The following is a 72089-nucleotide window of genomic DNA, read 5'->3' as shown; positions in this document are numbered from 1 at the left end:
TTGAATATTACCAGAGATCTGAAGGAAAGAGGAGTAGTAATCCTTACAAGTTGACTGAACTGCTGCTGTTGTTGTTTTGAGACGGAGATGCATTTCTGAGAACCCAAGTGCCGCATCAGTATTTAGCATTATAGGTAAGACCACGACCAGTCTCTTTCAATCCTTTTAAAACTTACATCGCTTAACATATGAAGTGGTTTCAGATGCACAAGCTGAAAAGAAGACATATCCTTCACAGTTCAACATCAATAACAAAGTAAAAGCTGTGTACAGAATCAAATCATCAAACTTATCTTCAGTGACCTGACGACGGTGTTTGACATCAATGTCAGTAGAGAGTATCTGAGGGATTCCATTCAAAGAATTCGATGTCCTTCAAACTTTGTGAACATTATATTCCTTGTTGGTGAATCTCAAAGTAAATTGTGTTTGTTTACAATGGAATGTATTTAAGCAAGAAACCTTTCTATGCTGAATTTCTGCTTGTCACGTCAGTTATTTCCACTCTCTTAGAACTATGCTATTATCACTGCATTATACTTGGTTAAAGATATGTTAGACTCATGGAGTTATTTCCTCTTGCAGACTTCTGCGAAGAGCCTCAAACATTTACATATTTTTTAATTATGGAAAAGAAGTTTCAACTTGCACCTGAAATACTTTTTTCAGCACACTGGATAGCAATTAAGAATACACACTTAAAATAATGTTGACAGCTTCAAATACATGGCAGGTTTTGTTTGATCTTTAAACAGATTTATGAGAGCAAGTATTATTTAAGACCTTTTGACGTACCACTATAGCTGTCTTTTCAGGAAAAAAATATTTCATGATGGAAAGTGAGAGAATCTCAAACACTGTAGAGCCATGCTAATCAAAGATGTCACCAGTCAAAAATCACACATGAAGGCCCTGAATCTGCAAGGACAACACAGATTGCCAATTCAAATGATGTTATTCTTAGAGATAGGGAAAGGTAAAGTTGGGAAGAAAAAGAGGACTATTCACCTCAGTAATTAGTAGCTTTTGGTAGCTTAATGTCAGAGTTGGACTTTTGATTATGCACACGGTGGAGACGATAGCTTTCGAATAGATGTGTCTTTAGAACCTGTGCCCATCAATTTTGTCCACAAAAAAGAACCCTAAACTACTGTTGGTTTTCCGCATGCCCAGGTAGGGGATCCCAGAGCTGCTTCTCTTCAATTTCCTGTATAACAGACTTTTTTTATCGAGCACATTGGACTTTCAAGATAAACTCATGTCCTTTATGAAATTAATTCTAGATTTTCATGTGAATTCTAAGAGATAAATATAATAGATATCTGATATATTGAATTACCGTAAGATGTCGGAGGGGCAGAGTATCAAATTTCACATTCAGTTCAGCTGTTCTCGCCACAAGATCTGAATACTTTTTAAATACATCGGAATTCTTCTTAGATATATTGGAATACTTCATCGACATATCGCAATACTTCGTTGACATATCTGAGTACTTCGTAGACATATCGGAGTACTTCGTAGATAAATCAAAATACTTCAATAACATGTCCTGATATTTCCCTTCTAGGTCATGAATTTGAGACGATAGCACGTCTGAATCATTCACCGAATCCTCTCCTCAGCTTGTCCAAGTACTATCTGTAAGAAGATAACAGACATATAAAAAGCGACCATCATTTTGCTTATCATGAACACAAGTTTTTTTTCAAATCAGTTGGATTAGAGAAATCGATGAATTTTATTATACAGTTGGTGTCAGCTTGAGTGTGGGTTACTTGCACTTCTGAAAAAAATGCCCAAGTTCGGTATCAAATGAAGCAATAATGAATATTTTTGAAATACACAGTAATTACACGAATGTGTTGAATTAACGATCGAAGTATATAATATTGGTCAGAAAAATAACTTTGTTTGTAAATTTATTAGAGATTTGATATACAATTCTTAACAATCCTTTTTAACAAGTTTACAACTAATTGGCATTTAGGTTAAGCTGCTCATTTCATTTAGGGATATTACTGCTGCAGCGGACAAACTTTGCTGGTAGATTAAAATACCTGTTCTGTACTAAAAAAGATTGATTGTAAGCCTTTTTGGCGAAGAAAGTGAATTCTTGAATATATGCACAATAAAGAAAACAGGTAATAGTAGTCAGTTCATGGGGGGGGGGGGGGGGAGTTACTTCCGAAATAACGATAACGTACGTGTATTTCTCAAGAAGGAAAACTTTTGCCATTTAAAGAGTCCAAAAACAAATTTTCTTATCTCCCACACAGAAGGGTTACATTGCTATTTTTTCAATATTATTCATTTAAAAAAAATAATTGTGTAAAATGTAAAAATGGACTCTTCAAATTGTTCCCAGAAACTTTACAGTAACAAAACTTCATAATATTTCTAAAACTTTTCAAAAATTGAATTGAACAGTAAAGTTACATTTTCCCATTCTTCACCAAATTATATGGCTTGGCCAAACATAGTTGTTAACGTAAACAGATATCACTTCTTAAGTGAGAATGGTCTCTTTATATGCAAAAAATATTCAAATTTTCGAAGAAAAAAATTGTTTGTGGTATTTATTCTTAATTAATTGAAGTTTGATACAACAGCGAGCACAAGGGCAGTTATATAAGCTGTACCATTGTGTACACATCATTCAAAATCTTTTAGATTGTGTTTGTATCAATTCCTTTACTAATGTATATAATTTTTAATTAGAATTAAGACTACGTGTAACAATAAAAAAAAAAGAATTCGGAGCTGGCTATCATTTGCACCTTACAATCCCTTCAAATGATTACTTAAAAAGAAAAAAAAACTTCATTCATAACAGTTTGAATCATTTCATGTCGAGTATATAATATATCACCGTTATATAAAATAAAATAGTTAACTATCCTTTACTATTGGCACAACTACATTTTGACTGTTTTTACATTTTTGTGAAAATCCATTCAGTCGCATATAAAGTACCGAAACTGCGTGAGACACTAAGGTAAATAAAATGTTTATCATTGTATTTGAAAGTTCGAAAGACTTTGTCAGGTTAAATTAGTTGATAGAATGGTTCACGGTAGTGAATTAAAGTATCAAAACTTGTGCTATAGAGAATAAAAATTAAATTGTTGCAGCTATGAAATTCAGAATGTTTTATTTTAATATCAAAGAGCTTTTTTGCATCATAATACGTTAATACATTTATGCTCAAATATATTTTATATCCAAACTAACCTTCAAAGATATGGAATAATGGTGATTTATTATATTGATCTTCGAAAATGTTTCACAGTAAAACTCCATTCTTAATACTTCAATCTTGCATAGAAAATGTAAGTGCCAATGATATATATTAGTTTCATAGTTCTTAAAGGTATTAACTAAAGTAAACTTTATATATAATTAAATCTTGTAAGGAAATGAAAAAAAAAACCCAATAACCTGTATAACATGTATAAAAACTAGAATATGTACCCATTTTCTAAGAATATGGATAATTGCAAGGGTGGAGTACAACTGTTCCTTTTGAGTCGAAAAACTGGTAAATATCAATATTTTTTTTTCCGATATAATATGTATATTAGAGAAATTCCTGTCTTAAAAGCCTTTATATCCTTTTAAAGAATTGCTTAAGAGCTTGATTTTTAAAATTATTTAGAATTCCTCGGAGAAGTAGAAATTGAAATTCAATCACAAATGGGATTCACCCCCCAATAACACAATGATATCTATATCAGATTGGATCTGTTTCTGAAGGCTAAAGTATCCAATTAATAGAATGAAATAAGGCATGTCATAAAATGCACGACTTGTGGGTATAATATAAAACCAATCAATGGGTTCAAAATCTTGTATTGGAGAACTGGAAGACAGAAATTGAAACAAAGAATTCTACATCACTACACAACTTATATTCCAACATCTGAAATCTGCATCAGCATCTGATCCCACTACTGTTAACAGAGGTTGCCTCTGCTCTCAATTTGTCTTGTTTGAAATAGACTTCTGAGCATAATCAATGTTCGTTATATTCACATTTTGATACATATTTTGAAAAGTCCCTTTTTCATTAAAAATTCTTATATTTTAACCTTAAGAAAAAATAATATAATGAAGTAAATAAAAAATTCAGATTGTTTACGTAATGCAGACAAAGAAAAAAAAAACCTTCTTTACATAAATCAATTTATTGCTAATTCGGTATAAAATAAAATCAGTAAACTATAGAAAAAAAATCATTTTAAATACAAAAATATTTGAAATACTTTATCCATCTACCATAATGGTTACAAAAATGAAGCATTTTCGGTTAAATTAAAATCAGTTTTATAGCAGGTTTAGTACCGTAATGTGTAATTATCTTTGTCTGGCCTCATTTACCGTATATAATGTACAGATTTGCAGGATTCGTCCTTTAAAGGGTTGAAAGAAAATAGTCACAATTTTTAAACAAAAACATGGACACAGATGATATTTTTTTCGTTCAAAGCAGTTTCTTATTCTGAAATGCTTTTGCATACTATAGTACCTTTTTAAGGAGAATGTCTCACGGTTGGTGTGGCCGGTCGACTGGGGATGCTTATTTCCCAATGATACCTGATCCCACCTCCTATGTAAGAAGTGTTTGCTCTGCTCTCTATTTACATCTTCTGGATTAAAAGCTCTATTCAGTGTTTGCTTTATAATGGACGATCTTATTATTAAGGTTATCAAAGATCCTATGTAGATGTGCTCTACTAATACAGACGTTTATATAAATCAACAATTATCACACTGGTATATTAGTAAGTTATTTCTTTTGCACAATGATTAAATATGTGAAGTTTTCTTTATTTTCCAATTTTATACACATGTATAAAGTAAGATTCACAGAGATTCGTCTTCAAAGAAGCTTAATGTCATTCCAAGCATTTATTAAAACAAATCAATTTGATCATTTGAAACGATTTAGTCCAAACTGAAATAAAACATCGGTATTTCTAAATATGATAACATACTCTTTATTTTTGCTTTTCCTATTTCAAAATGTAATCAAAATTAAAACTTTTTAACTTTTTTTGTTTAAAGTGTTTTGAAATATTCCCTTCCTCTTGAAATAGTAAGCAGGACACAACTTATGTAAATTTAAAAATAATTTCATTTGTCGGATAGGTATACAAATCAAAGATTGAGTAAAACTGTATGTTCCTTCCTAGATCGGAAAAGGGTTAAATATGACGATGTTGAATTTGCCATGAACATTCCCTAAGAATGCCAATGTCTTGCTGGTTTCCTTACATCAAAGCGATAGCACGGCACTTCTTTATTCCTCTGACAGTATATCAGGAGATTCAGAGTAGGATTTGTCAGACATGCTACTCACTCCAATACGTAATTAATGGTTTTCATTTTGTTGCAGAGAATAACACTATCTCCAGCTCCTTGATTTATTGCAATATAAGAAACCGAGGACGTGGACAGTGATCCTCAGAGGGGGATGAAGCATCATTTGCATGGACAATTAAGTGAAATCTCAAACATTATCTATTCTCAGTTTCTGGGGGTTTTTTTCTTCCAAAAATTAATGACATAAAAAAAACATGATTTTTTTTATTTAATCGCCTTTTTTTCTTTATCTGCAGGTTTATGAATGTACAAAATAATGATTGATCTACTTTTTATACATTGAAATATTACTCAGTAATGAACTATTGTGGTAGGATACATCAGTACCATTTTTATTTATTAGATGAGATATAAGCAGTAACAAGGAGGACCCAAAGATCATCAAAATCAGAAAATTGGATCTTTTTTTCTGGAAACAATAGGCGCTGCGAATATAATTTTTAAAAAAGACACCTGAGAGCACAAAATATTAATCCGGTTTCAAAGTCTCTAGATTCAAAACAAATAAATCATTCTGAATGTCGAAGGGTTTTTTTTAGGCAAAGGACCCAAAGATACCAAATTATATTCAGAGCAGTTCTACCTTAAAGAGCATGTGGAGTAAAATAGCAATAAGAAAACGTTGAAGGCTTATTTTGAGGTCAGGTGTGCAAAAAGACTAATTTTTTACTAGAACAATTATACCTTAAAGGAGTCCTTAGGTTACAGAACTGCTTTTTTGTGTTTTTGTTTGCTTATTTAAACGTTAAATCAAATGACAGTGATGAAAAAAAATGTCTTGGAACTACTAATTTCATACAAGTTGGGAATCAGTTATGTTCATTTAATTTTTATGATTATTTATCTATTACAACGTTGTACTCGATTGCAGTTAAATATTAACCAGATATAAATTGTATTATCACATCAATGACCTTCTATCTTGACTATTGTGATACCAATATCAATTATGACGATATCACACATGCAAATACCGAAAAATAGACAGAAATAGATTGATTGCTTGAACAGAAACTTCATGGAAATGGTTATATTTTAGTGTCTGCCATAATATCAACAAAGCTTCTCTCTAAAGGTACTCGTCTCGGGGAACGTTGAACGACCTGTTTAGTGACAACTTGGAAACAAAAGGAAGCACATCGTTTTTTATCATATTTATTTAGTGCATTGTTAACAAAATCCATAGTAAATCAACTTTATTCATTCTATCAAATACCTCTTTGTTTATACACTCCTTTATCTGTTGCAATGATATAGAGCCTTCGTGAATTATGAGAGAGAATCTGCAGCAATAGTTATATAAACGGGAATAGGCTGACTCCATAAATCAGCAACGTACATTACGGGAGAATAGGGACTGCTTTGTTGGTATAGGCATCGATTTAAGCTTCCTTCGACATGGTTTGCTTTTTAAGGGTGTTAATCTTTACACTTAATTTTGATATAGGATGATTCATTAACAGGCGTCACATAATACTTTTGATAGGAATCAACAGGTCTTTTTTATGCAGATTTGTATGTGAAGCATACTACATAGTTACATAGGGTTTGTGGACAATGTAACAGTATTCACGAGGATGTTGAGTAAACTGAAAGAAAACTTCCTTGTAGAATCATGTTTTAATAATGTGAATTTTGTTTTAGTTTTCATGTTAGGTTCAATCAATAATACTAGTAAGGAACTCTTATTATAAGCAGTCACTAAAAGCTACCGTCGAGGCACATTTTGTCATTTTTTTTTTCATACATTATACGTTTTGACGTGCCTCATATACGACATATATTTTATCATCCCTCTATTTGATATCGTTATTTAAGGAAGCATATCACACCAACACTTTCTTACAAACGGCTGGGTACTCTCACCATGTTTAAAATGCCGTTCATCAAGCTGTTGATAATAAAAGAAATAAAAATTGAGAATTATTTATAACAATAAAAATAATATTTTGTTCAAGAAATACGACCCTTTGCTCCATCAAAAGAAAAGAAATAAATAATAAAATAAAAAGATTAACAACACAAAGAATACTAATAAAATAAAGGAATAAATTAGAAAGAATTAATCATTTATAGAAAGGCATTGTATTATATGTAATAAATTACTAGTAGTGTGTATATGAATTTATGTGGCATTTGTGAAATAATTTGTTTAATAAGAATTTCATTATAAAAATAATTATGGAATTTAAATGTTTAGGAAAAAAAACTTCATTTAAAGTAAAGGATAAAATTTTACGTGTTACATGTACTTTCGTTACCTGTTGCCGATTCCGAGGCCAGTGGTTTCAAGATATACACAGTTTACATTACTTCAACAACCCTTGTAGTTATTTATTGTCGTAGAAAATGAAGCAAACACAGAACTCAATCACATAATGGCCTACTTGTGGAAGAAATTAATGCTGGTCTAGATCAATCAATCTTGTTAAACTGATGTCGCAGAGCAACCATTAATTTTGATACTGGAATTTTTCTAAATAGATTGAAGCTGATTTGGGACTTTATTGTCAAAGAAATCTCTTGTAATATTGTCTACCCTGTTGATATATGATACAAAAGGAATCTTCTGGGAAACCTCGGTTTTTAACTGTCTAATGATAGTTGATTTATTACATTAAGAATAGTACAGATCATTACTGTGTCCCGCGGCGTCGCATCCTTCTCTGACTGACAATCTCTGTTATCACAAAAAAGAACACAACAAAAGCACTATAGCTGTATAATTATATCTTATATAATTGTATATCTGAGCATCTTGACATTTAAAAAATTACTGGTACAAAGGCATTTATTTAAATTTGGAAAAATCGGGTTTTATTTTAAATATTCTGAATATATACAGATATATATATATATATATATTGTATATACAATACAAAATAGGAGCAGAGCAAACATGGACCTCCAAACATCAGAGGTGGGACCAGGTGCCATGGAGGAGTGAGCATCCCCTGCCCTTCAGGAAATAGGGGAAGTAACAACAGTTGAAGACCATTGGAAAGGGATAAAAGAGACCATCACAACAAGCTGCCATGAAATACTTGGAGTGAAAAAGTACCATCATAAAGAGTGGATCACAAATGACACACTTAGGAAAGTACAGGAGAGGAAGGCTAACGAACAGTATTCAAGCTCAAAAATCCATTAAACAATACAAAATAGGAGCAGAGCAAACACGGACCTCCAAACATCAGAGGTGGGACCAGGTGCCATGGAGGAGTGAGCATCCCCTACCGACCGGTCACACCCGCCGTGTGCTCCTTGTCATGATCGGGAAATAACGGAAAAATCCGTCGACAATTCAGTGTGTAAATAATGGCCTAACAATTAGTATGAAAAACGTCAGTCAGCATTTGACTCAATGATAAATTGTATTTGCTGACAAGGTCATTGTATCGACCATAGAACTTACGAAATGATGACTTTAAACGAGACAGCTGATATTTTTTTTCATCAACTTATTTGTCAATAATTTACCTCGTTTTAGAAATTGTACATACGTAGAGCATGCTCTTGCGTATCGAATCAACTGAGAGATATATACCCCGTATGCAGGTGATGAAGGTATATTGCTGCATAAGTAAGGGAAGTAGACGATTGAAAAGTTAAAGTCATCACGTTTATCATAAAGCTTGGTTGTTAGATTACCATTGACGTCTTTTTCAAGTAAAATATCCAAATATGAAACAGATGTGTCAGACTCTGTCAGCTATCTTTTATCTCAAGTTCACCAGGATATATCGTATCGACATAAGAATGGAAATAGCCATTGTTAATTGACAATACGTCGTCGATATATCTAAATGTCGAGTTGAAGGCCACAGCAAGTGTTTTCTTCTTTTCACGTACAAGATTTTGGACAATTCTGCTTCATATGAATACAAAAAAGGTCTGCTAATAACGGGGAGCAATTGGCACCCATGGGAATTCCAATAGATTGTTTGAAGACCTGGTCTCCAAAAACCACATACATATTGTCAATCAGAAACTCAAGCATCTTTTTAATGTCAACTTCAGAGTACTTGTGTGTACAATCAGAATGTTTTTTAACAAAATAATATTGGAAATGACCAATGACAAGGTAAGTATATTTATGAGTTCCATTTTTATTGAAAAAGCAGCTGTCAATGATATCAAAAAGCCTGGACTTTAATTTATCGTGGGGAATGGTTGTGTATAAAGTTGAAAAGTCGTAAATTTTTAAGCTGTTGATTTTGGTAAAATCTTGTGATTTCAAATTTTCCAAAAGTTCCTTGGAATTTTTAAGTATCCACATCTGATTTACACCACTTCTCGAATATATTGTTGCACAGTACTCTTGAAGTTTCTCCTTCACCACTGTTAATATCTTATTGAGGAGTAAAGATAGAGGCTTGGTTGAACATTTACTGGAACCCGCTATATATCTTTGTTTGTGAGGATTTTCATGAAGTTTCGGAATCCAATATAAATATGGTAATTCGAATTCATTTTGGTTGTTTGGAATATTAAAAATATTCAAAACTGACATATGATTTTGAAGAATTTCTTCCTTAGAAAGGGAACTATGAGTATAAGTTGGATTACCACTTGTAGAATTAAATCCAAGTTCCTCTAAAATACATTTTATATAATGAGCCTTACAAACAAAGACAATGTTGTTACCTTCTTTGTCAGCAGGGACGTACGTACTGATCATGTAATCTATCTAATTCTTTTTTCACTTCTGGATTATTGAATACAGAAGGATAGATGGTTTTCATATTGCCTCTCAATCTTTTAATGCGCGATTTTAACATACATCTGATACATTTAATCCATTCTGACAAAGTGTCAAGGTCTTCTTTTTCATATCTGGCCCATCGCCTGGCGTAGTCCTCTACAGAATCCATAATATTTATGAAATTCTTACGCCAGTTGAAGGATCTGGGTTCCCTAAATTTAGGACCTTTTAAAATTAGTGATCTAAGGTCCTCATTATTAACTATATTTACGTCACCAGTAATAACGTGTCCACCAGGACTATATTTATAGGGCGAAGAAGAACATGAACACGATGGAGGATTATGTTTCAGATATTCGATATCCAGGCCCTGTAAAGTTTTCTTGTAATTAAAAAGTTTGGAAGCAATAGTCGATGTATATTTGTAGGAAATACATGTCTTTAACTTGAAATATGGTGGAATACAAGACTAAACCCTTTTGTGATTAAGAATATTACTTATATTAACCGCGTCAATTCCTTTGTTGGCATATTGAAGTTTAAGGAAAAAACGGATTGTTTTAGCTGCATTTTCTTCAGTAAAACGCGGGGGTTCAAAAAGCCTATGATTGGCAATATCCATAACTACAGATCCGAGCCTATATTCTGGTGTCGAGGAATCAAAAAAATGGACTTTCCTTGACCTTTTCAAGAAGACTATTTAAAAGTTTCAAAGGGACAGAGTAAAGTTTGGTGCGAATATGATGTAGACCTAACTGTTGATTTATGTAAGGTAGTAATGAATCAAAAGAGACATCGTGTATTAAAGGTTTATTGTAAGACCAATGCCCATGACTACGCTTACGTCTCTGTGTATGGTTAAAAAGTCCCATCACATTTACATTGTTACACTGTGGACTGGAAAGATTTCCAACACTATCGACATTGTCATTACATCCATAGGGAAAGGCTGTCCCTAGCTTTCTTATCCAAAATTCTTCTCGTTGTCTACGGAAAGGTGTACTCAGTGATGGACTGTTTGTGTGGTGGTAAATCTTTTCCAGAATTCTAACTTTCATTGACAAAATAGAATGATCAGGTAAATTTAAATGTTTGTATAAAAGTTGCTGACCCCCATTATTTATCTGAAATCTATGACCTGATGTTCTTTTATTGAGTGATCCCTTGGTTTCACCAACATAAACAAGTCCACAAAGATTACATTCTATTCCGTAGACAACATTAGAAGATTTGCAGTTCAGATTTTCCCAAGTTTTGGTACAGAAGCTCTGTCCAGTAAGATTACTGGTGAAAGAAGTGTTAGTTATCAAAATGTCACAGGTTTTACAGTTTTTCGCAGAACATTTTGAAATAGAAGACATGGGATCGGAAAAGGAGTCCTCGAATATATCTCTAATAGAAATTTTACATTCTTTCAATTGTTTGTATGAACTATTGGTTTTAAACCAAAACTGGGAATCTGAAGACTGTACATATGACATATGTTTAATATCCCTGAGGATTATCCGAGGGGCACCGAATGAACTCCTTGAGTCTGTGTCCCTTATAGACTCAAAAGAGTGACGCCTTTTTATACTGGGCGACACGTCTGCCAGTATCCTCGGGGACAGACTGTCCACAAGCAGAGATACATGTTCGGTGGTTAAAATGAAATATATGGAGATAACGAACAGTATTCAAGCTCAAAAGTCCATTAAACAATACAAAATAGGAGCAGAGCAAACACGGACCTCCAAACATCAGAGGTGGGACCAGGTGCCATGGAGGAGTGAGCATCCCCTGCCGACCGGTCACACCCGCCGTGTGCTCCTTGTCATGATCGGGAAATAACGGAAATATATATATATATATATATATATATATATATATATATATATATATATATATATATATATATATATATATATATATATATATATATATATATATATATGCTTACTGTTACTTCTTTTGGGGTTGATTTAGTAGGGAACTTTCTTTCTTGCTGCATAAGTCAACATCAGCTTTAGACAATAAGGAGCATAACAATCAACAAACATCAATTAATAAAACAGCTTTGCCAGCATGAAATTACTATTTCCAGTAAGTTGTTAGCAGCAACAGAAGACTTCTCATTGATTATAATCAGTATTCAAATAATCATTTAAATGTTTTGAAATTCCAGCTATTGAGTAACAAAGATGTGTTTTTATTTATCAAGAAAATGTATTTTAAATATATTAAAAATGTAAAAATGATATATCTCAGAAATCGCGTAAACAATACAATTCGTTAACAAAGCAAAAGCTTAGAACTCTGGAGACACCAAAGATGGGATCAGGTGCCTAAGAGGAGAAATCATTCCCAGTAAACCTTTCACTCGCCGTCTTAGTCGTAAGATGTTTTGTGAAAAGGGCCACTGATCAGGTAAATGGACTACACCTAATCCGTGGTCAAAATTAGTATAAAGACAATGTCTTAATATGTCAGTCACAATACGACCTAACGATTGACTAAAAAGGACGTTATAACCCCTTGATAGTCCATATGCGAAATGCTAACTTTAACTGAGATTATACAGTGCCACGTTATTTTGTTGAAACATTTTTTTTACCAAATTGATTTATTTCTCATCGGTTAAAAATGATTGTACACGGAACAAGCTATTGTGTTCAAATCATTAGGGAGACTAAGACTCAATACGTAGTTGATAGTTTTAATTCTTACATAAATAGGGGAAATTGACCATGGTAACGCTTATGTCTTTCCTTTTGTCAGATAGATTAGATATGTCTGCCTTTATGTCCATAATTAGTAAAATATCTAGATATGAAGCAGATGCGGTGTATTTGATTTCAAGTTTACGGATATATATTTAACCCAATTATGAGTGCTTATAATAACGTCCAGAATAGATCTAAGCGTCGAAATGAAGGCAATAAATACTCTCTCTTTTGTGTAGCGTTTTTAAAATGTAATTCTTATATGGCACCAATTTTGATGCACAAGATGCACATTTCAACAAATTATACTCTTTAGTGATGCTCTTGCCGAAACATTGGAAATCCGAAATATTTAATTAATTTTTTTAAAAAATAAAATTAAAAAAATAATAAATTCTTCAAAAGAATAGACATATAAGTCGGCTAAAATGGGGCACAATAAGCACCCATCATAATCCGACAGTCTCTCTGCATGTTCACTATATATATTTTTATTCTTTAGATAAATATGAATACTGATACATATTCAATTCGAAATACCGGGTAATACTAAACATGTAGCATTTTAGAAAGGAAGGTCTCGATATTTCTAAATCCCTATCACAAAAATACACATTATTTTATTTCTTTTCTAAACTATGCAAAGAAGACTTCAATATGCAATCAATATTGTCCTATTTTTCACTTAGATATAGTGAACATTTAGCATATTATCACCACAAGCAATACTAATATTTTTTACACCGGTGGAGGGACAATCTACAAGACTATGCAAAAAGAGGAAATATCATCATATTCGTACTAAACTATAAAAAGTTTGCTCTGCTCACAGTTTGTTGGACTCTTTAACATGAAAACTGTTCATAAATAAAGTTATACAGGAATATGAATTCTGCTGTTTTTCAAATCTATTTCATAGTCAAATGATGGAAATATATGTATCAAATAACAGGTATTTACTGTAAAACTGGTTATTTTTGTCGCACAGTTTTGCTGTTCTATTGTTATATTTGCATATACAGCTGTATAATCGATACAGGAAAAACACATCTTGTCCCAATTTTGGAAAAAAAATAAACTTATGCATTTTATCCTAGGCGGCAATTAACAATGAGCTTTATATCATAACACCTGAAGGGCGGGGAGGGGGTGGGGGGGCGATAAAGGGGTCTTTTAGATGGTCATTCTAGTATTCTAGTTTTTAGTTCATTTTGAATAACTTTTGTCAAAAAATGACCACGAAGTAAGATATAAGGTGAACTGAAAACAACTGTATTTTCAGAATGCTACATATAGATTTCCTAATTTCAGTCCGATCTTATCATTATGCCATAAGAAATTCAAATTCTGAAACTGATAAATATATTAGTAGTTACAATCAATTACAATAAATATCTCAGTTGATACGCACAATTTGATGAACAATTTCTAAAACGAGGAAAGCTATTGACAAACAAGTTGATGAAACAAGGATATCAACAGTCTCGTTTGAAATCATCATTTCTCAAGTTTTATGGTCGGTACAATGACCTTGTCAACACATACAACATATCATTGAGTCAAATACTGACTGGCGTTTTTCATACTAATTGTTAGGCCATTATTTATACACAGAACTGTCTACGGATTTTTTCGGGTTTTTTTTTCAGATCATGACAAGGAGCACAGGGCGGGAGTGACCATTCGGCAGGATATGCTCACTCCTCCATGGCACCTGATCCCATCTCTTAATTTTGAGCTCCGTGTTTGCTCTGCTCCAAATTTGTTTCGTTTCATTGGACTTTCGAGATTGAATACTGTTCGTTATCTTCTTATATATTGCATTACATGCACATGTACATATAATCATGTACAAAACGTTGTAGATTGGGGTCAATATTGAACAGGGTCAATTTTCAACGCGATTATGTCATAAGTGCCGGAAAAATAAATTATCAAGATGTTGAAAAATGACCCCGGGTATAAATTCCACGACTTTTGTTTTCCAATTTTCAACTTTGAAAAGTCACCCTTAGTTTAATATTCAACGTTGAAAAATGAACCCCGGGTCAATTTTCAACACGTGTCAAAATTCCACGTTACACAGTCACGGTAGCTCAGTCGGTAGAGCACTCGCTCCTTGATTGGAAGGTCGTTTGTTCTAAGTCGATAAATAAGGGTAACAACTGTTCTTTTGCCAAGCGGCACTTTGAAGTGAAATTTCGGGTCTTTCGGAAGAGACCTTTAAAAACGAGACCCGTGTCACGGAGGCGTTGGCACGGTAAGAGCACTCACTGCTCAATGGCCTTGAGTGCCGAGTAAAGGTCTAAATAAATTTGAAGCCCTTCACCGGTATATCGTGACGTCTCTATATGAGTGAAAATTTCTCGAACTAACAACAAAAACAAATTTTGTAAAACAACATACAATCAATCAATCAATCAGCCAGAAAGGATTCACACACATTTAAATCGACAATTAAATTAAGAATATCAAGAGAAGTATTGTATCAGAAATAGATTTACGATCTTTAAGTATTTCATTGTTTCATCGACAAAAGCTTTTTCTTGACAAATGAAAATCACAAGTAATTAATTGCAGCCATGGAAACATTTTTAAAATATTCTTTGTCCTAATTATACTCAGCAGATGAAACAAAGAGGTATTATTATCATTTTTCTGTACTAGAGAGTTGTTGAGTATCGGAATGAAAGTGATTAGTCACTCCTGCATGCACACATGAATTTGACCAAATTGGTTTTAATTTTTATTCCACTAGTCAAGCATGTAATGGCAATTGACCATGGATACTCTTTAATGATCTATATGCCGGGTTGATCCAAAACCGACCATGCCCTTCTAATCATTTGATGTACTATACAGAAAAAAAAACAAACAAATTTTAAATTTCCCTCTTGTCTATTGATTATTTAAAGTTCCCTCTTGGTTATTGATCGGATACCTTAGAAAGGAACAGCAAGATTAATGCGACTCTTCTGATCTTTCATGACGTAACGCGGATGTTTATGAGTTGAAAGATGCGTGCATCCTCTTTAAATTCTTGAATTAAATCCATCAGTACTGGAACAATTACATCAAGCAAATCCTTTTGAATTTACAAATCAAATGCAATACAATAAAAGCATCACATCTTTAAAAAGCAGCAAACATATATTCTCTACTTCTATACAAAAGATTCATCTTGTGAAACAATGTGGTTCTCAGAATTTATATTTAAAAAATGTATAAATTAAGATGAATTTTTACATGTTACAATTCATACAGGTATGCTTATCCTCTCCTTGAGCCGATGATCAACATTCCCTATATATAAAGAGAGGAATAGAGTAGCAAATGAATATTATGAATTTTTAACATTATACAATTGTCTTTATTGTAAGAGTTATCAATGATTTGTTCTAGACACTTACACGTGTTAATTTAACTTTAAAGTTTAGGTACTAGTAATTAAATGACTGATATAGAAACATTAATATAGATATATACATACATGTAGATATTAAAGTTAAGTGAACATAATGATAAAACTATAATTTATCAGAACTTTGCCAGAACAAACAATGTACTTATAATAATGAAACCAGTTAAGTATCAACATGTTAACAATAAAACTGGCTTTATTATGCGTTGCTGACATATATTGCCATTTGTAAGATGCGATAATCTCTAGCTAGTCAATCATTTCATAAATCCAAGACGTTGCCCTTGCAAGGCCTGTAGCCATGTACAACATGTCATTAAAATTGTCAGACCGATAGGAAAAGCTTGAACGTCTGCAGTAAACGCACTGACTATCTTATCTACACATCTCTACTAAAAAAAACTTTAACAAAGACATGTAGCGTTCACATTGTATCATCAATCAATCAAATCTCTCTCTCTCTCTACACCATCTCCAATATCAATTAAATAGCATCCAATCCACATATATCCCCTACAGGTGATGGCTAGAGGACTATATTGTTCCTTTCGGCTTTGTGGAGACAATATTTAAAGATTGCAGATCCCGATTCCAACAATTCAATTCTAGGATTTAGGACTTACCGTTTCCCATTCTTTTCTGTGTCTGAACTGTTTCTTTCTAATCATCATTAAAAGCTTACGCCAGTTCTTCCCTGGGGATTTTGAAGTCTGAAATAAGAATATGGACTCAGTTTAATTCAGTATTGCACTAGGAATAGAAGTGATATTTGATTTTGTGGATTATTTTCAATGAATATTTTTAACTAAAATATAAAAAGATATCTTTTCAAGAGAACAGCAGAGAGAAATGCGGAAAATCATTAAACCATTTTGAGACAGAAGCTTTGATATTATTCTGAGTGATTGTAAACCTTTCACAAGACAACACGGATAAACAGATCACGATAAAAGGTATTTTTTAAAAATTATGTAGGACTTCTTTAATCCAGACTCAAAAAAGACCGAATTCTTTTTTTACGGAGATTCACAATAAACATTTTGTACCTTTGTACACGGAAGTTATGTCATAAAAACTCTATGATATTCTTTTTACCTGGCATATTCATTTATTTTTCTGAAAATTAACATTCTTTTAGAATTGCTGCACTTGATAAAGAGTTTTGTAGGCAATATAATTTATATATATATATATAATTTAGTTTGGCTTACGTTTTGTTGATTAGATTGTCATTATATTATTATTTATTTTTTATTTATTTTTTTTATTTATTTTTTTTATTTTTATCATTATTATTATTATTTTTTTTTTTTTTTGGTGATAGAGATATATCTTATTTCTTTATCTTGTAGATGTCCTTTCGAAAGAGACGACAGAGACAGTGGACCAAAATTTTACGATGGAACACTATAGATGATACCGTTTTTGCCTCGATGCCGACACAAAAGCGGGTAAGTACGTTAAACTTTTCCATGGCGGCCATTGTTTGTAAAATGCACAGGAGAGCTTAAATGACAATGATCAATACTACCTGATGGAATTCAGTTGATTGTGGATGCTTTAGATCTTTCTTTATTCCTCAGATGAAACAAAGAAATGGTTCAATAAAGGGAGATAATTAACATGGTGTGGATAATTCATTGTAAATAAGTATCGCATATCTCATCAAAGGGAGGCTATTAGTATAGAGTGAATAATTCAATATAAATAAGTGTCGTATCTCTTATTGTTATCGAGTTGTGTTCTTATTCATTCCTCTTATAAATTCTGCAACAATTTGTCTCAAGAGGATATTGATCACATATATGACATTGAATTCAACAGACTTGTACAGAGTATATAATTTTATATACATATACGATTAATGCTTCGAAAAAAAATGAAATAAAACAGGTCATGCAAAAATGCTGAATATCAAACTAAAATAGTGTACAGTTCATATATAGTCTAAATACACTGTCGTTCATTTACTGTTTATGAAGTTAATAATGGTGTTAGTAATTGTAAAGGTGAATGACGGTTTTAAGATTATCATGAATTTGTCGAGATTGTTTCTCCATATGGTTTGTATTTCAATTAAAGTTGGCAAGAGGTAGAATTGAGGGAAGAGAGTGCAAAATTATCGTTTTAAAGGAGGTTACCCTAACAAAAATTCATTCTAGCTAATTACAGTTTATAATAGTTACAATAATTTACTATAAAAATTTAGTACTTTAATAATTGGATATTTAACTTTGCTTCTTAAATTTACTATCATAAATTGAAACTTTATTATAATACTTTGATTTTCGATAAAATATATTCTAGAAATCTTTTTTTTTTTAATTTAGAGACTTCTATTTCTAAAAATCTAAACTAGTTATGGTTTATTTGGCAATATTGTGAACATACAAATAACACTTTTCCCTTAATATGAAAAAAGTTGCATGAATGAAATATAACAACCTTAAATTTATAGTTAAACACACTGATTTACAATAGTAAAAGCTTAGTAAAAAAAAAAAAAAATCTCTGATACTTCAATTTACTATGTTAAAAAAATTGAACTATAGGGAACTATAGTTTATTATAGTAAAGATTTTATTTACCATTGCTATCTATTTTGAAATATTGAAAAATTTAGAAAAGATTATGTTTGTAAAATTATGAACCGAAAGGACAATAGGACACAGGTGAAGATAAAGAACTAACTAACAATATCAAAAATCCTGAAACCAATATACATTTAACTGATAATTTACAAAGTAATTACGCCCTGCTATAGAATAATTCCGTGTATATAAAGATAATTTTATTCTAGTAAATTTCATCCTCTTCTTCATTTTGTTTTTCATAAAACGAGACATTTGTTCGTAATGTACACATAGACTACTAGAAGCTGGTGTTTAGGCTCTTGTTCACACAGACATCTAGAGACGATTTAATAGTCAATTTATTTCCTTGTGTACATTAGCGACTTCACGCTGTAACAACAATCTCGCTTTTGGCCATTTATTCCTATCGCCCCACCGCTCAACAGGTGCTGCGAGGCTATGATTTTCCTCCGTACTTTTGATTCCGATGATTTACATGCACCGTAAGTCATTCTGGATACCTGGAGATAAACAAGTATTAATAACTACACTGAACGAAGCTGTATCGCCGAGCCTTTTTTCCTCACGAGAAACAATTTATTGCGATTGTTTATAGAAGATCCCCGTCACAATCACTTACCGTCGTCAGTTTGTTTATTGTTGTTACCTTGAAGAACAAATAAATATCACGATGAACTCATGGCGGTGTTTATTCAAACACAATTTCTGAAATAATTAAATCGTAATATCAATTATCTTTGCATGCACAAGCACTTACTTCAGGAATGTGTTCGGTTAATCTGAAGACACAACAGCATTCTCTAAATGGACCTGTTTAACAGTATAAATATTAAACACGATATTGAGAAATAAGATAATTTTCTGACTGATTTATTTGATTTCAGATAGATTTGTCAATATTAATTCCCTTTCATTTTGCAATGTCTTTTTAATTAAAACTTACAATAATACAACATTTCATATAAATTTACAAAGCCATATTAATGTTGCCTGTCTACTGTACACAGGTAAAAAATCAACATGATCAACGAATATGTCAAAGATATGTTTCAAAAGTATGTTTACCGTAATTATGGTCGCAATGAACAAGCAGTACATAGCCTCATACTGGTATGAACTGTAATTCCGACTAAAATTATCGAAGCGGAACGAAATGCAAACTTGAAATGTCGCTGATCAAGATAGAATCACATACAGAAATTTAGCAGAATATATTTGCAAGCCTCTAGAAAGAAGTTGCAGAAAAAGCAAGTGCGGCATAGTGACTGACAGTCAAAGGGACAGACAGACGGACAAGAAATCTATTGCCCCCTATGGTTTCACCGATAGGGACTAACAAACTACATTAATGTGGAAAAGATGTTCTCAAATGATTGTGTTTTCAAACACAATAGTCATAAGACAGAAATAGAAATCAGAATTGAAGGTTCTTCAGATAAATATAATATTGATATTATTTATTGCATGAAATTCACTGATATTTGAATTAATTAGCTTAAAGTACTTTACATATGCTATACAAGTCTACATTAATAAATCAACCAATCAGATCTCTCATGTAATCAAGTTCTTAGTTCTAACATCTTTGAAAGCTATCACTCCTCTGCAGACGGAGTCTTATAAGAAATAAATCCACAGAAGGAAGTAACTGACACCTTTTTATGAAAGTGCCTGACTGATTAGCCTCCCACCAATATTTCCAGGAATAAGATCTTCCACATGAGGACTTTTAGTGTTCGTGCATGCATTCAGGAACAAAAATGAAGAAAAATCGGCATTAGGAATATGTCGTGATAACGTAAATGGAATTGCAATGTCTGTTGTACACCATGTTAATGGGAGTTTAAATTCTCCGGAGGGATCTCTGAGATGATTATTCGGAATTCGGATAGCTTATATTGTGCACGGTTGGGATGACCCCAGACCAAGTTCTCTACCACAGCACACGTCTAATTTCTTCTTCTCATGCACATTTATCTTTATCAAAATTTTACCATTTAACTATATATATAGTTTACTGAAATAAATATCATCAACACATTTTGAAATTTTTATTTTCTATGATATTTTGAAACTTTACCATGGACCTTTGATTTACTATTATAACATTTCTCTAGATATTTGTTTGAAATTTAGATAATTTAGATTTCCCAAATTTCAAATCAATGATATAAATTTTGGAAATAGTATTTGGATAAACTAGTAATCTTTCTTTTATCATCAATTTTTAATTTGAGAATTAAATTTAATGAAGTATACATAAATTTGTTCATGTACATTTAGTAAATTTTTGACTTATTATAATATAAACTTTACCACTCCGATTATCTGTAGAAAAAACATCGACTTACTATGGACGAAATGATAAATGAAAACCTCACAGGAAACCTCCAAAATAGACCCAGAACATACAAATGTTAAAAATTGTATTTTAAATAGTACCAGAACATAAAATATGTGGAGATAACGAACAGTATTCGAGCTCAAAAGTCCATTAAACATTACAAAATAGGAGTAGGGCAAAGACGGACCTCTAAGACATCAGAGGTAGGATCAGGTGCCATGGAGGAGTGAGCATCCCCTGCCGACCGGTCACACCCGGTCAAACATAAAAACTTTAAACATTGTTTTACAAATAGATCCAGAACATAAAAGCGGTAAGATAGTTTCAAAAGTAGACTCGGAACTTTAATACGTTTAAGAGTGTTTCAAGCTTAGACCCAGAACATAAATACGACAGAGTTTCACAAATAGACACAGAACATGAAAACGTAAAAGGGTGTTTCACAAACAGACCCAGAACATAGAAGTGTTAAAGAGTGTTTCACAAATAGATCCAAAACGTTAAAGAGTGTTTCACAAATAGACCTAGAACATACAAACGTTAAAGTATGTTTCACAAATAGAACAAGAAGATACAAAGTTAACGTTAAAGAATGTTTCACAAATAGACCCAGTACATAAAACCTTAATGATTGTTTACAATTAGAACCAGAACATAAAAACGTTAAAAAGTGTTTCAAAAATAGACCCAGAACGTAAAACCTTAAAGAGTGTTTCACAAATTGACCCAGGACAAAAAAAACCTTAAAGAGTGTTTTACAAATTGACCCAGGACATGAAAACCTTAAAGAGTGTTTCACAAATTGACCCAGGACATACAAACATTAAAGAGTGTTTTACAAATTGACCCTGGACATGACAACCTTAAAGAGTGTTTTACATATAGACCCAGAACATAAAAACGTTAAAGAGTTTTTTCATAAATAGACCCAGAACATATTGACGTAGAAGAGTTATTACAAATAGACCTTGAACATGATACGTTAAAGAAAATTTCACATATAGACCCAGAATATAAAAATGTAAAGAGTGTGTAACAAATAGACCCAGAGCATAAAAACCTTAAGAGAGTTTCACAAATAGACAAAGAATATAAAAACGTCAAGGAGTGTTTCAGAAAGAGACCCAGAACAATAAATCAAGTCATTTGTTAACCAACATTAACTTCGTAGAAAAGGTATTAATTGAAAATGTACACAAAATCAAGCTGTTTTTGAGTTGTAGATAATCATACCAGTGTTTTGAATCAGAGTGGTCTATATTTTTTTTTTTTCAGATTGAAATATTATGTACAGCTATGTGTATGTGGGGTATATGTTTAATTCACTATATGTGATACCAAACGATTGAATAAAGGGCTTAAATCTAAAAGGGTAACATTGTTAAATTATAAGGTACATAGCCTGTCACATGATTTTTATAGAACATCTGAATCAGATGTTCCTACAGGATCCGACAGTGAGACTAAATTTCTAAATTTCTGACATAAAATATGTGATAAAAACAAGTTCAATATAGCAAAAGTGAATATCATTCCATAGCAGAAACAAGATAGTCTACTTTTCCACAATAAACATTAAATGGGTCAATTGACCGAAAAGATACTATCTTTTATCACGAAGACAATGTAATGGCCTCCATTAACAGAGATTGAATTAAGAGCATGGTTTTTTTTTTCAAAAAGCATCTACATAAATACTGTGTCGTGGTGTGCAGCACCATCGTAAACAAGCAATCAAGTGTTACAATACTCCATTAGGTGAAATGGAAGATCAGGCCTGTGTCTTTCAGAGATTTAATGATAGCTTTTCATAACTGCGAAATATTACCCCAGCGCCATCACAAAATGTGGGCAATTCAATCAATTGTCATTAGACAAAAGGAAGGTGCAGTATCCGACACGACGTAAATGATATATACTCTCTCTGCTTCTCTTTCACATTAATACCACAATAAAATAAAATAATGCAATGAAGATTCTCATTTAGGTCTGATCGACAGTTTCAAAATTTCTCATAAAATGGTGCTTGAACAAGAAGGCAAAGGTACATAATTTGCCGGCAAATGGACGAAATTGGAGAAATAGAAAACTAATGAAAGAAGGAAAAGGGGAAAATATCAATTTCAATTTGAAATATCTATTGGTGTCTACTTTTTCTGTTGGTTGGAGCAGTGCTAATCATCCGGACGTTTGACGGATAAGGCGCGGAGAAATGATATTGAACCCTGACACTCTGAATGCTGGAATTGGATTAAGCGGTTTCCGTGCATGTCGAAGAAACACCTCGCTCTTATTCGATTAAAGTCATTGTGAATTCATTCAGATGGAAGCTAGCTTGGTTTGAGACAGTTATTTGGCAAGTATATGCCGCGTAACCACGTTCTGTACAATGGGTGATGAAAGTTAGATATCGTCAATGAACAGAGGGTATACATCATCGTTATGAGTTCTTTGTTAAGATTAAGAAAGAGAAAAGAGGGTTCATTAGGACCTGGAGGGTCAGAATACGAGGATTCTGGTGACCTGACTTCAGATGACGGAAAGGTAAGCTTCGACTGATGTGGCGGATCTAATTTCTCTTAGTTAAGGAAGATGTTAAAAATTCCAAATTTATTATGTAAGGACATAAAAAAGTAGAGAAAGTAGAAAAAGTAGAGATATTCAAAGGTTTGGAACACTACGGTATGAATAATATCAATGCCTTTTTTCTTCTTATTTTCCGCTTTGTCGTTGATTTTTGAAGGAGTTTATTATTATTTCATATTTAGAGATATTAACTTCTGAGATGTTTTTACCAAATCAAAATATTTGAAGAAATAGGTTCAAATTAAAAATGTTCAACAATATTTTCTATTTTTAGCAAATGATGCTATGTTAATTAGCTGCCATGAGCAAAAGGGAAAATTGAAAGGGACCTGTAAAATCGTTACTGACTTAATTATTCTATATAGAACTATTACGCTAGCTGACAGAAATATGAATTAGGAAATAATCATTATTCTAAAAATCATTCCAATTGCTGATTCTATCATTAATAATGTAAATAACTATTTTCGCGTATTTTCAGTCTCTCAAGGACTAATAGTGTAAATCCCTATACCGGTATATCCGTGAATTCAATCATTGTCACATCCGATTTTATCAACATATTCAAACTATTAAAACGTTTTAACAAACTCCGTAATCTATATATTTGTAACTTTTATTTATAAGTAATAAAAAAAAAATTTATAAATAATAAAATAAATTTATATGTAACTTATATTCATTGTATTCAGATGAGGCAAACTTTATTTAAAAACCTCTAAATGTCAAGAAGAAAAATCTTGCTATGGCCTTCAACTGGACATTTAGAAATATCTCTGATATCTTATCAACAATATTCATTTTCATTCATGGATTAAATATATCCCACTGGACTCGAGACAAAAGACAACACAGAGTCTGACTATCTTTTTCGTATTTGGTTATTTTACTAGAGAAAGACATTGATGGCAAACGAACTACTAAATTTTAATGATAAACGTGATGACTTTAACTTTTCAACTAATTTATGCAGCAGTATATTATCACCTGCATATGGAGTTTTTGATCCCAGTTGAGTCGAAACGGAAGAGCACTACTGAATAATAACAACAATTAACAAATAAATTAATACTAGAAGAGAATCAACAGTCTCCTTTAAAATTAATATTTCGTAAATTCTTTTTGGTCAAAAGAATAACTTTGTAAACAAAAACAATCTGTTGTCTTCGTTAAAATTGTTAAACAATTATTTTTCATACTGAATCTACATATTTATCCGTTTACCCGATCACTACAATTGACTCACGGCGGGTGTGCCCAGTCAACAGGGGATGGAATCCTAGCTCTGGTGTTTTCAGGAACTTGTGTTTGCTCTGCGCACAATTCGTGGTTTTTAATTGGACTTTTGATCAAGATAAATGTTCGATGTATTTACAGGTCATACCCAAACCCCATATAATCACAGAAATCATGCTAAAAATCGTTTTATTTTAAAGAAAAAAAATTATATTAAATGTTAAAGGTATTGTTTTTTAATCTGAAATCAATTTCAAAATTTTCAACAAAAATATATTTACATTTCAAACGATTTATATTTCCTTTTTTAACAAGATAATAAATATTTTTTTTTCTTGATTACTGTTATAAAATCTGGAATTAGGTGTAATTTCTAGGAAGTTCAAATCTCCAGTTTGTAGATAAGTTTTGAAAATGATTCCTTCAAGCGTCAGTTTTGAACATTTATTGAAACAGAAAAAGAAGAAAAGGGGGAAAAGCAAGAAAAATGTGGTCCAAATCATTTTAGATGGTGGTATATGCTGTTTCAGCGTTATTTACACATGTATAAAGAACTATTATTGGACCAGTTTTTGATCTGTGTTTTGGGGGCTCGTGTTTTTGCCCTGTTCACGATTCGTTTTGTGTAATGGATTTACGAGATTGTTCACCGTTCACATTTTGCAATTAAATAATAACTTTTTTTCTCTGTGAAAAACTACCAGGGACAATTGAGGTTTCTATTGCTTATGACCAGAAAATGAATAAGACATCACTGTTTGTACATTTATTTTTTCCACACCCATCGTATGCTACACCAAAGATGGTAAATATATGTAATGAGATATGGAAATAACGAACAGTATTCAACCTCAAAGTGCATTCAAACAATACAAATGGGGAGCAGAGCAAACAAAAATAAAAATAAATGTCAAAGATGGGATCAGGTGCCATGGAGGAGTGAGCATCCCCTGCCGACCGGTCACAACCGTCGTGTGCTACTTGTCATGATCGGGAAACATCCGCCAACAACTCAGTGTGTAAATAATGGCCTAACAATAAGTACGAAAATCATAACAATGTATTAATAAAGAAAGAATAAAATGTATTTTGATCTAGTATTCACATTTATTATTATGCAGAAAATACTGCACGCTTTAGTCAAACAGAAATCGATTGCACTGTCTCAATTAACTTCTCTAATAAACAACCCTACTTTTTCAGTTTGCAAATTTTATAATGGATCATGTAAGAGGTAGACGCAGGATGTTTTTTAAGTTGACATTATTAGTTTCATTATGTGATTTGGCTACATGTAGCAATAGCCAATTATAGACATAATTAAAACATTAAAACGTAATTAAAATATTATACTGCGAACAAGAACATTAGAATTTTACACTACTCTGATTAAAAAACACACAGATGTGTTTAATGAAATATGAAGATAACGAACAATATTCAATCTCGAAAGTCCATTGAAACGATACAAATTTGGAGCACAGCATAAACGAACCTCAGAATTTAAAGGTGGGATCAGGTGCCATGAAGGAGGGAGCATCCCCTGCCGACCTGTCACATCCGCCGTGTGCCCCTTGTCATGATCGGAAAGAAAACCCGGAAAAATTCAAGAAACAAATAATCTTCACAAATGTTCCCTACAAGGACAATTAAATTATGTGAAAAATAGTTACTGGAATTAAATTAATATGGTGTTTTTTTCTTCGACTTTTTTTTCGACTTTTTTTTTGATTGGTTGTGGATAAAGCATTCTTTTTTTTTGAGATTAAGTACATTGAGGACAAATGCTGATCCGAATCGAGTAGCTAGGTTTGTATATTTTTTGTGATTCCTATCTGGTAATTATCTACACATATAAATCATAAACAAACAGACGAACACACGATCTTGATATGATTACAACTTGCTAATATACGTGTTAAATAAACATTATAAAGATAAAAATACTAAATTTGTCGCATACAGAGTGGCAGACAAGACATCAAAAATTATGCATTCGTAAATAAAGAAATCATTAGCCAATTCCTACAGTTGCAACAACGTCCAGAAATAAAGATATAAGACACCATTTATGATCTTAATTATTTATCCTTCAGATTATCACTCCCATGTACATTTGTACTTTTTCAAGTGATCAGCAAACAACTGATACTGCACTTAATACAGAGTAAACATGCTACGCTACTGACATCTTCTTTGTCTCTGGAATGTTCAATATAATTAAATTCTGATAGAATGAATGGAGCACAGATGAAGTGATTGTTATAACAATAGTTAATTCCTCAGCAGGTGCCCGCAATCCATTCTCAAGGACGCGATGATGCATTAAGTCTTGCAGTCAATAGTTTACATTGGATCATGGTTTCCACGAAGAGCTTCTGAAAACAGTAAAATAATATCGACAATCGGGAAAAACTTTATGGCAATAGGAATATTCGAGTACATTGTAACATTATAGATTCCGACAGGCTAGATGTTTAACAGTTTCATAATTATAAGACTGAGACATGAAAACAGTGCTTATCGTAAATCAGATATATTTTGTAAACCTTAGATGGATTCTTTCGTTTTTGCTGCATGGAATATGAAGATAACGAAAAGTAATCAAGCTCAAGTTCATATAAACAATGCAAATTTAGAGCATAGCAAACACGGACCTCTAAGGCATCAGAGGTGGGATCAGGTGCCATGGAGGAGTACGTATACCCGTGTGATCCTTTTCAAGATCGGGCATAGGAAAAACCCGTAGAGACAATTCAGTGTGAAAATGATGGTCTGAGAATTTGTATGAAAAACGTAGGTAGATATTTGGCTTAATGATAGATCGTATTTGCTGATAAGGTCATTGTTTCGACCATAGAACTTACGAAATGATGACTTTCAACGAGACTATTGGTGTTCTTGTTTCATCAACTCATTTATCAATTGTTTGCCTTCTTTTAGAAATTGTTCATACATAGAGCATGCTCTTGCAAATCAAATCAGCTGGGATACATAAATTCCGTAAGCAGGTGTTAATGGTATATTACTACATAAGAAAGGGAAGTTGACGTCAGAAAAGTTGAAATCATCACGTTAATCATAGCGTTTTCTTTTTAAGGCGTCATTAACGTCTTTTTCGTATAAAGTATTCAAATATGAAACAGATGTGGCAGTCTCTGTTGTATCTTTTATTTCGAGGTCAAAGCGATATAACGAATCAACGTGGAAATAAAAATGAATATCGTTAATTGATAGTACGTCGTCGATATATCTGAATATTGAATTGAGGGCCTCAGGCTTCTTCTTTTTATGTAGAAGATTTTGAATAAATTCTGCTTTATATGAACACAAAAACAGGTCTGCTAATAGAGGTGCGCAATTGGTTCCCTTGAATTCCACAGATTGTTGAAAGATTTGATCTCCAAAAAATACATATTTATTGTCAATCAGAAACTCAAGCACCGATTAAAAATCAACTTCGGAGTACCTCTGTGTACAATCAGAATGTTTTAATGAAATAATTCTGCAAATGGCCAAAGACAAGAAAATTAAATTTACGAGTGGCATTTAAAAAAAGCATTTGTCTATGATGTCAGAGAGCCTGGAATTTAATTTTTCGTGGAGAATGGTTGTATAAAGTGTCGAAACGTCGCTTTGATGAATTGATTTCGGTAAAATTTTGTGATTTCAAATTTTCTAACAGTTCCTAGCAATTTGAGTTTTTAAAGTATCCACATCTAATTTAAACCACTTATCGAATATTTTGTTGCACAGAACTCCTGAAGTTTCTGTTTCACTACTACCGTCAAGGTAGCTCAATCGGTAGAGCCCTCGCTCTGTGATTGGGAGGCCGTGGGTTCAAATCCCCGCTGCGACTTGCCAATAGGTAGCAATTGTTCTTTTGCCAAGCGATTGGCACTTTGATTTATTGATTGTATGTTGTTAAACGTCCCATTCGAGAATTTTTCACTCATTTAGAGACGTCACCTTATGCCGGTGAAGGGCTTCATTTTTAACCTGTACTCAGGATCATTGAGCAATGAGGGTTCTTAATCCTGTCAACGCGTACTGTGACACGGAACCTCGGTTTCTAAAGACTCTTCCGAAAGGCTTTCTCTTCTAATGTCGGGCGCTTGCAAGGAACAGTCACTACCTATGTTTACGTCTTAGGTTTGACGAGGCGAGGCGAAAGAGAATCGAACCCGGGCCTCATGTTCACAAAGCGAACGCCCTACCACTAGGCTACCGTGACCGGTCGTCTTCCTTAGATAAAACTAATCAATGTTAAGAGTAAATGCGTGCTTATTTTTTTCTTCTCTCAGTGTATAGTGAATTTGCAAAAAGCATTAAATTCATTTCACGAAAACAATTTTAACCAGATCCTTCATTTGATATTCTTCCAGAAATCTCAGTGATAATTGTGATTTTATGTAATTCAGCTCTAGCATACTAATTTGATGTGCATTATTTCAAGTTCGTAAGATTTTCATTCCCTTAAAATCTTCTTGTTTTAAAGTGGGTTTTTAATTGTAAAGTATATACACGTGTATATCTGCAAGTGACATGTATTGTACATTGTTCTCTCACATAAAGTTTGCTATCTACAAGTTCTGTATTATCATGAACCTATTCTCCGACAAAGTCTTAGGAGTTCGGAATTTATCCTTTAATTTCATAATATTTGCTAGTTGACAGGTATTCCAACTGACTAAGAATAAATAAAACTTAAAGATAAAATAGAAAAAGCAAATTTTAATTTGATTTATAACTTATATACTTAATGTCAGAAAAAATTTTGTGCAAAAGACATTTTCTCGACGAACCATGTTGCTTCGTTTTAGGCGTAATTCGTATCCGTTAAGTTCATTATATATTTAAAAATTAAAAGGAATGATAACAAGGAATGATAATTGTATCGTAATAAGCGCGTCAATTCATTATTAGCACGGTCTCTATAAGCGTGTTTTACTGTAAATATGAAAGGAAATATATTTCAGATTTCTTCTTTCTTTAGGATAATTTCCTACAGTTAACTGTCTTTCACAATCGATCTTTTCATCGCAAACTAAACAAATATTCAACCGGAGGAACTTTTTCCACAAATATAGAGGCGCAAAGGCTTCCTTGACACAAAATAAATGACAAGCTTAGGGCTTAACGGAAACCGATTCAATTATATAAATGTAAGAACCAATAATAGGGCATCGTGCAAACGGATTTATTATCCTTTGTTGGATCATATGAATCATACATATTTATCTGACTTGTAGAGTATCATCAATAGGCAGACTGCTGCCTTACCACAAGTAATTTACTCCAGTAAGTTTTGTGCCTTTAATACAGACAATGGAATTTAAAGCTTCTTGGTATGTCTTTGTCTTTGTTTGCAAGTAGCCTTTTTGCAGTCTCTATGATTTTATTAGTCTTCCTGTCAATTTAACAAAACGGCTTGCAGCAGAAAATTAGAACAAGGAAGTTCTATTTCCAACACGCAATCATATCAACTTTTGGAGATAATTGGAAAAACTTAATCACGGAATAAATTGCGTATTAGAAACCTTGTATCGAAATAAAGTATTTTATCTATCTACATGTACGAGAATGCATACAATGGTGATCCAAAAAACCACTTTGAATTTTCGATTTCATGTTTATACTTCTGGAAAAATCATGCTGCAAATTCTTGTTATGGCTTAGATCCTTTAAATATCACTTATTTTAATTCAGACGAGTGTCTTATAAGTCCCATAGAGTGAGTAACCAGACTTTCTCAAACTTGAGTTCTTAATATTTTTTTTAATTTTCAAGAGACACAAGGCTTGCTGAGTGTCTCTTGAAAAAATAAAAATATCAAAGAAAGAGAGTTTGAGAAAACGGTTACTTACAAGCAATGGTTATGAGAACTGTTTGTCCCATTATACAAACATGGACTTGTGTGTTTTTGAGACATAAACATAGCGCTGAAGAAGATATCTATCCCATTAGTATTCGTATATGTACGTCCTTGGTAATATACCTCAATGATCTGTCGAGATGAAAAATACAAGGGGAAAGTTCAAAGAATATTTTTTTAAATCGTATATGATTACAAACGTAAAATGTACCTGTATTTTATGCCATCATAGGCATGAAATTGGAGAATAGACCCTGGAAAAGCAGCCAACCAGAATAGTTGTACAAGCGGCCAATCAAATTCGTCTTAGGTGTTTCAAAAAATGTTATGAACACGAAAAAAGAACTGCTTGGGGATGATTAAACAATATTGATAATTGAAGAAATGCATCATTAAGAATGAGATAATTATCTTTGCTTAAGAAAAAAAAATACGTTCTTATAAAATTTAATCTTTCCTGATATGCATTTTATAAAATATTTAACTTAATGATTAACATAGCAAAAAATATATCCTGCTTAAGATAGAAGTTATTTGCATTTAGCTGTAGAATATATTCCGAACCATAAGGTATAAACAATGCGTAATTATAATTAACTTCTCGTTCATAGGAAAGGAAATTATCTTTAGTATTATTTGTACAACATTTTTTTTATGGCTGCAAAAGCAATTTTTCTAATAGGTGTTATATAAAGCAATTTACATGCTTAAGTTGAGTCAACATCAGACGACTGAGATTTTATACGTTGGTTTAATTACCTTAAAAGCAAGGGAAATGAGACGATTCTTCGGGAAAAAAGTATATTTAGACGTGCTGCTGGTGCTTGCAGTGATAGGCAATTAATTAGATTTATGAACAGAGAAGAGAGAAAATCTTAGAGAAAATTAAGTATTGATCTGTTTTGGGTATAATAAGCTAAAAAGAAAGTCTTTCCATATTCACGATAGTAAGTCTGATTTTCCTGAAGTATTCTGTGATTACTCCGCTTGTGGTTAATGATTTTTAATTGAGTTTTAATCATTTATCAAATAGAATAAAATTCATATGTCTTTTCCCTGTTGTCATACAATCAGTAAATTGATAATTTTATTATAAAGATATTATACTCGGAGATCCTAAACTTCAAATTATACCAGTAAACCTGGCTATTTTCTTAAATATTTATAATCTTATATAATACGTGTTAAAGTCGATTTCTTCAGGAAGTGACATGTATTTCTATGTCTGGAACGACTTTACCGATCCTAAGAAAAACGCGCTAAAATATAATCTTGCCGTAGGCGACTTCAATATATATGAGATCGCATGAGCGATCGAAAAAATAGAAAGTACGGGGTTTTTGGCCTTTTTGACCCAAAAATCGAATTTTCCTGTTTAAAGTTTAGTTCAAAAATTCATTTTTAAACGGAGTTTTTACCTTCGTTCTCTGAAACGTTCTCTGAAAAAAAATTAATATTGTTTATTCATTGAAAAAAATCATAGTCAAGGTAGCGCGTGCGGTGCATGCTTAGTGCCATTTCTTTCGTACTTAGCCATTTTTCATGTAAAACAACCCAATGAGATGTCGTTAAAGCTGAATTAATTAAGATCTTGCAAAAATACAAATGCAATTGAATTTCATAATTAATCTAAAAAAACAAACTAGGATGATATTTAAGTACTAACCAAAATCGTTCTGACGGATGCTAGACTAACCCTAATCAGTCGAATACTTTTGCAAAAACTAACCCTTATCTCTCATGTGAGTGCAAGATTAACCCTAACCAGTCGTGTAGTGTGCATGACTAACCCTTATCAGTTGAATGACGTTAATCGTACGTCATACTGCAAAGGGCGCGCGGATCTTGCGGATCTGGAGACCGGTAAAGTAAAGTCTATCCCTATGTTTCTCGTGAAGCCCCCGTAGTCTCAGAATATCATAATATCAAAAGCCTGCTATTCATCATGAAATAAAATCATCTTCGATTATAAACAGTAAAACATGATTCTTTATGTACACCATTTCAAAGACATGTGTACAGTATACTGAATATTATTAATTAAGGGTTGTTATGATCTTAATCCTTTTTTCCGGCGCATTTTAAGGGACTTTTGAGACATTTTGACATATCATTATGAAATAATTTCTAAAAGTTTCAACCAGAGAGAAAGCATTTTGTAGGGAATTTCGAAGAGATGATATTACATGACAATTCTGATAAATAACGACTGACCCTTCACTTCCGTACCGGTAAATTTGACCGGTAGCGCAAAAATGGGGTATGCGTGTTTTTCACACATCGCTGTGGAGATGAATTTAATAATAATATTACAATATTTAAATTCATTGTTTAGGGAAATCTATATACTTTCTCTCTATAGAAAATTCACAATTGAAAATTTTACGTGCAAGGAGTATATAACATTTTTACATTCAGGTGAGTTTTGCAAAATGAGGTATTTTGATTTGCAATATGGATTTTTTTTCTACGATGAATGAAATTTTAAATTTAACGAGAAATACATTTTGTCAGATATTGACAGAAAGACAGTGTCCTAAGCTTCTAGAGTATATAATTTTTTTTAAATTCTGTCCGTATTGTGGTGAAAATTTTAAAATTTTTATCACTTTTCGGGTTTTTTTAAGGAAAATTTGGCCAAATTTAAATAAATTGAATTTTTACTCATGTTTACGTATGAAAATAGGCAAAACTAAATGTAGACGGTAAGTAGTTTGGAAAATTTCCTATTCATTAGTTTTTATTTCATCGAACTATATTTTAAACAACGTAAGATTTAGTTATGTAGTCGAGCTTTCTCTGAAACTACGTAATCTATGTAGATTTGATGGTAAACATTCTGGTATCTTATAATAAGTGTGCATAAGATAAACTGTAAATTTAAAAAAATATCTTCTTGCAACAGGTTTAGAAAAAAGCTTACAAATATATTTCAAACATGTTTTGTTTTCAAGCCACATCTGTTGCTGAGCTTGATGTTTTACTTACTTGCCAGCTAAAACGTAAACGATACGACAAATTGCTTCAAGATTTTTTTCCGTCCCTTTTAATATATTAATATTCTACTATTACCTGTGGCGTTTTTGTCTCCAAACTTTATTTGGTATACAAAAAAGCATGTTTTGAGTGCGATTAATTTTTAAATCAAAGAAGTTACTGACAATTAAGATAAGTTTACAGGATATTCAATTATATTTTTTAAAGTCAGCCTTTAGGAAGCAATTAAGTCATTATAATGACCCTTTTGCAAGTACGTGTACAGCTTATTAAATGGTCGTATTATGATGGACATATTTCCCATTAATTGTTAGGCCATAGACTTTCTTCAATTTGACTACAAATACTCCATTTACCTGATCAATGCAGAGGGCTTAAGGTTATAGTTACTGGCTGACAGAGGATGCTTACTCCTCCTAGGCACCTAGGAACCTCTGGTGTTTCTAGGATCCTGTGATTTTGTACCTCTCAGAAGTTCTCTGAAATAATACAAAGCGGATGCAGAGCAAACACGGAACTCTATAGACATCAGAGGTGAGATAAGGTGCCATGGAGGAGTGAGCATTCCCTGTCGACCGGTCACACCCGCGTAATGCTCCTTGTCATGAACGAGCAAACAGAAAATCTGTAAACAATTCATTTTATAAATACTCGATTAACAATCAGTAAGAAGAATTTCAGTCAGCATTTGACCTGATATATTGTATTTTCACTAGATAAAATAAAACAATATTTAAGTTGGAATTATTTTATATCGTGAATGACCGAGAATAGTATTGCAAAATCCATGTGATTATCTATTAGTCAGATAAAATTATTTTTATTTAATTCTTATAAAATGATTTCCTCTTTTGTCAAGATATTTTTCATTATATTCCATTTGCAGGGAAATATTTTATAAATACGGATCTATATAAATAAGATCAGCAAATTACGAAAAAAATATATACCGTAATACAAAGAAAGAACGGCATACATATGAGCTACATTAAACATTTATCAGAAATCTATACTTAAGTCCAAAAAGTATATCTATGACGTTTGCTCTGATATCAGTCAGAAGTAATTTGTCACTACGTTTCTCCTGTTAACGAGCGGCTGATTGTGGGCTCTCTGGTAAGGCTTCCTGTCTTTATACCCTAAGGAACCGAGCTTTACGTTGTAATTATATTATCACTTTTCTATATATATCGTAATCTCTGGAATATAAATTGCATTGATATCACAGATCATAGAAAAAATGAAGGAGTTTTTGCGTCAAGTTTGGATTGTTAAGTACAATTTGAACATCTGATCTTAAAACGGTTGTATTCCTTGAATGTAAAGGTAAAGTTTGGCTTGAAGATTTCGAAAAAAATAGTTTTGAACTGGCCTAGCGTTTTTTTATAAATGTAGTTTTGACTGAAGAATAGCTTTCATCGATTTCGTAAGTTTAATTCTTTTGTGTGAACAATTATGAACGATGAAAGCTGTATAAGATTTTTTTTTAATTTCATCAAAATTGTAAAAAAAAAAAAAAAAATAAACTCATTTAAACCTATGAAAAGTTAAATAATTATGTGATTCTAATAATTAACGTGAGATATTTTCTTCTTAAAATTTCAATTACAATTTTTTGATGATTTAACGATTTTCGATGATGCATTATTTGAAAAAAAAAGCATCATTACCAGAGGTACTGTATGATTTTATGAGGAATTCTCCAATTGTATAACCATCCAATCACTAAACTGGACTGTGAATTTCCATCTCATCTATATACAATATTGACCTACTCTGACGAATTGTTAATGTCATCACTGATTGCTGATAATTGTCAATATGAAACGCTTTTCTAACCATTTCAGCTCGAACATCGCCTAAGTTCTTCCAGTCTGACCTCCGCCTCCTCAGAGAGTGACTCAGAGTCCCCGTCCCCCACGCAGCTTCGGAGGGAAAGAAGACCAGCCATATTTGATACAAAGGTAAGAGTTATCAGTTACTAGTCAAAAGAAGACGAGTCATCTCTGATGCAAATGTGAGGTTTATCAGTTACTTATTAGAAGATGCAAAGGTACAGTTAAACTCGGTTAAAAATAACTCTCTTTTAAGGAAATATCTCTGTAATAAGGAATTCCTCAAGAAACTTTTCACTATCTTCTTTATACGGATATAATGAATCTCGAATATAAGGAATCATAATTTGAAGTCCCAAAAGTGACTTCCTCATAAACGAGTTCTACTGTAATAGTTACCAGTTATAACAGGGAGTAGAAGACACACTATCTTTGATACAAAGTAAAATTTAAATTGCTAGTGAGTAGGAGACCCGCCATCTTTAATTCAAAGGTGAAACTTATATTTACTAGTGAGTGAGAGACCTGCCGTCTTTGATACAAAGGTAAGAATCAGTTGTTAGTGAATAGAAGACTAGCCATCTTTGATGCAATGTTATCAGTGAATAGTGCGTAGAATATCAGTCATATTTGATACAAAGCTGAGATTTATCTAGGGATCAGATGACCAGCCATCTTTGATACAAAGGTAAGAGTTATCAGTTGCTAGTGAGTAAATTGACCAGCCATCTTTGATACAAATGTGAGAGTGATCAATTGCTAGTAAATAGAAGATCAACCATATTTTGATACAGATGCCCGAGTTATAAATTGCTATTAAATGTCATTAATTCAAACATCGTATTTAATACTTATTTTCCTGCACAAGATTTCCAAGCATTTTTGCATAGAATTTTTTTTTTAATCGATCTAATTCAGGGATTCAATCCCTTTGTCATTTGCCTTTTTTTTCTTGGCGTAGACCGACATAAAGCTTAGACAGATGTTAGGACTAGACATTTTGCCATCTATATGGTAAATAGCTTGGTATTGTAGAAAAGAAAAGCACATACTCATATTTTGTTATTATGATTTTTCTTACTATAATTGGATATTCTGTTCATCTGCTGTGTAAAGCAATTTGTATTAGAATCATAGTTTAGACAGAGACAAAAAGATATAACATCAGTAATGAGAAATTTATTTAGAAAATTCTGATGGTAACAGAACCAGTGGAAATGGAGGGGTGATGTGTAATATAACTAGCCTTATTATGTTAAAATAAGCATGTCTACTGTTTGGTCTCCAACCAAAAAAATCAATGAAAGAAAATAAATTTTATTTTAATGAAATAATAAAAAAAAAATGTTTGATCGGATTGCAGCCACATAATTAAGTTTCCTCAGATTCCGAAATGTCACAAAAATATCAGACGCAATTAGAAATATTGATTTTCCTTTGCCATTTCTCTTTGGTAGACTACATATGTTTACTTCATGAAATATGGTCTATAGCATTCTATATGGATGCCCTTTTGTCTTAGAATATCTAATTGTGTCTGTGTGGTATTTACCATTAATGTAAATTTTTTTTATATCCTTTTAAATATTTTGTTCAGGATTGTTGTGGCAATATATCCTTTAAAGCATAATAAATATTTTTAAACAGCATGTTTGTAAATTTTAAAATATATGGTAATTATATATTTTACACGTATTTTGAATGTAAGCAATACAAAAACTACAACTGTTCAATAGATGTACTTCTACAATAAACAGGCTCCCATACAAAAGGTATATTTTTAGGATAAATTGGCTTCCATACAGCAGGTGTAAGTTCTAGGACAAATAGGCTTCCATATGATGTAGTTCGAGGCCATGAAGGAGTAGGCATCCCCCGTCGACCTACCACACCCGCCGTGTGGTCATTGACATGAACGGGTAAACGGAAAAATCTGTTGACAGTTCAGAGTGAAAATAATGGCTTAACAATTCATATGAAAAAACGTCAGTCAACATTCGACTTAATGATAAATTTAAAGTAAATAAATTCTTCAAGTATGGCACGCATATTTAACTTTGAATGTTCTTTTAATTGCACTCAGATCATAGATCCTCTGTTCCGTTTGTTCTTGGTAAAAACTAATTGTGATTGATGATTAATTTATATAAATGATTTAATTTTATGAAAATAGTGAAGATAACGAACAGTGAGCAATCTCATAAATTCTTTATAAAGTACAAATTGTGAACATGACAGAAAACATGGACCCAAGGAAACACCCAGAGGTGTGATCAGGTGCCTTATGAAGTATCCCCTTTCAACAGGTCACACTCCTTGAGCACTCTTTGATCATCTAAATGGAGTAATCCATAGCCAAAATTAGTACAGAAAACGATTGCTAACAAAAGGTTTGAAAAATGACATTCAAAATACAAAACCAATATAGGCTGTATCTACAAATGAGGTATGCACAGAATTTGCTGAATAATTTTCAATTGTAAATAAACCCAAATAAATCCAAACTCACTGATAGATACATTTTACATGCTGGTACCTCAGTAAAGGGGTTTTGGCCATTCATTTTTTCTTAGGTAGAAGATCTGTTTTGCAAAACACACTTTATTCCTTCTTACGTTTGAAAGTGCCCTTGTAGCCTTTGTAACAACAATTTTACTTGGGGCCCAGGTCTCTATCATATCATTTGTTTATGGTCTTTGAGCAGTAAGGGTTCTTTTTACAGTCACACGCGTGGCGCCGTAGTTAGATCGTTTGATGTAGAGTCGCGGAGAATTGATCCTTACTCCGAGGGTTCAGATCTCACTGCGGGACGTGCATACCGGTCCTTGAGTGAAAAATTTTCTCAAGGCTACAATCAGCTACAATGACACCTGCTGTGACTCTTGAAGTAAATTTTCAGAGTTTAAGCATAGTAATGAAATATATATAAAGAAGATTGTCCAACTAAACTTTTATTTACTAAGGCTGTACTAGAAAATACAATGTAGTACAAAGGATGTGTAAAGGAACTATTGTTCTAAACAAAACTTGACTCAAAAATTACATCGGCTCAGCGCGTATTCATCCAATGCTATATATATATATATATATATATATATATATATATATATATATATATATATATATATATATATATATATATATATATATATATATATATATATATATAGTACATTAAAGAATGTGTATGCGTACATGTTTAAGACATTTTCGTACGACCATTGCGGTTTTTTGTATGATAAATTCCGTCACAAATTAAATATTATTACTGTGCCAAAGGCAGACAGCCACATCTTAATGTGATAATATATATATGTATTATAATTATTTTCATATTTCATACCCAGTAACAATCCAATATTACTATAAATCATACGTGAACATATGTACATAACAATAAAAGGACGATTCAGTTTTTTGACGTCAATCCAAAAAAAAAAAAAAAAAAAGGCAAATTAAGTCAAAATTGACATTGCATTATATAGTGAGTACTAAGTTTATTTTTCTCTGCACATGGAACAAGTTCTATCGATAAGTAACACAGATATGTCCAGAAGTAATATATATGGAGATCCGTAATCGATTATGAATGAATTAGTAAGAAAGTCCTATATTCTGAGGGATTTTTGTGCAGTATATGGCTTACATAAATTACAAGTCATTCGTATGTACATTTGGAATCTTAAGATTTGTTCGGTTCGAATTATTTTTTTTTATTATGTGTTGAAGTATGAGAAATACAACATGTCAGAAAAAAATCTGATTTAATCTAATAATTTTGTAAAAAAAAAAATTATACTTATCCTGCTATAGACTCTCGATGTGATATTTTAAGGCTATTTTTCAACGATTCACGATTTAAATTCATTACTGACCTTAATTTATGAGTTTTTACCTTTTATACAGTACCCGCATCGTTATTCTTTACAATTCTATCGTGTCCTATCGTGCGTGTATCCTATCGTATCGTGCGTGTATCCTATCGTATCGTGCGTGTATCCTATCGTATCCTATCGTATCGTGTTTTCCGTTTATCAGGTTTTGCGTTTTCTATCGTGTTTTCCGTTTATCAGGTTTTGCGTTTATGGTGAAGATCGTTTATCAGGTTCTATCGTGTATCGTGTTTTGCGTTTATCGTGTGCATTCGGAAACCCTCGTTTTTTATCTTTACCTTGAGAAGAAAAACCCGAGATGTCTCGAGTTCATTTTTCGTTTTGTTAATTTTTTTAGGATTAATTTAACTGTTTAACAGAAAGAGAAATTAATACTCTAACTCTGGTATATTTGTTAAATAAAAACAAATAAATAAATAAATAAATAAATAAGTAAATAAATAAATAAATAAATAAATAAATAAATAAATAAATAAATAAATAAATAAATAAATAAATTTAAAAAAAAAAATAAAGGTCAAGTACCGTGACCAAGCAGAGAGGGTAAATCGAAAGTCATATTCTATTTTGGGACATGAAATAATCGATCTACTAGTCATTCGTTATTATTTTTTCAATTTTTCGATTTGTAAGAAATATTTTTGTCAAAGAAATATTTTAATTCCTTTACATAGATATAGTCACAAAACAAGACCTTTATTAACTTTGTTTTGATAATTATAGAAGCATAAAACAGTAGGTACATGATGTATGTGTGCAAAAATAAATTTTAAATAAAAAAAAAATATCAGCAGCTTTATTAGGTCTATTACGGAAACATAAATTTTGTCAATGCGCCCAAGTTTTGTTATTCCTTTTTATTTATTTCTTTCTGTGATATGTCTACAAGTTAAATTACAATTTATTTTACATGAACATGCTCCATTCGATTCATCATTTGATAATTATATATTATAATATAGATGTTTGCAATTCATATTTAACTACTGCAGTTAGAAGATGTTAAAAAAATAAACAAAACCATACTAATTTTTATTACTATTTCGGCATGGAAATGAAATGAGTACATACCGTAACTAAATGACAAGTGGAAGCACTCCCGTGACAAGAGAACTGCCACATATATGTACCAGTCATGCCTAATCAGTAAACTGTCTTCTTGTCAGGTCAAGAATCCCCCTCCTTTCCCCCCTATATGACCGGCCCGTGTGTATTCACCGTCGATATACCTGAACTACTCTCTCACCTGTTGTCAAGTATTCACCTTGAATCCTATCCTAGGTTTCAACGAAATGCATCTACTTATTTTCCCGATATTGTTTATTATTTGTATGAACAACAATTAACATTTAAAGATTTAATACTAGGAAAATTGGTAAATGTACAAAATTCCGTTACGATTAATAATTGAATAAATGAATCAAATAAAATAGAGACCAGGTTTGTACCCCAAACTCCGTTGATTTAGTTCATTTGTATACTATTATATAATTTTTATTGGTTTACGGTCTTGAACATGATTGGTGTGATCAAATAAAAAAAAAACTGCGCTTGCGGTACTTCCGGATCTTCGGGTTTTCTGTGTAATACAAAAAGAAACTGTTACAATTGTTCGAAAATTCTATTCATCGAAGAATATGGTAAATAATTCTTGCCAGAAAAATACGATCTTTGCCTCGCACGATTTTTTTTTAATTAAAGGCGCCTCAAAGATACATGTAAAAAAAAAAAAATTAAAGAAATAGCCCGGATCTGCCGTGATGCACAAGACGAGTAAATACCTTGAATTTAATTTTATTAGTTTATCGATTGCATTAAATACTTGACTATATTCAAGAAGTCAGTATATATTTTTATTTATTTATTCATTTATTTATTGCTGTTTGAATTGGATCTTTTTTGAGTGGTTATGGACCCCCTCCCCCTTTCCCTGCTGCCTGTGCCTCAAGTGGGATTAATATTTTCATAATTTACAAAGTTTTGTCTAATTTTGCCGAAGTTGTCCTATATAAGTTTTGTAACAATTAATACAAAGTCTAATAGCTATAATTTACAATTATTCCGAAAATCCAATTGTCGTATTGTGAAAATTAATTTATAATTTATTTGTGTGTGCGTTCTAATATGCTGTAAACAAGAGTATGTAATCATTCAATGTTATTTATTTGATACAAAGTTTAAGTACCCAATCAATTTATTCACACACATTGTAAGCTTACAATGTAGCATACATGTGTCTATAGTAGATACAAATTCTTGGTTGATATTACACTCTGTTATCCTTTCTTCATGCATGTAATATTTTCTGTTTAATACAGTGTATATTGTACATATCTTCTCTTCACTGTTTTGTCAGTTATGATAATAAAGGTCATATCACGTTATTGTAAATGTTTATAACACAGGCAGACTTAGAAAATAATTTCATTTCTTTGGGGGGGGGGGTATAAAAAGAAATGTGTTGAAAAGCAAACAAAAGATGTTAAAGACATTATTGTTGTTGATGGGCATAATTATATAAGCATTATATTTCTATTGTATACTGCACATGTTGGTACACTGTAACATGTTTAGGTATACGTCTGCATGCTCCCTTCTTAATCTTACAGGTCTATAGCATTAGAAATACCAGAGAATAAATACAAAAGAATGGAAATGCGATATTTTTTTTCGGATACTACATGTACATGTAGATGATGACAGATCTAGTGACGTTTATTAATTTTATTGAATTCAATTTCTTTCGGTCGGCCTCCTTCCTCATATGTACATATACAATGTATGTACTTGGAATATGTAAATAATTTCTATGTACACGGGATATGTGTAGCAGATATATTTATATATAGGAGAGATAATTTAATCACAGTCCAATGCACAGTCTGTGTCAATGCAACTAGCAATTTCAGCAAGTCATTTGTTTAAAACGTAATAAATATAAAATTAATTTATATAAAATATAAATTAAAGCAAATTCGTAAAAAATTGAGGAGAAAGCGTTAACCTTAAAATAATTATAATGATAATTTTTCACCCCCCCCTTAATTATGACTAATAATTTTTTCGTAAGATTTGATTTATTAAATACAGATTATTACATGTAAAGGCGATTTTGGATACATCGCATACTTGTAGCACAAGATATTGAATCCAAGTATTTCATTTTTTACATGGAGTTCTTCCGTAAAAATAATCGATGTTTGTTATGAATTTCATAAGGTTTTATTTGTTAAAATAATGAATATATTTATAACCTTTCGCGAATTTATTGCACATGGGTGTAAAACTTTGCTTGTCTACCGAATTTTTTAGCCTCCAACAAATTAAAATCTACGTAATTCAACGACTCAAAATTCAAATTTAACGATTCGATGGAATCTCGACATTTTTATAATTACACAAACAATCGCCTAATTTCCATCATAGAGTGGAATTAATCTTAAATAATTACAGTTTGAAATTGAGGACGATCAATTTTATTTACGAAAAAAAAAATCTTTTACAAAGCATCATTACTTCAATTTTTTTATCATGGTAAATTTAATATATTTCATCATTTAGATTTGCGGCTTTGAAAGTAATTAGAATTATCATACTACGTAATTTCAAAAAGGAAACTTTTCGTCTTGTCAAAAAACGCTCTGCATTTTGAAACAATCCTATCAGGTTTTGCGTTTATCCTATCGTGAAGATCGTTTATAAGGTCTATCGTGTTTTGCGTTTATAGTATTTTGCGTTTATCGTGTTTTACGTTTATCCTATCGTGCGTGTATCCTGTCCTATCGTGCGTGTATCCTATCGTATCGTGCGTTTATCCTATCGTATCGTGCGTGTATCCTATCGTATCGTGTATCCTGTAAAGAATAACGATGCGGGTACTGTAACACTTTAGTTATCAAGTTAGGCATCAAGTATCAAACTTTGCTAGATGAGACGGGGTAACAGAATGAACCCATGATTTATTCAGGTGAATGAATGATTATGTTTAAAGATGCTATATGTATACACAACATACATGTACTCTTCCAATGTACAATATAAAACAATTTACTTACATTTGCTGTGTATTTTGTTTTACTATAACAACTATAGAACTGATTGAATGCTATTTCGTGTATAGTCACGTGTAGAAATATATACCAGAAACGCGTGTTAAAGTGATGTCACAATGACGCGACTGAAATTATATTTCTTGTTGGTTTTATAGCTTTAAAATGAAATTATAAAAATTGTTTTTAAAGTTTTTTAATGTGATTGGTGTTTAAATCGCTAAGGCGTTTCAGTAAATATGCCTATGTGATATGCCTGTGTGAATCTCACCTTTATTATTTTTATACCCTAGTTTTTTTAGTCGGATTAAATCGATCTAAAAGCCTGTGGTGTGATTCACACACCAATACCATAAAGAAAAACAAAACAACAATTTCATATACATGTATATATAATATGTCAATAATGTAGAAATTAATTTGATTCATGACAATAACAAATTTATTGGGATAGATTCTGAATAAACATGATGAATGTCAAGTGTTGCAAATTCAAATATACATGTATATATGACCATAAATATCAAGTAACAGGAAATTCAATATTGAGATTGAAGGGATCATAAAATTCAAACACTGATACCAAAAGAGGTAAAGCAACCGCTATGTTTAATACAACTGAATTCTAGACGAAAGAAATAAACAATAAAGAAATATAAGAATTCCTCAAAATACCCAAGTACTGAGACTACAAAACTGCTCCTCAAAAGAAGTTTTTCCTGAGGTGGCGATCTAACAGATCGTAAGGGCTCTTCCCTCTGGTTTAATTTGTCTGTAATAACCATGCCTGATGGTCTTAGGGGACAAAGAAGAAATAAGTTTATCTGATTATAGAGAACAAAAGTACGGAGGATCAATGATCTCCGGAATCTTTTACAGGATACTGACATCTTTTCTCTGTATATAGGTCAGGAGTAGCAATGAGTACAATTAGGAACATAATTCACATATATATTTATATATAGAATTACGAAAATTTGCAATCGATATATGATTCGTCAAAGCTACGTCTTTTTCGTTCGTAAAAAAAGATTGGGATTTGATTGCTTTGATCCCAAGACATATGATTCAAGCACCAAATTTTAAATTTCATATCTTCAATTCTGAATTATCGTAAGTCTTAAATACACAGCGAAATAGATTTCAAAGAAAATAATAATACCTTTAGAAAGATTACACAAAATTTTGAAGTTAAATTTCTAAACATTAAAATATGTATTGCACCTTATGCGTTCACCATGAATTTTTGTTTTCCTGAACCTAAAAAACAATGCACACGATTTATGTGGATAATTAAGATTTACTATTTGATAGATAACTCTGTCCCTGTCAGATATCAATGATTTTTCTACTCACAGCCAGACAGAAATTCCTCGGGAAAAAAATGACCTTAAGTCCGTTGTTGCGTGTTACGTATGTAATAAAGATGAATTTAAATCCATTCTAATTATTGCCACACGATCGATAAACTTGTTGTTATTTTCTCAGAATGTGGGCGACCTGATCTGCCGCTCTACGGAATTGACGCCTTCCACTTCCATAGACGAGGAGCCAGATCTGCTCAAGTAAGTCGGTTTTAAGACTTTTTATTTATATTTAAGGTACATCACATTATGTCCTGATTCTTTTGTCTATGGAAAGTATATGTGTTTTTCAAAATTCTGATTAATTTTCCTAAAATTTCAGTGAAGTTAACCTTGAATACTGCAACTGAAAGTTAGTTAATTAAGCTAATTATTCTTATTGCCAATACCTGTTTTGTATTGTAGTTGATTCCTGGATTTCGTCTTTTAATTAATTTAGTTTGTAATTATTGATATGTTTTGACATGAAAGTTATACATATCTTAATTTCTTTAAAATTTTGTGTTGGATCTGTTCTGTTAAAATTTGAGAACATGGATGAAAAGTTTACATTCTGTATATTAAGCTCTCTAGATCCGCTAAAATGTTTGGTTGCCTTATGGGATTTAAACAGGTATATATTTTGCAGTCATTGTAAATTCTTCATAATTTCATCAACGTGACAAATATGTTTCCGTTAATGCATAGGAATCAATTATTCAAAACATGAAAAACAGAGTTCCAATTAAAAATTGTGTTTCGAATGTATTTAATTACAAGTTTCTATAATTCCCATGGCTACATCGTTACAGTACACTGCAGTGTATTGAATAATCAGGAAATAACATCAAGTGAACTACAGTACAATTGTTTCAATGGCATTTATTTAAGAGACCTACATAATTTTGACTTCTGTTTAAGAAATTTAGTCTTCGGAATGGGCCACCGACATAAGATACTAGGTGTAAGCTGTATTCCAATTTCTTTTTTACAAATTCATCTGCTCCTATAATATAAAAATATAATCTCAATCCTTCAGAATTATTTCTCTAGGTTAAGAATTGCTCATTTTGTGTTATTGTTTTCTTCGAGAGCCCATACAAATTTAAAAAAAATCCCCCAGAATGACAGTAAAATTTGGAAATATTTAATAAGATAATACGAGAAATATAATAAGATTAACCGTTTTCCATGAAAACCTATTGTGATCCAAAGTAATTCTTTGTTTCTTTATCCTATACATATTCTATAAATACATTACATTTTAATTTTTTAAATAGAGCATTTGTATTCAATAGTTAAATAACTGAAAATATGAACATTATCAGGAGGAGGTCACTGATGGAATATCATCTCGGGGTTTTGAATTTTACCTGAGGTACACCATCTCATGTCCTATGATCCTCAATATCGGGGAGATAAAATGACAACAAAGATCTTTCACAGGTAAAAGTCGGTGAAACTTCTTGCTAAATAATGAAACTCAGTTTAAATCCTGTCCCATGTCATCTTATTCAGTTTTACAATCATTCACATAGTAACAAAAATTTTCAAACTCTCGTTAATTATATTCATGTTAAGTTTTATTTCATTTTATGATGTGATATAGATGTATAAATTGAAAAGCATCAGAATATCAATGACGTCGAGAAAACAAAACGTTTTCTGTCTGACCGTCACGGTAGCTCAGTAGGTAGAGCGCTCGCTCCGTGATCGGAAGGTCGTGTGTTCAAATTACGGCCGCGACAGACCTAAGTCGATAAAAAAATAGGAAGCAACTGTTACTTTGCCAAGCGCTCTGAACCTTGAAGTGAGAGGTGCGGATCCTTTGGATGAGACCATAAAAAGACCCTGCGTCACGGTAGGCGTTGGCACGATAAAGAATAAAGTAAATGTTTAAATTTGAAGCTCTTCACCGGTATATGGTGAAGTCTCTATATGAGTGAAAAATTCTCGAACGGGACATAAAACAACATACAATCAATCAGTCTTTTTCTGTCTGATCCAAAAGAATAAACCAAAAAGAATAGAACATTTACATGGCAGATTTCTATTCTGATTAAAGTGTAGAATCAAATGATTCACAATATGCAGTTTCTTAAAAGCTTAAACACTGGCAAACATTGCAAAAGTATGAAAATATCTAGGAATTTTTGGCATGTGGCATCTGAGAAGCGTAAGAATTAAATATTTGAATGTTGTAAACACTTCTTAATATTATTCATTTATGCATTATAACACTGCATGAAGGATAGGATAATCAAAAAAACTTCCTTCATATGCAGAATCAAGGATTCATTTGCTACAAGCTTGTTATAGATCAGTTTATTGTTACTCTTACAAGCTTGTCATATATTAGCTTGTCATAACTTATCTTTTATTGCTAATTTTACAAACTTGCCATAGCTCAGTTTATGTAAGATGACTTACATATATATATATATATATGTATATATATATATATGAAATATATGGAGATAACGAACAGCATTTAAGCTCAAAAGTCCATTAAACAATACAAAATAGGAGAAGAGCAAACACGGACCTCTAAACATCAGAGGTGGGATCAGGTGCCATGGATGAGTGAGCATCCCCTGCCGACCGGTCACACCCGCCGTGTGCTCCTTGTCATGATCGGGAAATAACGGAAAAATCCGTCGACAATTCAGTGTGCAAATAATGGCCTAACAATTAGTATGAAAAACGTCAGTCAGCATTTGACTCAATGATAAATTGTATTTGCTGACAAAGTCATTGTATCGACCATAGAACTTACGAAATGATGACTTTAAACGAGACAGCTGATATTCTTGTTTCATCAACTTGTTTGTCAATAATTTGCCTCGTTTTAGAAATTGTTCATACGTAGAGCATGCTCTTGCGTATCGAATCAACTGAGAGATATATACCCCGTATGCAGGTGATGAAGGTATATTGCTGCATAAGTAAGGGAAGTTGACGATTGAAAAGTTAAAGTCATCACGTTTATGATAAAGCTTGGTTGTTAGATTACCATTAACGTCTTTTTCAAGTAAAATATCCAAATATGAAACAGATGTGTCAGACTCTGTGGTATCTTTTATCTCAAGCTCACCAGGATATATCGTATCGACATAAGAATGAAAATAGCCATTGTTAATTGACAATACATCGTCGATATATCTAAATGTCGAGTTGAAGGCCACAGCAAGTGTTTTCTTCTTTTCACGTACAAGATTTTGGACAAATTCTGCTTCATATTAATACAAAAAAAGGTCTGCTAATAACGGGGCGCAATTGGTACCCATGGGAATTCCAATAGATTGTTGGAAGACCTGGTCTCCAAAAACCACATAGATATTGTCAATCAGAAACTCAAGCATCTTTTTAATGTCAACTTCACAGTACTTGTGTGTACAATCAGAATGTTTTTTAACAAAATAATTTTGCAAATGACCAATGACAAGGTAAGTATAATTACGAGTTCCATTTTTATTGAAAAAGCAGCTGTCAATTATATATATATATATATATATATATATATATATATATATATATATATATATATATATATATATATATATGTATGTATGTATGTATGTATGTATGTATGTAGTGTCATTAAAAAGATAAAATTTAAAAAAAAAAAAAAAAAGCCCAAAAAAAACCCTTTTTGTTTGAACATCAAATACTACTGAGCTCGAAAAATCTATTCTGTTATATTATTATTCTTTTGTTTGTATATCACTCGAAATATCAGACTTTTAATTGGTTGTTTTCTGTTTTGATTGAACGTAAGAAAATATCAACGAACTTCTAAAACCCTTTGCACTTCTGAAAAACAGAAACAAATTGTCCAGTTATCACCAGTGAGTGCTTTGTTGTTATTAACCTTTATCATGGGACAAGGCGATAATTGTAAAAACAAGTTAGAGACAAAAGCCTATATGTGGAACTATGACAAAGGATAACCTCATTGTACTGGTAAATGGTTATAAATGTTTAACACATTTTACTTTGAGATCTATCTTTTTTGCACGTCCTACCGAATTCGAAAGGTCTTAATGTAACAGAGTTGGGTTTTCATTGCGCAAAATTTTGTCCGCTATATAGTGTAATTTATTTATTTACTTTTGAAGAAATTATTTTGCATGAAATGTATGGAGATAACGAATAGTATTCAAGCTCAAAAGTCCATTAAACAATGCAAATTTTGGAGTAGAGCAAACACGGAGGTCTAGAACATCAGAGGTGGGATCAGGTGCCATGGAGGAGTGAGCATCCCCTGCCGACCGTTCACACCCGCCGTGTGCTCCTTGTCATCTTTCTTTAATCGATATAAGTAACATACTCCTTGTTCATCATGTTCATTTATTGTACATTTACTGATTCTTCACTACATAATAGTAAATCGATAAATTTTGCCAATTCCTAGAAAACACTCTAAAAAGAATGATTCAATAATTCATGAACTGATGAACACTTCTTCTGAAATCATAGCAATTTCTTTTAATTTTTTTGAAAAGTTTCAACATAAAATCATGAATATTCATAACGTAGCTCAATAAATTTGCCCGGTTCCCTGACTCATCCACGCCAATGTAGGAGAACCAGGTGGAGTTCACTGGAAATTATAAATCTGGAATCTTGATTACATGAAGATAAAATTCTAAGCATTTAATGAGCAATGAGAGGCAGATCACGTTACTTTTTTTGTATTATTGCTTACAGATCTATACTCAATATACCATTAATATCAATGCAGTGCCTTTCAAAGTCATTTATTCATTGTTTTCTACATGTATCTACATTCTCCAGTTTGTATCTGGAAAAATGATACTGCCGTATATTTGTATATTTTTGCATATGTCTGTTATTTTCCTAAATAAACCTGAATCTATATAGCTATAATCGCAATAGCTCTCAATGAATTCACAGAATGTGTCAAACACTAGAGAGCATCGGTATGGTATATACCAGCAGAGAAATTGCCATTCATGACGCCATGCTCACTAATAACGTTGCTTATTTCTTAAGAAGATGCAGTCTAAATAAATCTTAAATATAGAATTGTTTCATGATAAACTGCCTATTTTTTCTTTCTTTCTTTTTTTTTTTTTTTTTTTTTTTTTTTTTTTTTTTTTTTGAATCGGTATATTAAAACAGTTAAAGTATATCATTCAGTGAGTCAGCAAGATTACAACTCCCCTCGAACAAATATATTTTTCTCTCGGTTTCTCCTTGGGAAATAGGCTTGCTCTTCGTGAACTGGAATTTTGCTGTAACCCCGGATGATATGCTTTATCTGTGTATTAATCCCTAATGTTTTATTCTGAATGAAATTCATCGTTTAGGTTTCATTTAGAAATAGATAAAGGTGCTAGACGTGCAAACTTTATGCTTTGTATTGCCAGCAAGACAACAGTTCTGTAATGTCCTTTTTAGACATTGAAGTTTTATTCCAGTAGGATAGTCTTGTGGGAAAAGATTGCTTTATCGTATTCTTAACCCAATTATATAACATATTTTCAGCTTAATAAAGGAACTTTATATCTCAATGGAACATGTAACCTGTTTGATAATTTCAGTTGGAAACCTACACAGACTCTAAATCGGATTCTATAATAGGGTTTATCCAGTAAATTTTGAAAAAAAGATATTTAAACTTTATTTCATAATGGTCAAAGCCATAATCATCCTCAGAATTTTCAAAAAGTCCTATCGTGCCTAACATATTAGAAATACATTGCATTCTTTTGGGTTTTTTTATTATTTCTTGTATCTGGGTTTTTAAGCTGATCTATCTTTATCAATTTAGATGTTTTAGGCGACAAAACAAAACTTATGAAAAATACGGCAAACGTTTGACAGAAATGCTAGGAAGCTGACTGAACATGCAATAATCACATCAATTATCACATTATTCAGCAAATTAATCGAACACATAAAACTCCTGCCAAAGCAGGCTATAATTTGATATATCCAGTTCAATTGTAGCATTTGGAATATTGTAATTTTGAAACAAATACATACATATCATATCTGTCACGCCGATCAATGCAAGTTAAATTAAGGGCTTGGTAATAGTGAATTTTAGGAATGATGATTACTCAAAATCAAACCTTAATTTTTTTGTACTTGTCTTTGATTGCAATGGAATCAGATTACCACTGACCTGTTTGCCGTTTCTCTGACGCAATGACAAGACGATGTTCCTGGCTGACAGACTGTCCACTAAATCTGTTTTCTTTCAGAGGGATGATAAGCTTAAAGCGTCGAGATTCCGTGGACCTCGAGACGACCACATACCAAGCAGACCGTGCCCTGAGGGACCGGAGGAAGAAACTCGTCAAAAGGAATACTATAGCTGATTTCTATAAACATGATCCTAATCTAGATCCTAATGGAACTGGTGAGTGGCGCCAAATTATATACAAGTATAGCTGATAATTTTTAAGTAAATAAAAATCCACCAGGGCCTAGGATGAATGAGTATTCCCTGTCGATCGGTCACACCCACCGTAAGCCCGAAGTATTGATCAGCTAGACGGAGGATTCCTTAGTGAATTATAAAAGCAATGACCTAACAAATTGTATAAAACTCCTCCAGGGGCTCGTGTTTTTGCCCTGTTCACGATTCATTTTGTTTCCTGGATATAAGAGATTGATCAATGTTCATATCTTCACTTTTTACAGTATACAACATGACCTTTCTCTAATGTATGCCTTGTCTCATTTGCAGAGTACAGAAGAGGCAGACAGACCTTTCCGTTTTCATTCAATAAACTAGTAAGTTTTGTTTTCGTTACCAATTTTAACCATACTTTGTTAAATAACATGAAGATATTGGTTTCGTGTGGAAAAAACAAAAGCATATATAATGTATAATCATAAATTGCATGAGAATGTATATATTTCTTGAAGGCTTTAGAACATTTTCAAGAAGTAAAACTAATTATAAATATCTGATACATTAATTAAGATAATTGCAATAGGAAAAATTCATTTTCATAAAGATAAATGGTTTTAGATCCGCGCCAGAAGTAAAGATGAAATAACGAAGCTGAGCGAGGCTCTCGCTACACTTACTCCGTCAAAATTCTCAGACAATGATCTCTCAGGGTACAAGGTAAGACAGAGGCATATTTTTTTTCTTTTGAAAAAAATGTACCGGTACTAGTAATTAGAAACAAAATCAGTTGATGCAAAAAAAAAAAAAATCCATTCATTCAAAGGCCGGAGAGAAAGAATTGCTTATTGTGTTTGAGCTCTCTAGCGTACTTATTAAAGAATATTAAAAGAAAATTGATAATTACACCAGGTTTTTATTGAATATATTATTCCCAAATACGCACAATATCTAATGAATTTCTTTTTATGATCGATATCGGTGATTGATTGAAAGTTTTTTTTTTTCAAAGTCTTTCCATTGGTCTGACCTGATTGCAAGGACAGAAAACGATGAAAAACCCCTGAAACTGCCCGATATAGAAAGGAAAAGAAGAGAGGCAATATGGGAACTCTTTACAAGCGAATGTGTATTTCTTATAGATCATCTCATGGTCCTGAAACACGTACGTAATGGTTAATATTTGTTAAAACAAATTAATTCCAAAATTTTGGCATAGACTTTAAAACATCATTGAAAAATCTTTTGTTAGACATACGTGATTGCTGATATAAAATGTTTAGATTTTCTAAAGGTAGAAAAATGCCACAGTTTTTGTGATTAGGTTTAAAGCATTATGGAAAAAGTCATAACGTATTCATTTTTATGGTATAGAGAGTGTTCGAAATCTTTGACATTTGTCTACTTATCTAGACTTTTGTCTGATTTTGATAAACTGAGTTGGGATTATGCCTCTACCAGTTTGAATTTGATAATGCAAGTAACATGTGCTCAGAATGATAAAAATAAAGAAAGCATCCAGAATTTTTATTTGGCGTCAACTCTATTTATTGCAAGTATCAGCTTCAATCGTCCATAGGAAAATAAATGCAGCAGGAAAATTTTGAAAGTGTTATGTTCTACATATTTTGAACATAATTTGATTTATGACTGTAGGAAGAAAGAATTGTAAAACTATTTTTCTTCATTAATGATCGTCACTGAGATAAAGTATTTGACCAGAATTTAACGTCATACATTATATTGTATATCTAAATTAGTCTTCTTGTGTATCAAATTTTACTCACATCAAACAATTACCATTACGGTAAGAGCAGTAAATATTTATGAATCTGTAAATCGGAAATATACGCAAATAATTGCGAAAATGATTTAAACGTCATGCATTTCATGTATGAGAGGTTTTACTACAAAAAATATATAATCACATCCTTTTAGAACCTATTTGTTATGCTATGAACAATACATATGACGTTGATATTTTAGCTAGGCAGGAAATATTTGAAATACCAATGTCGCAGATAGCAGAAAAAGGAAATATCTCGATGAGTAGAAGAATACATACCTTTACGTAGTAAACATAAATCTGATTTTAATTAGATAAGATGAAAGAACAGAAACAATATTACAAATTACTGTATTCACATGCGAAACAATGAACGACATAATATTAAAGATCAAATCCATTTAACTGGTCTGTTCGCCCTAGCAAGCTTAATTAGTTGTTTTTTGTTTTTTGTTTGTTTTTGTTTTTTTTTTTTTTTGTTTTTGTTTTTTTTTTTGTTTTTTGTTTTTTTGTTTTTTGTTTTTTTTTTGCTTGACCCACAGTTTTATATGTATATACGTTTTATATGTGATGTGCGTAATGTCCCATTTACTTGGTTTTGTAAGAATAAATTGAATTTTTCCATTAATACGTTGAAAGGACTTTCAATATAAGCTTCATTACTTAACTAATATATCTATATGATATGATATATGTTTATGAATTTCTGTGTAAATCGTGCGTATTATTAGTAAACTAATAGCTCATAAAATTTAGTTTCCTTTTTTTCTTGTAGATTTACTGAGTTTAAAAATTATTGTATGCTTTTTTTAATATATAATTAAACAACATACGTACAAACCTGTATTCTATTACTTTTTGAAAGATCTTAATCTTAATCTAAAATACTTTTTATTCTCAAGAAGCATAAATTCGTACATATTTGATATTGGTTGTCAATTTCGTTTCAGTGCTTCATGGAACCTTTAAAAAGGCTTCAAGTTGACGATCATTTAATGTTTGCAGAGCCTAATGAAATTTTCAGTAATCTGGACGAACTGTGTTACGTGAGCATTAGCTTCATTTTCATGATTATGTTTTTCCATATTTCGAGTAAGTTTATAGTCAGATTCACTGGATTCATTACTTTACGTATTCATTCTGGATTAATATCACGCAAAGTAAGCAAGCAAAAAAAAAAAAAAATAAATAAATAAATAAATAAATAAACATGAAACTGTAATGATATGGTTTTTTTTTTTTTTCTTAAATTACTTCTCCTCATATATTATGAAGGAGATGATAAATATATTCTTTTTTCTATTTATTTATCGTCAACATCTTTTGAATATCTTTTTTGATAAAATAAGTTAGCAATTTAACAAATCTGTAAAGAGGGTTCTCATGCATGACTCATAAAAGTTAAAGAAAAACTGCCAACTAAAGATTAAGATTAGATTCATCATTCAAAATTTCATTGCCGAATATTTCTCTCAATAATGATTTTTTTTATGTTTTGTGAGAGTAAACTACAAACACTTATTTTCTTATTTTATACCTTACGTTTGTTAAAATTATTACCTAGATTGGGTAGCACAATAAATTTAATATTTAGTGAGACATTTTAAAAAAAAAACATGTATTTCAATTAACAAATTTCCTCATCCAAATATTTTTGTGATGAACAAAGTTGATTGCGAGGTGAGAAGGGGTTATAATGCGTCATATTATAATTTTGTTTATTGTAGGTAAGCTACACATTTTGTAAGGAACTCATCACTGTATTATTACGAAGCATGAAATCGGAGGAGATCTGGCCAGCATCATCTCTGGTTGAAGCATTAGATAAGGTAGATTATATTTAAAATAGATGTGATCAATTTGGATAGAATGGGTGTTATTTATCACTTTCTAATCTCTAACAAGATTGATTCTTAAGAACATTTCACAAATGCGTATTGCTTGTGTAGTGAAATTATAAATACTATTTAAAGTTTATGAATTTATCTGGTAAATCAAGATTGTTATTTTTCTACTTCAATACCTATTGAGAATAATTATATCAATTCTAAAGAATATATACAGGTAGATAAAAGAGTTACTAAGAAATGTACATAATATATCTCAGCATTTTCGTTATCATTTATACAAAGTTTTTCAAAGCAATAGCGACTATAGAGTGTCCATTTTTGTGATTTTCCAGTTCTCTAAACTATCTGATGATGGTAATGTCTATCACACATACTGCATCTCATATTCCAAGTGCTTAGAGTATGTAGAGAAACTTAGGAAAAACGAGAATTTTGTGGAGTTTGAAAAGGTAAGCTGATTTAAAGATTCGCCTACAGTTTGTTTTTTTAAACTATGTTTGCTTACCTCTACAATTGAATTACATTTTGAGTATTTGTTTCCATACAACAAAACTCTTATCAAAAGTTTTCACAGATACAATTTTTAATTTTTAATTTCTTTTTTTTTTTTTTTTGAAAAATAAAAGACTATAGGAAAAGCACTCAAATTTGAAAAGCATTTGTTCTGCATGCAACATAACATAAAAATTAGTCAAAATGTATACATCATAGAGGACTATAATTTACTGAATTTGTCAAAGTTCCTTAGTCACAATGTAGAATCGTGAAGTTTTTGGACATTCAAAAATTTAGTGTAACTCATATATACAAAAGAATCAATGAAGTGATATATTGACACTAAACTTTCGTCTCCTATGAACTGTGATGATTCCACGGTTGTTTTATTTTTAGTTCACGGTAATGAAAATAACGGTTTACTTATGGTTAAACATTTTACTATAGAAAGAATTTGATGGAATTGTCTGTAGGCATATTGCATGCTTAGTTCCTGATTTTTTACCTGAAGGACAGAATAACAGGCATAGATCTAATAAACATGTCTAAAACATGAAGTGATAGATTCAACATATAGTCAGAATAAAATCTGATCCTTGATCTACTTTTTTTTATGGCGTGGATCAATGGTGTAATAATTGATTTGCAAACTGATTAATTTTAATCAGATTGACTCAACATACATATAAATTTCACCCTTTTCAGTGGTGTTCTCTGGATCCTCGATGTCGAAGGTTACAGTTAAATGACTTCTTGGTGGCTCCGATGCAGCATTGCACAAAACTTCCTCTGCTCCTGGCCAACATAAGGAAATACACGTCATCGGATTATGATAAAAGTATTCTGGCATTGACTATCGGCAAAGTAGAGATATCCCTGCGTAAGTTAACAAAACATTGATTTTGAATTATCAAATAATATATTAATGATGACTAAAACCCTTCCGTAATAGAATCATAAAGAAGAATTTCAAAGTACTTTTAATCAATTATTAAGAAGTCCATTCGAATATTGTTTGTATATGCTTTAGAGTGCTTGGATGAAAAAATGAGGAGAGAACGGAACACACAACGTTTACAAGAACTCCGACAACAGATAATGTGGCCCATTGTAACAGATCTAGATCCCCGTACATACATTCCAGAGGTTTGTATTGGTTTAGAACTCAGACAACAGCAAATGTGGCCCATTGTAACTGATCTTGATCCTCGTACATACATTCCAGAGGTTTGTATTGGTTTAGAACTCAGACAACAGATAATGTGGCCCATTGTAACAGATCTTGATCCCCGTACATACATTCCAGAGGTTTGTATTGGTTTAGAAATCAGACAACAGATAATGTGACCCATTGTAACAGATCTTAATCCTCGTACATACATTCCAGAGGTTTGTATTGGTTTAGAACTTAGACAACAGATAATGTGACCCATTGTAACAGATCTTAATCCTCGTACATACATTCCAGAGGTTTGTATTGGTTCAGAACTTAGACAACAGATAATGTGACCCATTGTAACAGATCTTAATCCTCGTACATACATTCCAGAGGTTTGTATTGGTTTAGAACTCAGACAACAGATAATGTGACCCATTGTAACAGATCTTAATCCTCGTACATACATTCCAGAGGTTTGTATATTGTCCCTGAGACGCATAATGCGAGATTTCAAGTTCCATCTGATACATTTTATTTACAATTTATCGGAGTAGTGTTTCACATTGTATTCATCATAATCTATCGTTGTAGTGTTTCACATCGATCTCATCACAATATGTCGTTGTAGTGTTTACGATCATCGTTTTCACAATCTATCGTTATAGTGTTTACAATCAGCGTTCTCATCACAATCTATCGTTGTTGTGTTTACGATCATCGCTTTCACAATCTATTGTTGTAGTGTTTACGATCATTGTTCTAATTACAAACTATCGTTGTAGTGTTTACGATCATCGTTATCACAATCTATCGTTGTTGTGTTTACGATCATCGTTATCACAATCTACCGTTGTAGTGTTTACGATCATCGATTTCACAATCTATCGTAGTGTTTACGATCATCGTTTTCACAATTTATCGTTGTAGTGTTTACGATCATCGTTCTCATCACAATCTGTCGTTAGTGTTTACGATCATCGTTATCACAATCTATCGTTGTAGTGTTTACGATCATCGATTTCACAATCTATCGTAGTGTTTACGATCATCGCTTTCACAATCTATCGTTGTAGTCTTTACGATCATCGATTTCACAATCTATCGTAGTGTTTACGATCATGGCTTTCACAATCTATCGTTGCAGTGTTTACGATCATCGTTCTCATCACAACCCTGTTCCTCACTTCTTTCCTGTCCACATCGGCTCCTTCTCCACGAGGGACAACTTACTTTAATTCGTAAGTATTTGTAAAAAAACATTATTCTCTCAAATTATATTTATAATAATGCAACTTTTCAGAAAACCATTGATTATCATGTAATATTTATTGCTGATGATCTCATTGTTTATATATGTCAAATTAGGTGACTTATGTCGCCTACCAATGAAGCAAATTAAAACAGAATAAAAATATCCACATGGAATACATTAAATTTTTTTAAGGTGACACACCAGTAAGAATATTTCTAATAAAACATTGCTAAGCAGTTTGTAAAAACGTATTACTTTTAGCAATATGTATAGAAGTATAACATCTTAACCAGATCCACTAAATAGATAATCGATCAAATATAAGCTGATTGTGTTGCATAGATTTAGATTTTTTCAACTGAATAAAAAAATCATTGTTTAAATCTTAATTGATTTGTTTCCAGTCTTACAATGAGCCTAATGAAAAAAGTTCAAAGTGTGCAACAAAAGTTAGTTCTTAAATTTAAAATAGATGTATTGACCCCTTCTTATTCAATGTGTTATTTTTAATGCTGTCATTCCATTTTAGTAACATACAGAACCTCTATTCCAATAGTAGATTCTTTTTATTTGCAAATCTTGGTTAAAGTATAGACCGACATTTATTTCAGAAACAACGAAAAATGTAGATGTTTATCTCTTTTTATTTGATGACCTGCTATTAATTACAAAAACCAAACGAGGAAGAAAGGTGAGTTGAAATACAGCAAATATTAACCAAACGGTCTAGAGTCTCTTTTGTTATTATATTATGCATCTCTTTTTGAAAGGTATAAATATGATTATGAAAACAATATACATGTATATCTATACTACTATATTAAAATAATAGACTCGAATTTTTGGCCTTTAATACCGATAAATCCGAAGAGTACCGTCTTTTATTTGATATATTTTAAACATCATTGGTACTTGAAGATTACCAATTTGTTTTTATTTTTTCTCAATTAAGCTTCGCTAATTAATAATCAACGAAAATTCCTAAAAAAAATTCCGGAAATCATCTGGATTTTTTGGATTTTACAATCTTGCGCGTGCGCATAACATCCACGCTAAATCACGGTGTTCAAATCAATCTCCCTTGCAGAGTTGTCGTTCGTTTCTCTCTTATACACGAATGTATGAGCCGTAGGTCGAGAGTGTGTTCAAATCAGAGAAGACAAAAGTATATACTAAGTAGATATATATTTGTTATTGTATAATTTCTCTAATAAGAAATCTTTAATGTATATGAACAGAATATATAGTAAATTTCCAATGAATATTTACACGTATTTGTCATAGGCGTCGGAACGGGGGGGGGGGGCTAGGGGGGCTTAGCCCCCCCCCCCCCACTTTTTTTTGCAAAGATAGGCATAATATAGGCATTGAAAACTGGGGCTTACCTTTTTTCGTTGGTTTAGCCCCCCCCCCCCCCCCACTATCAAATAGCCACCCCACTTTCAATTTGCTTCTGACGTCTATATGTTTGTATTATCGTAATCGTTTCTGAGTTTATATCCATACAAATGTGATATTGTGGCCACGTGGGTAATCATTTGCCATCTCGGAGACACATTTATTATATGTTATTTATATCTCTCGCCATCTCAACGGAGGCAAAAAGCTCATGATCGTAGGAGCAACATTATTGTAACTACCCGATTTATTTTATCCCTCCTTTCTTTTATGCTTTTTGAGGGGAACTGAAGGGAGGGGGGGGGGGTGTTACAACTCCAGTTAGAATCACATCTTAGTGAAGTAGGCATTCTTTTTCCGCCAAAAATTACAATAACTACTATATAAAAATTATAGACTCGAATTTTTGGCCTTTAATACCGATAAATCGGAAGAATACTGTCTTTTGTTTTATGTATTTTAAACATCATTGGTACTTGAAGATTACCAATTTGTTTTTATTTTTTCTCAATTAAGCTTCTATTTTTATTACTTTTTCTATGTACTAATTCAAGGATATTACATTAATTTTTATCAAAACAGACAGTCTTTTACAGATTATATACCTGTCTATTACCTGTGTATATTACCTGTGTATATATAAAGTATATGTATTAGCAGTGCTTAACTCTTTTATTGTTGAGGTCATATTTTGAAAAAGTTGAGACCTGCAGTGTAAAAATTGTTACAAAATTTTTTACACCTTTTCTTTAATAATTGACTGTGTAAAAATACCAGCTTAGCACAATTCTTCATTTTCATTACTTTGCTTGATATGTATCAGCAGTGTGCTCAACTCTTTGCTGTTATCACATTTTCAATGAACATCGATCCATAATTTCTTTTGTTAAATTTGTTTGGAAAGGTGAAATTTATGTAAGCTCCGGCGTGATTCGAACTCAAGACTTGATTTATAGCTAACTGGTGGTCAAACCCATTCTGCGCTACGCCATTACGCAACAATTTAAAAAAAACAAAAACAAAAACAAAACAAAACAAACACAAAAAAACCAGAATTATATTAACATTCATTGTTTATTTCAAAAATATCTTACAATATGAATGTGTCGATGTATCTATTTTGTAAATGTCCGATATGCACATGGATGCATTCATAACAATGTCAACCCGTGCACGCACGGGTCAAAATCTAGTCGTAATTATCAGAGTATCTCAATTCATAATTGATAAAGCAAGCAAGATTTTTCGTCTCATTTCAGAAACCGTCTGATCTTGGTCAAACAGACAATAAATCCTTCTACGTTGTGTATAGACAACCTATTGAACTAAGATGTCTAAAAATTCATGACGTGGACACATACGACACCTCAGGTACATGCCCATTCTTATAGTTATAGAAATAGAACATATCTGGGGGAAAAAAACTAAGTAGATGTTTATATTTTTTTATGTTCTCATCATACAAAAGTTGTTCCTCTTCACATGGAATAATCTTCAATTGTAAAATTAATCAGTTTTATTTCAGGTAGTAATATAAAGAATGCTTTAGTTTTGGTACAAGTGAGTACATTGCAACAAGTCATAGGATTATACACTCTCCAGTGCCCCTCAGAATTTACAAAGGTAATCATTATAAATTATATACTAGTTTTATGTTTAGTAGGCAGAAATGTTGATAAGAATTTTGTTTTCAATGCAATAATAATATTTGAAATGCCCTTGTTAGCAAATAACAATTAAATAGCTAACATATCTTAATAACTACATGTAACAAGTAGACTTGTTTAAAAGTATTTCTTATCCCTAAGTATTCCAGAGTTGGTAAAACAAATATGACATCAAAAATTAATATTTATAAACTTCTTACATTGTCTCTCTTCATTATATCAGAGCCCTTAATTTTTCAAATAAAATGTTTCATAACTACAAAACGTAAGTTTATTTCTAATATGATTTTATCAATTCTATTATCACTTTGTTCAACAGGATATGTGGATATCAAAATTAAATGACGCTAAATCAAAATGCTACCTGGTGAGAAAAGATCCATGTCTGGAGATCGCGACGTCAGATCCTGTTCCGGCCAAAGATCAGTCACCCAAAACGAGGCGACGAATACGCATGCTCAGGAATCACAAAAAGAAATCCATTTCCATGGACACATTATTTACATGTAGTGAATAGCATGCTCATTGCTTCAATATCAATAATTTACAATGAAACTGGACTTTGACAACAGCGACTATCAGTAAATTTAAAATATGAAAGCTTCGATATCTTCAGCGTTCAGTTATACCTCAATCCAAATATGCATAATTTCACGATGTTCTCATTAAATTCACCTCACCCCACCCCAAAAAATAAATAAATAGAATTCTTATCCTAGAGAAGATGTTAAGATACTTGTGCCATGAACAGGGTTGATAAAACGTTCACGAAAACGTAGCCGTTATTTGATCGTTTTCGTAGTCAATGTCGTACGCAGATTTAATTTCACCCTAAAAGTCCAGTTTGTTGCCAAATTTTCGAATATACAGGTACCGATCTAAAAATACCTAGATAATTTAACAACAACAAAGCAATGTGTTACTTTTAAGTTAGTCCATTGTATTAAAATCATCACATGTACGTCTTTCTTCGATTTAATACTCAAACGAAATATATTAATCTTATCGCATTTTTTTTAAATGAAGAAATGATTTCCTCTTTGTTTGAACCTAAAAAATATTGATTATTGATACCCGCAGGCTTTGTCTGGCTAATAGCTCACTGTGATATAAAAGTATAATATCATGTTCAATGTTCTTACCTACAATTATGAAATGACACAATCATTTCAATTGAAACTCGTTAAACCTACATACTAAATATATCAATACATTAACATTTAATTCAGATTTCTGCGATGCTTATTTTTTTCAGAAATTTAAATATTTTTTATTATATCTTATTTAATGTTATTGTTTGTCGTCTTTTATTATCCTTAATGTCTATCATTGTTGTACTGAATCTTTCTGTATGTTTTGATGTTTACCTGTTTGTTAAATATTAAACAAATTAATACATCTTCATTTGTTTTCCTTTTGAGTATGAAAATCGCAAAATTAACGAAAAAAGGATAAATACTCATGTACATATATCCCTGGATAAACCAAATAAAACCGATGGAAAAATCGTAACAATGAAAAAACACAGGTGGTAGCAAAGAAGGAAATGCACCAGGAACAATATTTTTTCTCCCAAGTAATTAAATCAAGTCAACTACCTCTGGACATAAAGCAACTATCCTTTGTTACGTGTGTAATATCCCTGTAGAAAACAATTGTGTTCGAATTCATTCGTTAAAGACCAACATTTGCAGAATATATCATATCATAACCATGTTTCAAAAATTCGTGAGAATGACGCACAGTTGACTGACGTGGAATGACAACTGAAGTTTTGCCTATTGAAGACATGAAAAAATAATTTTATTCACCAATACTTGATAACAAATAACTCACGAACTTCAAACAAAGCTATAGTTGAGAGAAGAGGCAGAGTAATGCGCCGCGTTTCGATAATTTTAGTTGTTAGATTTCGTTTGTTCAATCTCTGCCTCTCTTAAGAAAACTGAAAAAAATATCATTATCATACATCACCATACAATATTTCAGATATTCAAAAAGGATACTTGCTGATAACTATGAAAATTCTTGAATAAATTTAAAATCATTTCAATGCAGTATAGCTTTGATAAAATTTTGAATAGAGATAATTTTAAGGTCTATTTTTAGGACTGGACTCGATCTTGCAAGGCTAACACATGTACCTATATTTGATAAAAAAGAAGAAAAAAAACTAAGATTGATCAAAATAACGCCATAAATATGAGATATTGAGGTTTGATAATTATATGACCTATATTTGTTTCACATAAAGGGTCTATCAAGATACAATTTTAAGAAATACAAGATATCATTCATCTAACAATCCGTATTGAAATAAAGTCGTTCATTGAAACTGGAATCCAATGTCTAGTTCACCTCTTTGAACTATCCCATATAAGTAAAAATCTGAATTTCAAACTCCTCCTCACCAGAGTCACACAAACAGATAAGTCTGTCTTCATTATCACAACATAGACTTCTTATAACAGTCCCTCTCAATTTGATTGGTTGTATCTCTGTCAGATTTTCACCAATAAAATGAATTGCTGGTTGTCCTCGACTGTAGACAACAGTGTTCCCAAATTTGTCACACAAAAGAAGATGTGGTTTCCCAAAGTCTTTTGCTTGGTATGTCCCTTCTGCTTTTCCAGTCGGATCTAAAATAAGTAACCTACCTGTACCTTTATCTATAAGCCAAACGTCACCATGTATATCCTCCTGAATTTTGAACGGATAGTGAACAAAACTCTTATCAAATTTAATTACTTGTAGAACCCTTCCGCAGTAATCACATTTTGAAATTCTGTATTCTCGATGACGACCTCTCTGCTTCTTCTCTTGGACAATGAGCAGGAAGCCTGTGTACGTGCAGCTTACATCTATGTACCTCCAGTACTGTTCTTTACGCAACGTTTTTACAAAAGTTTCTTCAAGATCAAATTCCATCAGCACATCATAAACGGCTATGAGGTACTTTTGATTTGATATCAAAGCCATAGCACAGTGCAGAGGACTTTTATGAGTTACCACCTCGGTACTCTTCTCACATACAACTTCTCCGTGGAGATTCTGTACCGACAGGCCATGCATGCGGGAAGTTCCATCATGAGAAAATACAAGCACTGTCACCAAGTACACTGGACCTTCCAGGTTACTGACAATAAAATGAGATGAGTCATTGTACACGTTCGGAATAGAAAGCTCTTTTTCACTCTTTCTGATAGTGGTCACCATTTTCATTGGTTTTGGATACAGGTGTGGACGTTCTGGTAAAAACGATGGACTTGAGTTAAAATCGCACTGTACTTGAAATTTCTTTCTTGCTTGCTTTCCGGCTGAATTCGTCGGTCTATATGTTTCGATTGTTTTAAATACTTCAGAAAAGCAATTCTTGGCACTTAATTTTGTAATCATTGGATTGAAGTTTACACGAACATGTAACTTTTGTAGAAAATTGTAGTCCAGTAAGTTTGTTGCTATTTCTTGTGAATAATCTTCGATAATTTTTGTCCTTCTTTCGATCTTAAGAGCAAGAAATAAAATGTCCTGAGGTAGACTTACACTGAATTGTTTTAATGCAGTATCTGCTCTTCTCAATAGCTTCCGAGAACATTCTTTCCATTCAAAATTAAATGCAAATCGTTGCGATGTTTGAGAATTTGAAAAGGGCGCCAAAACTTGACTCACGGTATTGATTTTCCCTATCTGTCCATCAATACATGAATAAATGTCTTTTTTCATCTTCTCGTAATACGGTTTAAAGTGTACATTTAATGTAAACAGTTCATCTTTAAGTTGTTTGATATTCCGCCTTATTAAAGTGTGTATTCTTATCACATTATGTATTGAATGGATCTTTAAACATACGTCACAGACAGGCTGGGAACAGGAAGTACAGGTCCATTCACACGTGTTTGTTGTGTGTATTCTGCACAAAAATCCCTTGCATTTGCCAGAAAACCTTTCTCTGTACAGGCAAACAAAATGGCCACTTTTGTTGTCAGTTTCTAAGTGCCCAGATACACATAATTGACAGAGTCCTTCGTTACAAATTGTACAGAACAAACTCACGGGTTCAGCACAAAAGTCGCAAATTTTTACCACTAATCCATCGGACAAAGACATCTACAATTAAATTACATTCACAATTTACCAAGTGACATTACCTAAGACAAATATCTCGCGTGCCAAGCACAGACATTTTTTATAATTTGTTTTCATCAAATTACCCCTTCTCAAACATACCTTATTTATTGCATATTGTACACTGAGACAGAATGGTCGAAATATTTGATATAAACTAAAGTATATTACTGAATGTTGTCGTTAATAACGAAATTGTTAACTACTTATTACAACAGTTGGTTGATCTTGAGTAGTCACAAATGATCAAAATAAATGATGTCGTATTCCATGCTTAATCAGAAATATAAATGGAAAATTTTTTTACTGGAGTTGTCATATTTTTTTTAAACTGTCAATATTATAGACGTTAATTAAGAACATGAATGTTGTTAACATTAAGACATTGTTTAAATGCATGCATATTTATAAAATAGCGTAAACACATCCTTACAGATAATCAGAAAAAACTGAAAATCAACATTTAGAGGTTTGTAAACAAGAAAGTACATACTACATACTCGTGCATACCTCTTTTAGAAATTATTTGTTAATAAATTGTTACAACATTTAATCCGTGGATGATTGTCTCCCATTAACATCACATGTGACAATATCCTGATGCTCTGGCTCATCTAGTGCAAGGCCAACAGAAAGGGTACAGAGAACCAGGCTTCATGCCGACCGATATTTCCGTATAACATTTTTTTCTGCATAAATCCAGAGGACATCCGAGAAATGTCTACTTTCTTTTTCTATGCAAAATGATAGACAGCATTCCATTCAATGTCAATATGAATGGTGCGATCGATATCAACGTGTGTAACCAAGTGTTAGACTAACACACGTTCAGGATTAATTTTATTCCCTTTGGCATCTAAGTGTATATTTACCATTTTTCTATGAAGTGGACTCGATCAACTACCTGAGTGAAATAAGCTTAGGAAATGAATATCTTTAAAAAAAAAATACTTGTGAAGATCCACTTTACCTAAATAATGCGTTTGTTTTAAAAAAGTCAAATGTGTAATCCCCATAGTAAAAAAAAATTAGAAGAATGTTGATAAACATATGTTGCAATTTACTTCTGTATATTTTTTATCAGATCTTTAATGAAAATGCAAATATATGTATAAAAATCAATTTTAATCAAATCAATTTCACAATAATTAAGGATCTTTGTAAGAAAAATAATAAGCCGTACATGTTTTCACCATATTTTGAAGAAAAAATAGACATCCTATATATTGGTCATTCATTCTTTTTGTACAACAAAGGTCAAGCTCAAATTAAGAGGACAAAGGTCAAATATAGTGATGTCATCTACAGAATCTTTACATTATTTGGGGGGGGGGGGGGCATTTGATTTATTCCAAATCGCCAAAATATCTGAAACCTCTGGTTCAAATTTCCTCATTTTGTCATTATTTGATCTGGGTTCCATTTCAAATATTCTGTTCATTTATTTGAAAAGAAAATTGAATTATACATTTTCTTTAAAGAGGACTGTCTCTTGTCAGCTTTTAAGAAAAATTCAGTCAGAACCTTTCACTTCAAAACAATTTATTACAATTCAAATTTAGTACCGTATTTGCATTAAACAACGCAAATTATAAAACATTCAATTCAAAAACTGGTCACAAAATCATAAAGAAACAAGACTTATGGGGGACTTCTTCTTGTAGTGGAAGGATATTTAATTGGAAATTCTTCAAATGTACACACTTGTTAAATTTAATATCGTGGAACTTAAGACCTACATATTTTTACTCAGAGCATTTTTTTTTTCCTTTATTGCGCAGAAATATTAAATATAGGTTTCAATTAAAATTTTTTAACAAATTTTTCACATTCACTCAACAGACTTTGCCACAAAAAAGATCTATAGATTGATTGTATGTTGTGTTACTTCTCATTCGAGAATTTTTCACACATATAGAGAGGTTAAAGATATATAGAAGTTTAGATAAAACTCACACTGCTTTTTGTCTGAAAATGTCATTTTTTGCCCATCTCAAAATTTACCTCACTGGCTCCATTTTTCCTTTCATTCTTTTAAACTACAAGATACTTCTAACCGATCAGCATTTAAGTCATAAAAGGCTTGATGCAAGAAAATATCTTATTGACTATTTGTTGTCTTTCTTTTCTATTAATGTTCTTACGTAATTTATTATGTATCTGAGTATATAAATAAAAATTTGAATAAGATACACAATGACCAAATACTCGTATACACTGTAGCTAATGGCCATTCAAAATACTGACATTCTTACTCAAATCTGTAAAATGATTCAGAACAATGGAATATGATTTATGAAGAATTGTATTATTATGCATTACGCTTCAAGTCATACACTTTGATCTTTTATACTCATAAGCTGTCTTGGCTACTCGGGGAACAAGACTGACAGTTCATACCATCAGACTGTTCAATAGGCACCCCAAGTAGCCAGGCCAACAAGTTAAGTTTTCCTCCTGTAAGCTGTCTTGGTTGCTTGGGGTAAAAGACCGAGCAAGCTGGTTCCTCTGAACATATCGCCAGACTGTTCAGAAGACATCGTCCTTTGGTACCTTATGCTGCCAGGTCAGCAGGTCAGCAAAAGATATACTTTTACTTTTTGCTATATTATTTTTAGAGCCACAAACTGTTCTGCTTTGAAGGTGTATTTCAAGTAATGTAATGTACATAAATATGGAAGTGTATTTTGAATGAATACATATTTATATGTGAATGTATAGAAGTGTAAATGTGTTTGCTTGGAATGAATTTACATAATGGTTATACTTTCATTATGATAGTAATTTTATGATTACTTTCTTATTGGTATCTACTTCTTCTTAACCTAGTCTGTTCATTGAGGTGTATGGCAGTTTGGTTCTCCTTCATATTGCATATAATACTTATATTTCATCGTGTGAATTATACTAGTAATTTGTTAGCTGAGAACTTTTGCAAGCGAAGATCAGGTCAATATTGCACCTAATGCAGCCATCACTTGTGATAATCATGATTATATTCTTTTGTTTTTTTTATTATACATGCCCCTTGAGGGTCCTTGATTGGATATATATATATATATATATATATATATATATATATATATATATATATATATATATATATATATATATATATATATATATATATATATAGCACTAAAAATGACCAACTACACGAACAAGAATAATTGTCAAATTTTCGGGACGACCTGTCCCTTCCTCAGGACAAAGAAAAAAGTTACGAAGTCATAAAAACAAAGGAAATAGAGAAACAAAAACACCTAGCACTACTACTAAACTACCAAACACTAAATATTTACAATGTTACATGTTTAATTTGAAGTTTATAAACAGTTGTGAACAAAGAAATCCGGAGCGCTATGAATTGCGTCCGGTCTATCGGGTGTACTCTGGTGAAGTGCGATTTACATAATTGAACGAATTAATTATCGCTAATTAATTAGGACCAAGCAGTAAATCGTACATTGTCTTATTCTCTCAAAATAGCGTAACTATACATGATAAAAAGAAATTAAAGAAAGATAATGTGGAAGGGCAATTTTATAATATGAATTTGGATAAATTATAAATCTGGAAATCGGATAAAAGAAATAAACAAAAATGTAAGCTGTAAATATTTGGGTAGGTTGTTCCAGAATTGCTTATGCGAATTAACGGTAAAGTTTACACTATATAGAGAGAATGAACTTGTTTGTTACAATCCGAGATTGGGTCTAGTTCACGTTCATCCAGGTGAAGTAATTATGTTTGTTAGTACCATTAGGACGGAATGACTTCAGCCTGTGCATCCAGAACTTTTCCTTGCCTTTTCTCTGAGCGTCTGTCCATCTTGGATTATGGTCAATATCCACTACTGTCATGTCCTCCCATTTGTGACCTTCAAGGTTGAAATGTTGAAATTTAGTGTTTGGTAGTTTAGTAGTAGTGCTAGTTGTTTCTCTATTTCCTTTGTTTTTATGACTTCTTAACTTTTTTCTTTGTCCTGAGGAAGGGACAGGTCGTCCCGAAAATTTGACAATTATTATTGTTCGTGTAGTTGGTCATTTTTAGTGCTTTATATAAATTTCCATCCGTGACCTTGTATCTACTTAGTAGATCCGACACTTAGGATATACAGTGTTGTTGGTTTTTAGTGCTTTATATATAAATATATATATATATATATATATATATATATATATATATATATATATATATATATATATATATATATATATATATATATACCGGTAATCCAAGATCTTTATTTAAGAGGGATGGAAGTACTTTTAGTTCTTAAACGATCGTTAAAATGTTTTTATATTAATCCTTTGATATCTTTTGATTATCTTTAACTCCATTCTAATAAATCGTGACAAAGATAACCTATATTATACTGACATAGCGACATTGCATTGTTCCGTAAACTAAAGGCGTCCGTGTAACAAATCGGAATAGAGAAAGTGGCTAAATAACTTAGGACATGTTGAATGTATTTTGGTGCCTGCTTTTTATTTCCTTTGCAGTTGGCATTATAGATTCAGTTCATTCCTCAGATATTCACACTGACATTGAAGCACTGAAAGCTGTGGTTGCTGAACAGTCTACATTGCTGAGATCGTTACAAGCAAGTGTTCAAGAACTTCAGGAGAAAAACAATTTTCTTGAAAATGCATATGTAAAAGAAAGTCATGAGCTTCAGTGGCTAAAAAAGACGTTACAAGAACAGAAACTATTATATGTGTCACAGCCAAACAACATTTCAAGGTAAAATGAGAATAAGAGCAATATTTTTGACAAGCTATGTTAAATGTTTAAAGGAAAATTATAAGAAGTTAAGATGCATGTTGTTTATAAATCATACCGGGAAATCACTAATTTTTAGTCTCATTGTTTTCGTGCTATGAATAGATATGAATTTATGTACTCCACGAAATGTTAAAATTTCACAGTTAAACATAAAGTGTGTCTTCCGACCACGAGTTTAAATAACATATGGACAATTTTCCCCTCAAAACACGAAAATTATGTTGATTCCATGAAAATAAGTGATTTTACAATGAAGGAATTTTTATGGATACATTTTGTCAGTGTAGCTATACAAACATTCTAGAAACGAAGAACTGAACATCAAAGACTCTAAAAATCATGAGGAGGAAACTATTGGAAGTTATCAATCTGTAACATTATCAACGCATGCCCAGCATGAGGAACTGCACGGTATGATTTTCTACAAGTTCCTAGAGCAATTTAATAAGCTTTGATATCTATTTTGTCGTCAATTTTGAATTTTCTGGGTGGAGATAAATGCAAAATTTACAACATGTTACATGTATTTATCATTTTAATTGTGCATTTACCTCCACAAAGTAAATTCAAAATTGGCATCAACTATCGATGGATATTTGATCAAACTTTGTCTCTTCTATGAGTCGATCTTTTGATAACTACTATATATGTTGTTTCAACGGGTATAAAAATAAAGAAATGTATTTCGTGTTAACTTCGGAAAAATCTGTACATGAGAAAGGAAAAATGAGCCGTGTGCTTGATTCGTTCCCTCTTACTCTTTCAGAGCATCTGAGAATCAGAGCAAGTCGACTGTTAACTGGGAGTCTTCAAGAAGGTATGGCTCTGTATGATACAATCACTGAATTTTTAATTGGACATGGGTTTGCCCTGAAACAAGCATTCACATGCATTTTGGGGTCGATAAAGCAAAATCACCCAGAACTGAACAATTTAGACAATAAGAAAGTAAATAGCCAGTTGCATCAGGTAATTTGATGTGACAATTGATAGACTCAGCAAAAGTATTCTCTGAGTGACCCAAACGACCGTCCTAGATTTTAGTTAAATTTATACCTTCCAGATCATGTAGCATTTACTGCATTTCATGGTGGAAGTAATGAGAAAATGAGCGTTGGACAGACAATTGCTCTCAGTGATATTAGACAAAATATCGGAGGAAGTCTGCATACAAACGGCATATTCGCAGCTAGGACGCCAGGGATTTACGTCTTTTTCTATTCTATAAACTGTGACAACCAGTCTCATTTATTTGTCGAGATCGTTAAAGACACCACTCAACTAGGAAGAACTTATTGCAGTGGGCATGGAGGGGATCACTGGGTTGTGTCTAGTTCTATGGCTACTGCTGTGCTTTCTCCAGGCGATACCGTATGGTTGAGGGTTTATAGTATAAGTGGAGATCAGGCTACAATCGGGGGTGATACATCTTTCACGGGATTTTTGCTTCGCCGATTTTAATCATAATTTCAATGCGAGTTCTGTATTTGATTATAAATATAATTCTTTGGATTCTGAACAATATACTCTTGTAAATTTAGTCAATTTGGGTGGGTGGGGAGTGGGGTAGCATTGATATTGTCATGGAGGTGCAGAGAAACATTAATTTTATGGAAACAATTTAAATTGATGATCATGTCATTCATTAATTTATTTAAATAAATTGACTTTGAATTGGTGGTTCATAATATTTTCTTCGAACATTTGCCACAATGCAAAAGTTTAATTTTATTCAAATTCTATATTCTTCGCTGACCAGGAATTTTAATCGAAAGGATATGTGCGCTAATTAAGTATCCACCCTTTGGCAGTTGTCTTCTGGTCATTCTGGTTTGATGTCCGATCAACCTGTACATATTTAGATTGACTGGAATAGAAAATTGATGTTGAATTTTCTATATTATTTTCCCTAAAAGTGTAGTAGATAATACGCTAAATTTAAAGTAACAAAAAAAAATGTTATATGTCGTCAGATTCGACCGTGTACCAGTATACCTTTCAAAGTAGAATAATAGCTGGAAGCTTCATATTATTTTCTTATTGATGATTAAATAAATTGTAATTTAGCACACTGCCAAATATAACGATTTTCTGCTCTTTAAAAAAGGAATCACCATTGTTCTAAAACATTGCCTCCTTGAAACAGAATTAACTTGATTAGAACATTAAAAGAAGTGTATGCTATATTCCACTCAATCAGAACGCATCGTGAT

At 32.0% G+C, this 72089-nt stretch overlaps 3 protein-coding genes and 1 pseudogene across 3 annotated transcripts; 2 read left to right on the top strand and 2 right to left on the bottom strand.

Moving 5' to 3' along the window:
• LOC133203765 (short-chain collagen C4-like) overlaps nucleotides 1–1680 on the bottom strand; it is a 4907-nt pseudogene extending 3227 nt beyond the window's left edge.
• A 21756-nt stretch (nucleotides 1681–23436) lies between these two features.
• On the top strand, nucleotides 23437–62322 carry LOC133203435 (pleckstrin homology domain-containing family G member 7-like). Its single transcript, XM_061339214.1, has 17 exons — nucleotides 23437–23695; nucleotides 35693–35809; nucleotides 45111–45187; nucleotides 51199–51356; nucleotides 51687–51733; nucleotides 51975–52073; nucleotides 52366–52518; nucleotides 54090–54185; nucleotides 54867–54968; nucleotides 55322–55438; nucleotides 56190–56364; nucleotides 56515–56630; nucleotides 57788–57881; nucleotides 58507–58586; nucleotides 60553–60664; nucleotides 60819–60916; nucleotides 61280–62322. The coding sequence occupies exons 1-17, from the start codon at nucleotides 23594–23596 to the stop codon at nucleotides 61475–61477; spliced, it is 1941 nt and encodes a 646-aa protein (XP_061195198.1). The 5' UTR covers nucleotides 23437–23593; the 3' UTR covers nucleotides 61478–62322.
• A 107-nt stretch (nucleotides 62323–62429) lies between these two features.
• On the bottom strand, nucleotides 62430–65682 carry LOC133203575 (uncharacterized). The gene is made up of 2 exons (XM_061339346.1): nucleotides 65596–65682; nucleotides 62430–65067 (listed from the first exon to the last, which is right to left on the bottom strand). Exon 2 carries the CDS (start codon nucleotides 65065–65067, stop codon nucleotides 63328–63330), a length of 1740 nt encoding a protein of 579 aa, XP_061195330.1. The 5' UTR covers nucleotides 65596–65682; the 3' UTR covers nucleotides 62430–63327.
• Nucleotides 65683–65828: 146 nt separating this feature from the next.
• LOC133203512 (uncharacterized) lies at nucleotides 65829–71423 on the top strand. Its single transcript, XM_061339287.1, has 5 exons — nucleotides 65829–65865; nucleotides 69594–69834; nucleotides 70181–70287; nucleotides 70643–70693; nucleotides 70940–71423. The coding sequence occupies exons 1-5, from the start codon at nucleotides 65829–65831 to the stop codon at nucleotides 71335–71337; spliced, it is 834 nt and encodes a 277-aa protein (XP_061195271.1). The 3' UTR covers nucleotides 71338–71423.
• Nucleotides 71424–72089: the final 666 nt, after the last annotated feature.

This window comes from Saccostrea echinata, unplaced genomic scaffold, assembly GCF_033153115.1.
Source record: "Saccostrea echinata isolate AGI-Se365-2 ecotype Australia unplaced genomic scaffold, CSIRO_AGI_Sech_v1 ptg000051l, whole genome shotgun sequence".
NCBI lineage: Eukaryota > Metazoa > Mollusca > Bivalvia > Ostreida > Ostreidae > Saccostrea > Saccostrea echinata.
This window is presented reverse-complemented; position numbering and strand designations above follow the sequence as displayed.

Excerpts from the sequence above, each read along its gene's own strand:
- LOC133203435 (XM_061339214.1), top strand. The coding sequence starts at position 23,594 with ATGAGTTCTTTGTTAAGATTAAGAAAGAGAAAAGAGGGTTCATTAGGA. Across the intron at positions 54,969-55,321 it reads TGGTTGAAGCATTAGATAAG|TTCTCTAAACTATCTGATGA; the intron begins GTAGATTATATT and ends GTGATTTTCCAG. Across the intron at positions 60,917-61,279 it reads GCCCCTCAGAATTTACAAAG|GATATGTGGATATCAAAATT; the intron begins GTAATCATTATA and ends TTTGTTCAACAG.
- LOC133203575 (XM_061339346.1), bottom strand. The coding sequence starts at position 65,067 with ATGTCTTTGTCCGATGGATTAGTGGTAAAAATTTGCGACTTTTGTGCT.
- LOC133203512 (XM_061339287.1), top strand. The coding sequence starts at position 65,829 with ATGATAGACAGCATTCCATTCAATGTCAATATGAATG. Across the intron at positions 65,866-69,593 it reads ATTCAATGTCAATATGAATG|TTGGCATTATAGATTCAGTT; the intron begins GTGCGATCGATA and ends TTTCCTTTGCAG. Across the intron at positions 70,694-70,939 it reads AACTGGGAGTCTTCAAGAAG|ATCATGTAGCATTTACTGCA; the intron begins GTATGGCTCTGT and ends TATACCTTCCAG.